At 36.8% G+C, this 68,760-nt stretch overlaps 3 protein-coding genes and 1 long non-coding RNA gene across 8 annotated transcripts; 1 reads left to right on the forward strand and 3 right to left on the reverse strand.

Annotated features, from left to right (window-relative positions):
* The first annotated feature begins 24,408 nt into the window (after nt 1–24,408).
* LOC113302420 lies at nt 24,409–27,847 on the forward strand. Of its 5 annotated transcripts, XR_003336880.1 has the most exons (8): nt 24,409–24,598; nt 24,771–24,888; nt 24,994–25,422; nt 25,524–25,646; nt 25,875–25,920; nt 26,408–26,727; nt 27,030–27,198; nt 27,460–27,847. It is a non-coding gene; the product is annotated as an uncharacterized LOC113302420 (long non-coding RNA). The 5 variants fall into 5 exon arrangements; XR_003336879.1 differs by having other exon boundaries at nt 24,994–25,646; XR_003336883.1 differs by having other exon boundaries at nt 24,994–25,646; nt 26,413–26,727.
* Nucleotides 27,848–46,410: 18,563 nt separating this feature from the next.
* Nucleotides 46,411–47,190, reverse strand: LOC113305880. The gene has a single exon (XM_026554872.1). The coding sequence runs from the start codon at nt 47,188–47,190 to the stop codon at nt 46,411–46,413; it is 780 nt and encodes a 259-aa protein (XP_026410657.1).
* Nucleotides 47,191–49,595: 2,405 nt separating this feature from the next.
* On the reverse strand, nt 49,596–50,708 carry LOC113302915 (small heat shock protein, chloroplastic-like). The gene is made up of 2 exons (XM_026551881.1): nt 50,370–50,708; nt 49,596–50,271 (listed from the first exon to the last, which is right to left on the reverse strand). The coding sequence occupies exons 1-2, from the start codon at nt 50,605–50,607 to the stop codon at nt 49,841–49,843; spliced, it is 669 nt and encodes a 222-aa protein (XP_026407666.1). The 5' UTR covers nt 50,608–50,708; the 3' UTR covers nt 49,596–49,840.
* Nucleotides 50,709–51,189: 481 nt separating this feature from the next.
* Nucleotides 51,190–55,723, reverse strand: LOC113302421 (vesicle-associated protein 1-2-like). Its single transcript, XM_026551323.1, has 8 exons — nt 55,486–55,723; nt 55,306–55,376; nt 55,069–55,150; nt 54,864–54,979; nt 54,605–54,769; nt 54,460–54,501; nt 53,098–53,175; nt 51,190–51,728 (listed from the first exon to the last, which is right to left on the reverse strand). The coding sequence occupies exons 1-8, from the start codon at nt 55,535–55,537 to the stop codon at nt 51,618–51,620; spliced, it is 717 nt and encodes a 238-aa protein (XP_026407108.1). The 5' UTR covers nt 55,538–55,723; the 3' UTR covers nt 51,190–51,617.
* Between the last annotated feature and the right edge of the window lie 13,037 nt (nt 55,724–68,760).

Here is a 68,760-nt window from a genome sequence, read left to right on the forward strand (position 1 = left end):
CGCGTCGCAGATAAACCCAGTTTTCTTGACAGAAACCTTAGATGAGGACGTGCTCCTTCTTTTCATTTTTCTGAATCAGTGCAGTTGTCCCATACTGGTGTCAGCTCTATTTGGTCTTATGGACCCACAATTGTTTCGACTATTGATATATGACTTTGGAAGGTGACAATACTTTTTGAGGTATTTGATGTCTAGCTAAAGACTTTAAATTTAGCATTTCCTGGGAGGTACTCATGCTTACGGTAATATCCTTCCTTATTTCTTTTTTCATCCATCAAGTGGTAACAGTTTCCTATTGTTCATGCTTTTAATTTCATCTTTAGAACATTGAGGGGGTGGGGAAGAAACTTTTTGTTAGCTCTTAGCTGCAACAAATAAACTCCAGAGCCTAGAAATTTATGCTTATTAAGGTTGGCACTAACCAATCTAAGTGGATGGGAACATCTTGGTTGTAGGAGTTGAGGAACCAATCTGATTAGATGAAAACATCTAAAGAGTCTACTCATAAAAGCACAGAGCTCAGGTGTTAGAATTAAAAAACAAACATGGTAGTTTCGCCATATCTCGTTGAATCCTAATCCTTCTGTTTTTATTTTTTTAAGTGATTTGGTGGGGCACACGATTCAAGTTGTTACCTTTGATAGGGTGGAATAGAGTGATTGAGATACCAAAAAAAAAAAGAGACCAGACCATTAGACCAACCGGAATAAATTCAATAAAGTCGACCACTAGTGCCCTTGTATATGCCAGTTGTGTTGACCTAAAGTTAGGTTTATCGACCACTGGTCCCCTTGTATATGCCAGATGTGTTGATATTAGTCAGACCGGTATCTCAGTCCATTATGATAGATTCACCCTTACAGAGGCCTTCAGACAGATATGGGAAACACCATTCATTTTGAACCATCTCTTTATCCATCTTCTTAATCTTTCCATGTGATTGGTTGACTCCGGTTATGATGTACAGAAACTATCTGAGTAGAGCTCTATCACTTATATATGAATTTTAGTATGCTGAGTGGAAACTCGTGTACAACAATTGGAATTTCGCATCAGGGTACTTCCTCCTATAGTCAATGATTGTATGCCAACAAGGATATTCTTTAGTTCCTTTCAAGGTTCTGCGTAGATAGCTAGGGTCTGGAGTAAAGGTTTTGTGGGTACACCTCTGGTAAACCCTCCGGAGACAACACTCCGCCGCTAGGGCCACCTAGCGGTTTAACGGCTTGCTGCACGTGCTAAGTGTAGTCATTTTATTTTTCTAGATTAGATTTGCTCGAGGACTAGCAAATAATAAGTTTGGGGGTATTTGATAGACACATTTTTGCGTCTACGTTGTCCTTAATTTCATGTATTGTTGGTACTCGATTTTGGTACTTATTATGGTATTTTATGTGTTTGTAGGCATTTTTGGGAAATAAACATTATTGGAAAAATCGGCTCGAAAAGTTGTCTAAAGCACCCGGAGGACACATGATATTCGGACTCGCACTGTTAGATAAGGGGCACTCAATTACTAAGGGGAACCTCAACGGATAAGGGGGACCTTCCTTACTATTCACACCCCATAAGACAAGTGCAAAAGGGACACCCGTACAGGATTAGGGGGAGGTCATCTTCTCTATTTGAATTTGGAATTTGGCGGGAAAAGCTATTATCAAAACACCAAAATTAGGGTTCGTGATTTGAAGGCGTTTTAGGGAGATTCAATGGCTGAAATCAAATGGGTAGTTGTGATATGTCCTAACAGAGCTGGCATGGGTGTTTGTTTCGATCAAATTTGGCTGAAAAATCTGTGAGAAGAAAACAGGGAAGCACGTGCATGGTTCACGGGATTGCATGAGTTTTGGAGAATTTAAACGTGTTCTGCTCATGTTTGATGACTCGAGCAACACTTTGGACCTTGACAAAGTTAAATAAGGATTTTTTGCAGATGTAGAAACGCGTGAGAAGCTAAATCAGGGAAGAAAATATTCCCAAAATATTTTCTTTACTGCCCGAGTTCAATGAAGAATATTGAGAATTATGGCGTGATTAAATGAGGCTGAGGAGTATAAATAGATTGATGGGATCATAGAGAAGGGGGGCAGAGAGTTTGGGGTCGAGAGGAGAGCTCAGGAGGCGAGAATCAAGAGTTTTCAGAACTCTATTTCTGCTGCTGCACCAAGAACACGAAGAACAAAAGACCACCAGAGGCAGTCATTTATCAACAGTGACAACGACAGCCACACGAGGGTCGCAGAGATACAACAACAACAGTTCTTTTTTATCGTTCTTTGTAACAGTATTTTGCAACAATTATAAACGTTGCAAACACCTGATTTTCGTCATTTTCTCCATTTCATCATTTGTACACCTACTTTGAGCAATGAAATCAATTTTTGAGCATGTTTCCAACATCATGATGAGCTAAACCCAATCTTCCGGGGCGATGGAGGAAGCCATTCTTCCAAAAGTTATGTGGTAAAATTTATTTGAATTTATTTATGCAATTCTTTTATGAATATTTGCACCGAATGAAAATTGAGTAATGATTTTTATCAATTAGTTGTGTTTTCTCTTGATGAAGTATGCTTAGTTTAGGGATTTTGATACTTCATGCTTGTGATTAACAATTGATGTTTTGAAAATCTAATTTAGGCAATGATTAGAATCACAATTTCTTTTGATTGGAGTTATATTGTCTAGAATTTCATGATAAAAATTAACATTAAATTACATGAATTTTGGTGAATGGTGAAATCCTGAACCCCGGTCTCTCTTATATAATCAGTTTTAATTTTAGTTTTAAAATTTAAATCTAAAAGCACAACCTTCACAAGTCTTGAACGAACTCTATTTATTACTACAACAACTTTGAAAACACATTAGTATCCTACTGGGATCAGAGACGTAGGAGCATAACTGTACCTTGGATCAGTGTGAGATTGATTGGGTTTCAACTACAGTCCAGACCGAAGTTAGTTTGTAGTAGGCTAGTGTCTGTAACGGCTTAATATAGTGTGTGTTCAATCTGGACTGGGTCCGGGGGTTTTTCTGCATTTGCGGTTTCCTCGTTAACAAAATTTCTGGTGTCTGTGTTATTTCTTTTCCGCATTATATTTTGTTATATAATTGAAATATCTCAATCAATTAGAATATCCAACCATTGGTTGTTGATTTTCATTGATTGATTCTTGAACATTGGTCTTTGGTACCGTCCAAGTGATTTCTCTTGTATTCAATTAGAGTCGCAGATTTCTATTTGCTTGAGTAAGAATTGAATCGAGAAATAGAGATATAACTCTTTGATATACTTTATTAAGATTGAGTCTAGTTGATTCTCTTGAAAGTATATTGGAGTTAGTCCATACAGATTGCTAATCGAAATATTGGGTGTGGTTGTTGTACCCCCGTTTTTTCACTTATTATGGTTCTGAAATATGTAGCAATTTAATTGAAAGATAAAACATTCAAGGCTAAACATAAGTGTCATTACAACATTTAAAACAACAGTTTAAAAGTAGTATCAACATAAGAAGTTCAGCACTCATAAAAACATGATCTAATCTCTCAACTCATAGTAGTCCCTGTTGATTTCATAAAACTTCTCAGCCAATTCAGGATGAGTTGTTTGATCATAGTCCATCTGCTCCTTCAAGACATTATTTTCCTGTTGAAGACTGTTGAGTTCAGAGTTGGGAGCAGAAGGAGTTCTGACCATTTTTATGACGTTGTTCATGGTAAAGACTTTTGGTCCTCCAAGATTGGTTCCAACGGTTCTGATGCCAAATTGACTGCAAATCCTTGAAATAAGAAAAGGAAAGCCAGGAGTCTTCTTCGAAATTTTTCTGACACTTATCATTTGGCGTACAATAAGGCCACAAAATTCGATGTTTCTTCCTTCTACAACAAAGTAGATTAGTTCAGCCAGAGGCCTGGCCCATAGTTGTTTGTCAAGGGTACTAGGCATCAGGTTAGCTACCAAAAGTTTCCCAGCAACATTGAGAAACACATCAGCCTCATGAACATCAATTTTTCCTTCATGCTGAAGAGCATTCTTACCCATAAGAAGGTTCGAGAGATCTTCCGAAGATGGTCTCAGGTGTTGAGGAGGTGGCAAGAGAAAATCACCAGATTGTGACAAAAACATCAGATCAGCAATTACTTGTCGATTAATAGAGAAGGTTGTTCCCCTGAAAATGGTTTTGAAAGAGCACTTGACAGGATCGGCATCATGTAGGTTTGCATAAAATTGAGCTGGTAGCTCCAAGTATGCAGTTCCCATGGGACGATGAATAATACCCCATTCATGATCAAAGAACCCAGTCAGACCATCAACCTTAAGAACTAAGGGTTTGTAAATCCTTTCCATGATGGGTTTCTTAGTGCTATACTTTACATGGTAGATACGTGCCTTAGAGTTAACAAAAAAAATTTGCAAACTTGGGTCAAGAAACGTTTCTTCATGACTTTGAGTACCCGAACTCTCACCATGGTTAACTCTCTTCCTAAGAGCCATTAAGATAAAATCTATAGGAGAGAGAAATAAAAGACTTACGCGGTTTCTGAACTGGTAGTAATGGTGAAGTACCACAAAAACAGTGAAGAGAAGAACCGTCACCAACCCCAAGACTAGTTTTTCCTTGCGATTCCAAAAAGCTCAAGAACGCATAAAGAGATTGAGAAACATGGTTTATGGGTTATGAGAAGAGTGAACTGTGGAGTTTTCTTATTTCATACACGAACTGAGGAAGAAAATGACGTGGTGAATGAAGAGAGCACTTTCTATTTAAAGTGATAGAGGTGGATATTGAACCGGTTACGCACGTTCTGGAACCGAGTAATAACACGAACATGATAGGCTATCGGTATGTGAACCGCACATGTGCTGACAAGGGCATGTTTGTTGTTGTTGTTGTTGTTGTTTTGGATAACAATTAACCAATATTCTAAGTGAAACTCAATGAATATACTTACAAACGGACATTAGTCACACAATAGTGGAGCCTTGCGCACCGTGGCACCAAGAGAGTGTCTCTTTCCAACTACTCTTACATATTACATAATCGAGAGAAACCCAATGAACTGTTTTTATATAATTTTCAAAGAACTTCCAGAGAGCACAAAAAGAATTGTGCTTCTGATTTCTTATTTTGCACCTTATATGAAACAGTTCTAGCAGATAATTTTTAGTACTGCGAAGGGGAACTCTTTTGATAAAAAAGGGCGTCCTTGCTTATTCATAAAGGAAGATAATACTACTATCTTGATAGAGAGTATCAGGAATTGAGCAATGAATCGATTCATGCTTTGAGGTGATATAATCAGATGACTGAGATTTAAACTCTTCTTGTAAGTCATTAAGTTTCTTACAACTATCTGAATTACACAAGGAAGGAGCAATACTCTTACTGATTAGTAAATCAATGTCGACCTCAACATAAATGTTATTCATCATAACTTGATTTATCTTGTGAAGAGAATCTTGTTCTTTCTGGAGATATAACTCAATATCGGAAGATAAGCTTTCAAGTTTCTTTTCAAGTCCTGAAAAAACTTCAAGAGATTTTAAAACTGGTGGAGGTTTATCCATAATTTATTCTATGGATTTAATTAAATCAGTCATGGAAGCAACTTCTGGAATCCCTGGATCTGGTGGTGCATTTATTGAGATAGCACTTATGTCCATAGAGTCAGATCGCTACAAACACAAACTTGTAAGGTCTTTAAACGTGTTTTCCTGCTCTGGTACCAATTGAAAAAGCGGGGTACAACAACCACACCCAATATTTCGCTTAGCAATATGTATGGACTAACTCTAATATACCTTTAAGAGAATCAACTAGGCAGTCAGACTCAATCTTAATAAAAGTATATCAAAGATTTATATCTCACTTTCTCGATTCAATACTTACTCTAAGCAAATATAAATCTGCGAGTCTAATTGAATACAAGAGAAAACACTTGAACGGTACCAAAGACCAATGTTCAAGGATCAATCAATTTCAATCAACAACCAAAGGTTGGATTTCCCAATTGATTCATTCAAACGCACAACCTGTGATATTTCAATTATATAAAAAAATATAATGCGGAAAAGAAATAACACAGACACCAGAAGTTTAGTTAATGAGGAAACCGCAAATGCAGAAAAACCCCGGGACCTAGCCCAGATTGAACACACACTGTATTAAGACGCTACAGACACTAGCCTACTACAAACTAACTTCGGTCTGGAGTGTAGTTGAACCCCAATCAATCTCACACTGATCCAAGGTACAGTTGCGCTCCTTACGTCTCTGATCCCAGCAGGATACTACGCACTTGATTCCCTTAGCTGATCTCACCCACAATTAAGAGTTGCTAAGATCCAAAGTCGAAGAATTTAATAAACAAATATGTATCACACAGAAAAGTGTACGGTAATAGATAAATCTGTCTCCCACAGAAAAATACAACTAAGACTGCAAATAGCTGAACTCCTTCCAAGGATTAATAATACTAATTAACTTAATTAATTAAGATGTAATGATGTACTATAATAGTATATAATGATGTCTACTGAATGATTATAGAATATAAAGCGGGTTTAAACCCATACCCGCTCAACCCATAGCGGGCGGGTAACAAAACCCGCCCGCTGTTTGTGGGTGCGGGGTTGGTTATGAAAAAAACCTGTAGTATGTGGGTGCGAGGTTGGTTTTAGCTTATACCCGCCCATACCCTCCCATGTGCAGCCCTAGAAATACCTACGAGTTTTTTTTCCGTCTTTTGATAAATCAAGGTGAACAGGAACCAATTGATAACCCGGACTTATATTCCCGAAGAACATCCTAGTATTATCAGTCACCTCACAATAATGTTTATCGACTAGCGAAAGAAGATATTGCGAAATCACAAATGATGAGACGAAGGTGTTTGTGACTTCTTTTATATCTTGTCTATCGGAGAAATCAATCTCAAGCCAATATTACGATTGTACTAAAATACGATAGAAACATCAAGATCAGATCACACAACTACAGAGAAAATAGTTGGGTCTGGCTTCACAATCCCAATGAAGTCTTCAAGTCGTTAATCTAAAAGGTCTCGAGAAGAAACCTAAGGTTAAAGGAGAATCAACTCTATCTAATACAACTGGTATCACACAGAAGGTGTGGGGATTAGGTTTCCCAGTTGCTAGAGTTATCCTTTATATAGACTTTCAAATCAGGGTTTGCAATCTAAGTTACCTTGGTAACAAAGCATTCAATATTCACCGTTAGATGAAAACCTAATTAGATTCAATCTAATATCTTTCAACCGTTAGATCGAACTTAGCTTGTTACACACAAATGAAATGTACGTTTATTTAGGTTTGTGTAACCGTACCCAAACATGTACACTTAGTTGGTTAAACAATATTTAACCAAATGCTTAGCCATATGAGCACTTCAATATCAACCATATTCTTCTTTACGGTAACTAGTTCAAATGACTCAAATGAACTAGCTAGAGAGTTATTCAATTGCTTAGATCTTATAGAAGTATACACAACACAATCTAAGAAAAAACGATTTGATTCACTCGAATCAATTCATGAACTTTATAGCCACAGTTTGTAATTATGCATTCCTTAGTTTATATAAGTTTAAGTTCACGAATAATCGTTATTAGAAAATAACCAACCTAAGTACGCGGACTTAAGTACCCGGAATGAGTTTGTTTTCAGTTCACAAACTCCGGCATATTTTCACGGGACGTGAACTTCCGATGATGCGCGTACTGGTTCGCGGACTTTAGTTCCGGTTTTTCTCAGCAGCAAAGTACGCATACTTTGGTTCAAGGAATAAGGACTTACACACATATGTGTTACCACACAATGTTTATATCCTTCCAAGGTTATATATTCTGAACTCTCATTTCAATCATTGAAACATTCTTAGAGGAAGTTATATGGTTGTTATTCACAAACCATTTTTCGTCAAAGCCATTTTCAAGTAATTGAAACTTAATATGACTTCAAATGTGTATAATCAATGTCTATATAGCAATACGACTTTTGTCTCAAGATAGGAGATAGAGTAGATAGACTTTTGAGTGATATATAAGTTTAAGTCTCCATATACCTTTTAGTCGATGAAGTTCCACAAGTTACTTGAGCAGTTCTTCGTCTTTGTATGATGATCTCCATGGAGTCTTGAGCTCAACTAACTTTCTATCCTAGTACGAGACTTAGCTATAAGTAGACTAGAAATCAAGACTTATAGTTTTGATCACTAACATTGACAAACATGTTTGAGATAGCAACGCATGCGAGTTCGACCGAGAAGTGCTCTAACAACCAACATGACTATGTATTAATTTATTATTTTCAGAATTGAAATAACTATTAGAAACTCATGGAACCACTTTACTAAGTATCAATAAGTTTAATGAAGAAGAATTTTACCAGTTATGAAGCTTTTACTAGTGCCGAAATCCCAAAACCCTGGACATAATAAAAGCAAAAGTTACGAAAACACCAAAATTCATTGAAATCACTCGAGTTACAGTGAAGGTAGGGATTGAATTTAGCTCACGTTTAATGAATTTGATGGAGAAAGCACTATTGTGGGTATATTTTGCACCAAACGAACTATGGTTTGAAGGCAACGAAGGGAGATACTCGCTCCATATCTCAAGAGAGAGAAATGGTATGGTGTCCAGGTATATTTTTCCTATTTATATGGCCCATCCAAACGCGACATCAATGCGACAATTTTTGGGATACATCCGGAATTTTCTAATTAGATAGTATCCGGCTCGGGTATATTGGAAAGCTCGTGGTATGTTTGTGTAACTATTTGCAAGTCGTGGTATTGGAAATAAATATACCTCCGGATGTGCCTTCCAAACATAATTTAATCGAATTTAATTGACATGGTAAGTAGGATTACAAGGTACATATACTTAACTGATTCGTGAACAGTTGTGTCATGGTATGTGTACCACTATGTATACCTTGAGACATGAAAAAGTTCTGGAATCCAGAAAACTATTTCGGTACATGTACTGGGATGGATCCCTTAAGAGATTTAACTGGTTCCGGAGTACACAAAACTTTTCTAGTACGTGTACCCCGGTATATATACCAAACCGGTCCCAAAACCAACAGTTCTTTTCTAGTACGCGTACTAGTTTGTGTACCGATCCGGGTTCAAGAGTTCATATACTTAAAAAGGTGAATATACGAATATGCGTACCACAAATATGTTTGTCGACATATAGCTACTCCATTACGTGTACTGAGTACATGTATTACGGTTCGATACTTATAACAGTTCTCCCTGTTTGTAAGACTGGTATGTATATTTTCTTGTATCCAAGAATAATAGTAGTTCTATATTTTTCTCTAAATTACTTCGAAACATTCCCAAGTAACATCAGTGAAACATATCACTATTCCAGGCTATTTCGAACAGTAACCTTGAATCATAATTTAGATTACGAACAATGAATTTTCCTTAACCGAAATTCATCAAGTATGAACTAATGTTCATTAATCTTAGTCATATATTTCGAGAACTAATTACCAAGATAAATTTGACTCGAAATTCTTGATATGCTTAAGATAGTCTAATTAGTTATGTGATATCGTCTCATAGATAGAAAGATGAATATAACTTGAGATATAGGTGGTTCGGTCTTTACTTACCTTTTGTTGATGAAGTTCTCTAAAAGCTTCGGTTGATCTTCACCTTCAAACTATAGAACGCAATGATGACTGTCGTGATGTCCACTTCTCAACTACATCTTCTATCCTAATCCGAGACTTAACTTGTTAGAGCACTGCTCGGTCGAACTCGCAAGCGTTGCTATCTCAAGCTTGTTTGTCAAGTTTAGTTGCCAAAACTATAAGTCTTGATTTCTAGTATACTTATAGCTAAGTCTCGGACTAGGATAGAAAGTGTAGTTGAGCTCTAGACTCCACGACGTTCATCATACAAAGACGAAGAACTACTCAAGGAACTGGTGGAATTTCATCGACTAAAAAGTCTATCTACTCTATCTCCTATCTTAAGACAAAAGCCGTATTGCTATATATACTTCGATTATGAACATTTCCTATTTCGAGCGGAGTTTATCTCGCTTATCAATTTATAGAAATATGTGTTGGTAAGGTTTCGCTTTGGCCAACTTTATCTTTACTAGTGACGAAAGTCATATTAGTTTCAATTACTTGAAAATTGCTTTGACGAAAAATAGTTTGTGAACAACAACTATATAACGTCCTCTAAGAATGTTTCAATGATTGAAATGAGATTTTAGAATATATAACCTTGAATGTATATAAAAATTGTATGTAAACTCATACGTGTGTAAGTCCAATATCCTTGAACCAAAGTATGCATACTTTGCTGCTCAGGGTAACCGGAACTAAAGTTCGCGTACTGTCCGAAGTGGTCATATGAAAGAATTTCTTCTAAAGGGTTTATTCTAGAAAAGAAGTTGGATTTTACTAGTGGGCATAAAGAGGATTTGATTTATTTTGAAAGATTCAATCTTGGTAACATCTTTAATGGTCATGGTGAAGGTTTTGATACTCTCACAAGAATCTTCTATGCTAACATCCATGATGTTGATCTTGATGACATGGAATTTAAAACCATGATAAATATAAAAAAGGATTCTTGTTAATAGAGAGTTAATTTCAAGGATTACTAAAATTCCTTTTGGTAATTTTCGCCTTCCTAGACCAAGTGATGAAAGTCCATCATATGAAACCATCTCTCATGGTATTTGTGGCAAGAGTGTTGATTGGAATATGGGAAAAAATTCTATCAATAGTCTTATTCTTCCTTTGATGTCCTTTGGAAAACTTGGTATATCTAACCTTTATCCCTCCACAATTGAAAATTCTCGTTGGAGTCGTGAGTTTATGGAGTTGGTCTATTTTCTTGAGTTGGGAACTCAAACCTTGACATTTGTGGTTTTATCATTTATCAAATGTTGTCAATGACATCTCCCAACAGGAAGTTAGGCTATCCATGCTTGATTGAGAAAATTTCTCGCACCTTCTCCATTGCTCCGATCGGCAAATCCATTGGAACTCCCAAGCTAGTTCGTCCATGTACTTTCAAACGAATGATGGATCATGTGATACTTCCTCCATGAATCTTCTTCATCAAATTCTTAAAGGTGTTGATAAGATTAGTGCCAAGTTAAGGTGTGTCCAAGAACAATTACTTGTGATTGCTACTAAGTTCCCTGAAATTAAGGATGACATGGATTAGATTCAAGCTACTCTTATGGTATCCAATGATGAAGATGATGATTAGTCTTTCATGTTTTATCGTTTTTGTTTGGGTTTTAGATTCTTGTTTTATTATGCCTAGGAAATCTTCTTATAAGAATTTTATTCTTGTGTTTTAGGAAGAATAACTAGAGTTTGGAATAACCATTATTGTGATTACACATAGCTATGTCCAATAATTTTCATCTTCAAAATTTTTAGATTTATTTAAATTTTAAAGGTTGTTTGGAAAGTATTAATCTTTATGGTTTTACACATTGCAATTTGTTACGGGATATGTGTGTTTGTGTCCGTGAACTATGATCGTCCCATACGTGGTCGAAAGTTAAGTCTTTCATATGTAAATATGCAAGTATTGATAAAAGATTGAATGAACTTTTGACATGCAAAAGTTAAGCCTTTTATGTCATTATGCAAATATTGATGGAAGAAAGGATGAGCTTTTGTTTACAAAGATTAAGTCTATTGTATGTCATTGTGCAAATAGTGATGAAAGATAGAATGAATCTTTGTCTATTCCGCAGTATTGATCTTCCCTGATCCATATTCTTATGTATATATTGTGTGGCTCCGTAAGTTTTCTTATGTTGAGCATTTTCGATTGAATTAATCATGGCTTCTCTTGTGGTTAATTTAATTGAGTATTTTGGATACAAATTCATATTCTTATGTGATTTATGTTGTCCAAAGAAATCTTTCTTTTCTTGTGAAAGTAAGGTCGCTCTTGTTGTTCTTTCGGGAATGACATCTTATGGGGGAGAGTTCTTAATTGAACTTGTGCTTAATTGCCAAATCTTTGTGGGGAGTGCGGCTGTGGAATATTATAGGGGTTATCTTGTATCTTTATAAACTCCTTGATGAATGCATTTAGTTTAGGATATATGATTGCATCTAAAAAGTTGATATGTACTTTCTTTTGGTCATGAAGTGTCTCTATGGAAATTTCATTAGGATCCCACTAGTTTTCGTACCTTTGCCAATTTTATTGACAAAAAGGGGGAGAATTAATGTGTATTTCACACTACACATACATATGGTTTTCGGATCATTATGTAAGGGGGAGTGATTTCCATGTGAGATGGAGTATTTACTAAAGGGGAGTGATACATATTGCCATAGTATTTTTGTCGAAGTTGTGATACAATTGAACTTTGATGATGTGTAATAATACTATGACACTGTGTAACAATGATTGGGAGCTTTTGTTTTCTCATTGTTATGCCAACGGATTTTCAACAACGATGATGCTGAACTTACAACCTTTGGAATCATTGGAGTACTTGGAAGTGACGAAGATTTCGAGTAATATTGAAGAACCAAGGAGATCATGCATGCGGAAGAGAAGATCAAAGTTTATTTATTTTGTATTCCATATGTATTGATAGTTTTGTCACTAAAATTGACAAAGGGGGAGATTGTTAGAGCACTGCTCGGTCGAACTCTCAAGTGTTGCTATCTCAAGCTTGTTTGTAAATTTTAGTTGCCAAAACTATAAGTCTTGATTTCTAGTCTACTTATAGCTAAGTCTCGGACTAGGATAGAAAGTGTAGTTGATCTCTAGAATCCACGCGTTCATCATACAAAGACGAAGAACTACTCAAGAAACTGGTGGAACTTCATCGACTAAAAGGTATGTGGAGACTTGAACTTATCTACCACTCAAAAGTCTATCTACTCTATCTCCTATCTTGAGACAAAAGTCGTATTTCCATATAGACTTCGATTATACACATTTGCTATTTCGAGCCGAGTTTATCTCGCTTATTTATTTCTCGAAATATGGGTTGGTAAGCTTTCACTTTTGGCAAGTTCATCTTTACTAGTGACGAAAGTCATATTAGTTTCAATTACTTGAAAATCGCTTTGACAAAAAATAGTTTGTGAACAACAACTATATGACGTCCTCTAAGAATGTTTCAATGATTGAAATGAGAGTTTAAAATATATAACCTTGATTGGATATAAAAATTGTATGTAAACTCATACATGTGTAAGTCCAATATCCTTGAACCAAAATATTCGTACTTTGCTGCTCAGGATAACCGGAATTAAAGTCCGCATACTCTTGGAAGTTCATGTCCCGTGAATTTCTGCTGGAGTTTGTGAACTGAAAACAAACTTAATCCGGGTACTTAAGCATGCGTACCGGTATGCATACTTGAGTGGGTTATCTTCTAATAACGGTTTATTCGTGAACTTAAACTTATATGAACTAAGAATGCATATTTGCAAACTGTGGCTATAAAGTTCATAAATTGATTCAAGTGAATCAAAATCGTTTTTTCTTCGATTGTGTCTTGTATACTTTTATGAGATCTAAGCAATTGAACAACTCTCTAACTAGGTCATTTGAGGCATTTGAACTAGTTGTGGTAAAGAAGAATATGGTTGATATGAAAGTACTCATATGGCTAACCATTTGGTTAACTACTATTGAACCAACTAGATGTACACGTTTAGGTACGGTTACACAAAACTAAATGAACGTGCATTTCATTTGTGTATAACAAGCTAAGTTCAATCTAACAGTTGAAAGATATTAGCTTGAATCTAATCAGTTTTTCATCTAACGGTGAATATTGAATGCTTTGTTACCAAGGTAGCATTGATTGCAAACCCTGATTTGAAGACTATATAAAGGAGAACTCTGGAAACTGGGAAACCTAATCCCCACACCTCTTGTGTGATACTAGTTGTATAAGCTAGATTCGATTCTCCTTTAACCTTAGGTTTCTACCGAGACCCTGTAGGTTAACGACTTGAAGACTTCATTGGGATTGTGAAGACAGGCCCAACTATTTTCTCTGTAGTTGCATGATCTGATCTTGCTGTTTCTATCGTATTTGAGTACAATCGTAAGATTGGCTTGATATTAATTTCTATGATAAGCAAGATAGAAAAGTAGTCACAAACACCTTCATCTCATCGTTTGTGATTCCACAATATCTAGTTTCGCCATCATACGATTTTGATTATTGTGAGGTGATTGATATTTCTAGGTTGTTCTTCGGGAATATAAGTCAGGTATATCAATTGGTTCATGTTCACCTTGATTTATCAAAAGACATAACAAAACTCGTAGGTATTTCTGTAGGAGACAAATTTATCTATTCTTGTAGACTTTTCTGTGTGATACAGATTTGGTTATTTAAGTCTTCCAATTTGGGTCGTAACAACTCTTAGTTATGGGTGAGATCAGCTAAGGGAATTAAGTGCGTAGTATCCTGCTGGGATCAAAGACGTAAGGAGCGCAACTCTACATTGGATCAGTGTGAGATTGATTGGGGTTCAACTACAGTCCAGACCGAAGTTAGTTTGTAGTAGGCTAGTCTCTGTAGTGGCTTAATATAGTGTGTGTTCAATCTGGACTAGGTCCCGGGGTTTTTCTGCATTTGCGGTTTCCTCGTTAACAAAACTTCTGGTGTATGTGTTATTTATTTTCCGCATTATATTTTGTTATATAATTGAAATATTACAGGTTGCGCGTTGAATCGATCAATTGGTAAATCCAATCTTTGGTTGTTGATTGAAATCGATTGATACTTGAACATTGGTCTTTGGTACCGTGCAAGTTAATTTCTCTTGTGTTCAATTAGACTTGCAGATTTCTATTTACTTGAGTAAGTATTGAATCGACAAATTGAGATATAACTCATTGATATACTTTTTATAATACTGAGTCTGACTTTCTAGTTGATTCTCTTAAAAGTATATTGGAGTTTGTCCATACAGATTGCTAAGCAAAATATTGGGTGTGGTTGTTAGACCCCCTCTTTTTCATAATTAATTGTAGACTAGAAATCAAGATATAGTTTTGACAACTAAATTTTACAACAAGCTTGAGATAGCAAAACTTGTGAGTTCGACCGAGCATTAATGCTCTAACAATGTTTCTTAAAGTTCAAATAACTATTATTTGCAATCCTAAGTATTGGTACCAATTAATCTTGTTTCCGTAGTTGTAACTTTCAAGTAATAAAGTTATTTTCTTCGATAAAATCTGTAGGATTGTTAAGCAAGTACTTTCCAAAGAAAGATACTTCTAAAGTTTAGCTTCTACTCATTTAGGATAAGAATTAACTTACTCGCGATAGCATAAAACTAAGAATGAAAACCATTAAGCGTGCAAGAAATTCACGTTGTAATACAAGGAAAAATAACGCATACGTGTATCTTTCAGTAAGGACCATGCACCATCACTTCACGAGCTAGTCAATATGGTTAGTGAATCATCAAGCAATATATGGAGTTAACAAAACCATTCAACTTTGGCATTATTCGCTAACTGATGTTTATGATTCGTGAACTCAAAGTCTCAGCGTATTAACAAAAAACGTCCAAACTTGCACAATTCGCGAACTAATAAATTGTGTTTCATGAACTCAAGTGAATTTTGGGAGTCAAAAAAAAAACTCTTCAATTGGTGCAGTTAGCGAACTGTAAAAACTGGTTCGCAGGCTCAAGTGTATTTGGAGAGCTTACAAATAACATCTCAAATTGTACATTTAGCGAACTACCAAAAGTGAATCGCGAACTCAAATGCAATTGGGATTTTTAGGAGATTCATCCACGAACATAATTTTTTGCACATCCATAGTTTTTTTCAACTTCAAATGCGATAAGTCCTTTGAAGTCTTACCATTTTAGTTCTATCTTCGAAATTAGTCAAGAACAAGTCTGAACTCGAAATGTCTAATTTGTACGTCACCAATAACCAACGACAATGTATTAAAAGAAATGTAGAATAAAATAATTAAATAGGTGTTGATGGTGGATTTTAGTTCAGGGCTAAAATTATAAAACCAAATTTAATGTGATGACATCCTGCAAAGGTTAAAGCCATTTAATATGTTGACATCCTGCAAAGGATAAAGCCATTTGATAAGCGATGAGTGCAGAAAACCTCTCCGCTTTATTTATTTGAAGAAATTCAATAAATATACAAAATTCACCCAGAATGGTGCATGTAGCAACAATCCCAAATATTCTGTGAATTTATAGCATTGTTAATTAATGCATGATTTGCCTAGTATTTCCGTGTGAACTCTCATTATTGGCGTGGCATGACGACTGAGTGTTTACTCTTAGCAGAGTAACATGAATCTCCAAGTGCCAATATTGAGATGTGCACGAAATACCCGTATAGGCCACACCATTCTCTAAAGAAGAGAATCTCATGTCGGCGCGCTTTAATTAGCCCGATCGAGCATGTTTAATTTCCTAAGGGAAATCTGGACTGTCCGTAGCAGTCTTAAAAACAATCACGGCAACACAAGTTGACCGCATGATTTAACTAGCCTAGACGAATCCTAACAGGAGCAGGCAATCACCGTGATGTTCACCGGCGGGCCCGCCTATGCCCTAGACGGTCGAACACCACGCTATACCCCTAACGCCTGCCAAACGCCGGCCCCAAAGAGGGATGGCCGCGTTTCTTTGGGGAAGGCTCAAACGAGCAAGACCGCTCAAAGCAGTCTTAAAATCATCATGATCGTCCAACTTCACCAGCCTGGTTGGACGGATTAGATCATCCCACGATTGATCAGTGAAGCGCTAATGCATATATTAGCTGGCCCACTCCTCACCCACCTGATTGGTTTTCTCACGACCTAGACCTAGAGCAATGAACGCTTTCTCGAAGTATGTCTGATGTGATGCTTAAAGGGTCGCGGAAATCCCACTAGCGTCTTAAATCGATCACAACCATCCAACTTCGCCAGCATGTTTGGATGGCTTAGATCACGCCTAGGATTATCGAGCAGGAACACATAAGTTCACCTTCGGCACAACATGGGCCCCGCATGGTCGGTCTCACCAAAGGAGGAGCATATCCTGCCAAACCGTTTGGCCAAAGTTGTGCACGCGTGACTGATCCAAAACCCTAATTAGGGTTTGTGGCATTACTAGGGCTGCACAAGACCCTCCCACGATACCCAAACCCACCCGTACCCGCTAAATCCGTGGATTTTTAATCCATACCCACCCGTTGTGGGTGCGGGGTTGGTTATGAAAAAAAAAAACCCGTTTTCTGTGGGTGCGAGGTTGGTTTAAGCTAATACCCGCCCATACCCGCCCAATTAACCCGCAGATTATATACCATTAGATAAAACTAATCCTACTCGTCCATTATGAAACCCTAATACTAGTAGATAGGATAACTGATAACCCTCATTCACTTTCTACACTCTTCTCTCTGTTCGGCCTCTCCTCTTCTTCCTCCTCAGTTCTTCTTCTTCACCTACGAACGACAATTACCAGAAATCTTCACCAGAAATCGACAACAACAACTTCGAATCTTCACCAGAAATCGACAACAATCGAAAAATCAACAGATTCAACACTTAATCTTCATCTGTGAACTTCCTAGATATAAATATTTTGGGGGTTTTGTTTTTTTTTTCTCACTTAATCAAGGAGAATAGAAGTTACTCTAAATACTTGAATATAAAGCGGGTTTAAACCCGTTTAAACCCATACCCGCCCAACCCGTAGCGGGCGGGTAACAAAACCCGCCCGCTGTTTATGGGTGCGGGGTTGGTTATGAAAAAAAATCCGCAATCTTTGGGTGCGAGGTTGGTTTTAGCTTATACCCGCCCATACCCGCCCATGTGCAGCCCTAGGCATTACATATATGTCGCAGTTTGATCATGACCATTCATCTTCACCAGCTCGGATGGAGGGTATAGGTATAGACTAAGGAGGTCCGGAGAGCATCAACATGATCACCGTGGGCCCACCTGCGCATGCAACCGGTCGGCCAAGGTGGACCATGGCTAGGCGCCTCGAAACACGCGCCCAAAGATGGCATACCGTGGCCATCTAAAGTCCTTTGTGGAAAAGGATTTCTGTCGCAAATCGATCAAGACCACTCACCTTTGCCAGACAAATTGAGTGGCCTAGATCGCACCTCCACGAGACAGAGTGGCATTGACTTGTACACCGGTAAGCCGTCTACACGCATGTCCGGTCGGTCCCACCAAAAACTTTGTCCATGCTTGATTTCGATCAAGCTAAAGAGTGATGCTTGCACCTCTTTAAAACCCTAAAATCCATCAATGGTCGCAAACATGTGCCGCAGATCATATCGTTCGTCCAACTTTGCCATCTTGGTCGGACAGCCTAGGCTAAGAGTTAAACATCCAATGAGGCACCTTGGTGATCACCGTCCGTCACTCTACCTCAGGGAATGATCGGCCAAGGGATGGCCCGCCCATGCGGCCTTCAAACGATCCCTTGAAGATGTTTGAACATGCTGCTATTTTAAGACGCTTAATCCGCGTTCCATTAAGCTTTAAAACAGCGATGCTTCATACATATTGATTATATTCGATGCATTACATGCATTGAATATACACGATATTTTATGAATATCGATTTCTTAAATAACTTAGTTATTTAACCTAATAGCATCACGTGTTATTTCCTGCGGGTCCCACGACTCGACCCACTCACTCGAGACATCAAACATGTCACAAACTGGGGGATACTTACTGGGGTATTGGTCTGGCGGTTTACAACGTGCGGCGTGCAACGCACCCATATATAAGAACGTGTCAGGAGGCATGGACGGTTAAGATGATGAGGGAAGTGGGCTATGACGTGATCGTGCAATCACCTACACGACCCCACTACTCCATCACTCAACTTCCTCCACTTCCTACGAGATGAGGGTTTGCGTTCAATGACTTGTATAAATAGGTCCTTAGCCTATTTCCAAACGACACGAAAAACACAGAAAAACCAAGTGTTGTCATCCGTATCCATAAAACATCCAGAGCTGATTGCTTACATTATTGCGAGCCAGTTCATCATTCTGATACAAGTCATAATCAGCCAACACCTTCACAATCTCAACACCTTCTTCGCTTCCCTTCCTAAGATCAACTCTATCTACTTCACTTTGTGGCCGAAGCAAGTCTGGAACGACCATTTCTTGGTTTAGGCCAGAATTGTATAGATTGATATCTCGAATCATAAAGCACTCCCGTGCAGTGCATTTTTTTAGAGTTTAGATTCATTTCTCATTCACACACACCGAAAACTGCCAAAACCAGCAGAAATAGTTTTCACCCATAAACAATAGGATAGTCAGTCTTCACTTTCCTTTGTTGATAAAAGTTCTCGCTGATATCTCTGTGTGATCTTCAGTCTTCAACCTTCAAAGGTAACCGGTGGATTATAAAACCCAAATAATATAATCTTATACTTATATTTAATAAACTTAAATCAATATATATAGTTTTGGTCATCCAATATTGACATGACATACTAACACTTGTGGATTCAACCGAGCAACACCCTAATAAGAATGACTTAAATCAGATTTAAAGAGAGAAAACAAAACGGGAAGTCTCAACAAAAAAACTTACAAAAACTAGTCACAATATCAAATATTTTTGCTTTTTGTTGAATCTTTGTTAATATCGCATATAAATTCTGCTAACTTTCCCAAAGTTTCAAGCAGTATTATTGAATATTTGATCAAATAAGAAAAAAATCTTTCAAAGATATGGAAAGAATAATATGATATTTCCTCAAGTATGTCATGTGATTCTAACTGTGTTTTAGGGATTAGACAATACACGATAGTTATGTAACCAAAATAAGTCTCCAAGGTCGATTTCCACTCGAGTACTCGCTAATCAAGCGACACGAGTTTCAATTCCTCCCTGAATCCGATTATTGGCGATTAAATCGCTCGAGGAGGTTGATTTTCAATAAATTTTCTATATAATGAGTTGACGAGTTACCGATTTTAGCCATTAAATTTTGGTTTTAGTTACATATAGCTCATGTTTGTAACAATATATATTATTAGAGTGATTATAAATCTTTAATAAACGTAGTCGAGTGTTACCCAAGTATTGGCGATTTCCTCAACCAATCTCGTTACTCCTCTCTCTTGGTCGAGAAAGATCCGAGGAGAGATTTCAAATACTTTGCTCGATGGTTAACCAAACAGGTTATTGGGATATATAGGAAATTCAAACGGGTACCAGGATGGGAAGTTTGGGAGAGTACCAAATCGAGTAGTTAAATTGTAGAGAAATCCTGGGCCTGACTATTTAAACTAACCAGAACAGGTCACACCGTCCTATAACATATTGTGACGGGATTCAGGATTTTACGGACACAATCAAGGCCTAGATTTTTCAGGTATTATTTAAAATCCTGCTCAACATCCTTACTCTTAGTCATTTGATACTTGTTAAACCTTATCCAATCGGGGAGGTCAAATATTACCCGATAAGCTTGTACAAGTTTCGTCAGTTTATGATGGATACCATCAGCTAAGAAATAAACCATATTATAACGACAACTGTTGATGGCTTCATTATAAGGAGGTGCTACATCCTTGATCATTTTATCAAAAAAATGTGAGTATGCCATCACATTCAAGTCGTTATTTGACCTAGGCATTCCCAAAAAATCATGTCAAAACTAAAAATCATATGATGTCACCGCCTCTAATACCATATAACTAGTCTAGCTAGTCTTTACCCCCTATATTGTCCTTTCCAAACTACCAGATAATTCTTCAATGACCATTGCATATAATCCAAACTACCTAGTATTCCAGGATATCATCGTACGACATTCTCAACTTATACTCTCTTCAAATCTTCAGGAGTAGGTTGTCGCAAGTATCTCCGAAAGTCATGCATAATGTGAGGAAAAATATCTTTAGTTAGATAGTAGAATGTTGTTGTTACTCTCACATGAGTGTAATCATTGATATTATCATCAGGGGTACTTTTGCACAAATATTTCCTCATAGAAACTTGTTAGAGCATTGCTCGGATGAACCGACCAGGCGTTGATATGTCAAGTTTGGTTGTCATATTTTAGTTTCAAATTTCAAAGCTGCTTGATTAGATTACTAGAGTCAACTTCGTTAGGTTAGACTTGGAACATTATAAATGTTGAAACAAACTCGTGTTACTCTGAAAAACCTGAAGACGTATCGATATTAACGTAGACATAATCCTTCTGTTTCAGGTTTGTAATACATACTTGACTTGTTTCCACTTCTATATATGTTTCTTTCAAGTTGTTTATATTGAAATCATAATATATGAAGTTGTATTTATATATTTATAATATTAGAGACTTGATAATTAAGTTATGATCAAAAATGCCAAATAAGTATATATTAGTTGTTTTATACGACTTTGTCATATTGGTTTATGGAGTATAACGTTCATCTTTTGAACTTTGTAAATGCGACATAATACTATTTGGAAATTTGTTAGTAGTTTAGTGTGTTAAACTTAATTTGGATCGATTGCAAGCCTAAAAAATTATGTTTAACTATATGAGTTTAAGGAAGTAGACTTACGAACCTTGTTTCGTAGTTGAAAAGAATCAAGGGATCTATAGCAGGAAGATCCCTTACCTAGGAATTTATATCTGGACTGGAACCTTAAGTAAGGATCTATACTAGGACTGGTCCCAATGATCTATAGCAGGGTCGATCCCTACCTGGAGATCTATTGCGGGACCGATCCCTATATGTCAATTAATTAAGAAACATATTTCTGATTTGTCTATAACTCTAGGGTTTGCATAGATATCGGAATATGTTTTGGTTAACATGGAAATTTTACATTAATATTATGATAATACACCACACCAAATTCAAGGATTAGCAACTCATATTAGCAACAACTTATGAACTATTGCGAATTTTCAATTGCTAATTTTTGTTGCAAAAAATTCGCAACTGCGGAGAACAGTTACAAAACTCGCAACTGTAACGATTCACAACAAAATTCAGTTGTACGCGTGCGACTCGTATGTGTACTACCCACACTTTCAAGCTGACTCGATTTCAGCCCATTCAGATAGCCGGAATCAGCTTCAAAACTGACTCGGCCTTTATCATCATCGAGAATACCTCTTTTATCTTATCTTCTCTTATCTACCTTTCATTCTATTTTTCCTTCCTCTCTGGTTTTCGCCTATGAATCTATGCTTCTCTCTCATTCTTTTACCACTTTCTACTACCAGCAACATCGTTATCATCAACTTCATAAACCCCCAACTCCTTTTTCCTCTTTTCTTTCGGAACTCTAGAAATTTCTTTCTGTTTTGAAGAGCCCCTAAACCCAAAACCTAATTGTCGTTGTTGAAGATGAAGAAGATAGAAAACATCTTGGACTAGGGTTAACACAAAAGGGTTTGTTTGTTTATTTGATATATGTTTATTGTGTAAATGAAATTTCGATAAATATGTGGTATGACAAAAGCGGAAGCGGTATGATGACAAGGAGAATCCACTCCTTAAGGTGATGATAGAAACTCCAATCCATGAGAAAAGACTCTAATCCAAGAGTTAAAATAGAATAACAAAGGTGTTTAACCAAACAAACTTGATAGTTTCATTAATCAATAACAATAGCGAGCCGCAGCTAAATTGGAATGACAATAGAAAAGGCTATTTATAGCCTGCAACCATAAACCCTAGAGTCTAGAACTTTCCTAAACAAGATAAACTTATAAAGAAACTAATTATCCTAACTAATAAAATACCAAACCAATGAATATCCTAACAAATAAGATACTAAAATTGAGATATATCCAAGATATCAGTAAATCGTGGAATATACTTGACTAATCAAAGATACGTCCCAAATCTGGCTCCCCCACTGCGACGAAACTCGCCTCGAGTTTACATATAAAATGATAAATTGAAAAGAGAAACTTGAAACTACCACTGGTAACACAGCTTGATCTTGAATTTTGCATCGGATTACTAGCCAGTCAGCATATAGATTCAGGTCCACCACTTTCAGTATATGCATGTAATGACTCATCAACCAATGGTGTTTTTTTCCACGCAGCATCCACCCGGTATCCACAAGATTTGGATGTTCTATTATAAAACTTTGTATATGTGTCTTCATTATCTTTAGACATTGAGTATCTTCTTGGACATTAGTACTTATGTCATTTTCAACCTCAAGGTCAAGGCTGCCTTGAAACTTAGTTTCACCCGTTGTAACAAGTGGGCTTTTAAAAGACTTCTCATTCGATTCACTCGGCCATCGTTTGCCTGGTATTATCATGATTTTGGTTTTGCTCCACATGAATTCATAAATATTGTCACATCGATTACGAGTGGCATGAACATCAATTAACCACGGTCTTCCCAATACGATGTAGCACATATCCATATCAACAACTTCATGAAAATTTGAACTAGAATAATACTTACCGATGGACAACGAAAATATGCAACCACCAACCCTTGTTATTGTTCCTCCGTTGTTAAACCACTCAATCTAATCAGTACAAGGATACCAATCTATGTTGAGACCAAATAATTCTGCCATTCTTTTCGACATCAGATTTTCTTCGCAACTACTGTCTATTACAAAGTATCAACCTCTACCATTAACTTCTCCAACAAACTTGGGAAATTGAACGTGAAGTTATGCCATGGTTCTGAAGTCTGGTTGCTTGAATGACTAATTTATCTTAAACGGTATCGTGTAGCAACATGGAAGAATATGTGAAGACAGAAGTACTGAGATCGACTTAAAAGAAGTTGAGTGAAATAATTAATGGGATTAGTTCATGTTAACGAGTAATAAAAACTAAAACCCAACAATCTATAGTTTTACGGATCTCGCTTAACATACTTCTCTCTGGAAGTAACAAGCAAAGGTTTCAGTAAAAGGTAATAGAGAATAATATACGTACCAAAACATAGGTTGAAACTTGATGATAGAAAATTGATTTTTTTTTGCTTGATAAAATCCTAGAGATCACAAGAATCCTTGACTGATTCTTCTAGGAGGCCTCACAGACGAACAGCAACGCATGAAAACCTGCTCTAAATACCACCTGGTATGGCACAAGCGGAAGCGGTATGATGACAAAGAGAATCAACTCCTTAAAGTGATGATAGAAACTCCAATCCAGGAGCAAAGACTCTAATCCAAGAGTTAAAATAGAATAACAAAGGTGTTTAACCAAACAAACTTGATAGTTTCATTAATCAATAACAATAGCGAGCCGCAGCTAAATTGGAATGACAATAGAAAAGGCTATTTATAGCCTGCAACCATAAACCCTAGAGTCTAGAACTTTCCTAAACAGGATAAACTTATAAATAAACTAATTATCCTAACTAATAAAATACCAAACCAATGAATATCCTATATCCAAGATATCAGTAAATCGTGGAATATACTTGACTAATCAAAGATACGTCCCGTATAAATATGTCAGGATAAGATTAAGGTTTTGAAATTCAAATTCAATTTGATTTGTTACAGTATGAGATGGGGTTCTAGGTCTGCTGTAAAGAGCTGGATATCACCCTGCTTGTTACATGTTAGTTTTCTTTTTCTTCGTATGTCATCGTTAATTACAAGACTTGGATATTTTCATTCAGTGTATTGGATGTTTTATTGTTGTTTTTCTTCATTGAGTGATGATTGTTGTTTTTGGTTGATTAAGGAGAATTTTCAGATTTTGAGTAATTAGGATTATTGTGTTTGTTTAGAACTTGCAGGCTAAAGGGTTGCAGGGAGGGAGCTATGTAAGAATACATACAAGCAGCAAACTGATTGATCCTTCACCAGAAACAATATTTGACATTTTGGGGGTTAGACAAAATTTGGGTTAGTTTCTAACGGAAATTAAATTCTCTTAATTAGTAGTTTCTGAAACTGAATTATGTTTTCGATGCTAGAATTGTTGATGTGAGGATATTAAATTTTTTGCAGGAAACTCTTGGTTTTGTGTTCATTTTCTTATTCAGAATACTTTCTTTTGTTTCAGAAAGTTGTGGTCGAAAAGGATAGTCGCACAGATTCTGTGCTTTTCCTTGATTGGTCTATCTAACAATGTTATCAGTTGATCCAATTCTATTCCTAAGTTTCCTGTAACTCATACATGGTAGATGATTATACGGGTAACAAAGAGTAATGCATAATCATCTACCATGTATGAGTTATAGAACAAAGAGTAATGTATACAGGTCCATTTTATCGTCGGCTGAATTGAATGTTACATACTAGGATGGCAAAATTCTCATGTGTATTAATGGGTGAATGGCTTAGATTTTGAGTGATTTTTTCTGTGTATGAATTCTAACTGTTGGGTCTCTATGCGATTCATGTTTCCAGTCAATAATTGTTCTGCCAATATTAGAGGTACTGGATAGTTATTTCTATTGTGATTTTGATTCTCGATGAGGAAGCAATTTATGGAGACTGATTACGTTTGTTTGTCATATACACCTCTTTCCCTACAGGTCATAATGACGTTGTTATTACCTTGCATTCAGCCTGATGGCACAAAATTGGCTACTGGATCTGGTGATACTTTGGTGCATTATGGGATCTCACTACTCGGACCCTATTGCACACCTGTCTAAGTACAACACTTGAACACTTCTTAGGAGGATTTAGTTATTTGAATTTCATCTTAATGACATGCTTTCCCATCTAGTTAATCTAAATTCCATTTCTGCGACATGGACTTGGATTAGGTTAGGTGACTAATTTTATATTAAGGCAATTGGATTGACCTGCAATTTCAGAATATTGTTATTCTGCTGGTGGTGTGAAGACTTTATTAACTGATCTAAATAATCTGATCGTAGTGGTCGGGGGAGCTACATCTCTGGAAGCTGGGGTTTACACAACTAGGTATTGACACATGCTTATGAGCTGTTTCATTCTTTATAATAAATATGCTGACTGTAAATTTGTTAGTATGTAACGCACGTCGTTTATAATATAATAACGTGTTGTGGTAGGTGACACGAAGACTTTGCTTTACCATTTATTTCATATGTAATTTGAGTTCGTTTTTCACCTCTCAATTTATGCATCCTCAAAGTTCTTTTTTGCGATTTATTTAGTTCCTCATAATCTTATGGGTCGAATGATTAGTTTAAATCATTTGGCTTATGTGTTGTATGACAACTCAACATCTACTTGTATCTTAGGTCTTCTACCTCCCCGGTTTCCTCTTCTACCTCCCCAGTCAAAGGAAATAATTGAAACCATATGTTGCTTTCTGCTAGCATTTCCCTGGACTGATAAATCTATACTTGATCTATTTTTTTTATGAAATAAATTTGTTGGAACTGTGCTAACTGGGGCTTCCTTCATGTATATTTTTTATGTGTAGAGAAGGTGCGGGGATATGCTGATGGAGTTCTCGGAAAACCAATGACGGACCTACAGCTGGGCTAAAGGGGACTTTAGCCCGGGTAGGCTTCCCAGTCCACAAGCCAATTTTTTTCTTTTTTTTGCTCGACCAAGGCTTCTATCCCGGGTCTTAAAAGGAAATTTATCTTTCCTGGATCCGTCCCTGCGGAAAACCATCCTTGATCAGAGAGTCCTCGAGAGGAAAGTACCCCTGGTGTCGCCCATAATTTCATAGCTTTATAAATCTTGCAAGGTAGCATACAATGATCAAATTTAGTCGGTAGAGCTCGTACTGGTCAGGTATATAAATCATTCTTAATATTCAGAAATTAATATAGTTTATGTATGGTTTGTTTAACTTTAACTTTAACACCTAAATTACATTTGTTCTTACTTTAACATGGTTAGAATTGTAGCTTAGATATGTGAATTGGTTACACTGCTTCATTAACACTTCACTGTTTTTAATCGGATGCAATCAAGGACATGATTTCTGTAATCTTGTTCTTCTTTCATATTCACTATGTCATGCTTTTGGCATATTCTTTATGAGAAGGTCCGATAATTAGGCTGATGCTAACGACTAAAATGAATGTGCGCAGTACTGTAAAACGATGGCTCACCACAACTCCTGGTGCACCCACAACCCACTGGTCCCAACTCCATTGTGTTTTTCTCAGCTAATATATGTCATGGCTGGACGAGATTACAGGAAGTCTTAGTATGGTTGTTCAAAATGCACAGAGTTACACCGTGTACTAACTATGTCAGGTTAGGCACTAAAATCATCCTTACTCTCCTTCCAATGTTGTCAGGGATTGTGAAAACGTAACCCTAACTGTGGCATTTGTAACTTTCTGAAGCTAAAATGTGGGGTGCTGGTGCTGAAAAAAATAGTTAAGCACTGGTGATCCCTTGTAGAGTTAGTCTCACGCAATGGTATCAGTTTCTACTTTCTTGTTGGTTTTAGAGAGTCTATTACATTTTTAGAGCTCGTGCTTTGTAGAATATTGATGTCTACATGTCAAACAGGTGGTTCGTAGGGAGTTGTAGGAATTCCTTCTTTTATCCTACTTCTGGGAAAGTTCTTCATGTAGACGTTTTCTCACAGCGGCGCTACCTCCACTTTCTCGAGTACTATAATCTAACTGGTAAGGCGTTAATGAGATCTTTGCTTTCAGTTTCATATCTGTCTTAGCAACTTTCGTGCTAGATCTTTGTAATATGTGAAGTGAACTGGTATAAGTCGGTTGTATTTAGTATAAGCTGAATAATGATTGATATGGAAAACATGAAATGGCTGTATAAGTGACAAGCTTATTAGAAAAACTGTAAGTGTTGGGTAAGTTCTCTTGTTTGGTAAGTCGTAAAAATGCCAATGTTAATGTGTAAGTTCTCACTTGTAATGTGCCACTTTTAATGTGTGCGTTCTCACTTCTAAAATAACTGTAATTGATGAAATAATTGTATGCTAGCTTCTTGTTCATTTAATTTCCAAATGACCTGGAGAAGCTTGATTTTTTGACAGGGGAACATGTGGTTTTGACCAGGTCAAACCTGGTTTTTGACCGGTCAAAACTACTATTTTTTATGGTTGCAAAATGATGTGATTTGTAGATAGTGGTAAAAAGTGATTCGATTCTCGAACTTGTGAAGGATAACTTTAGATTTAAATTCAAAACTAAATAGAAAACTCACTAATAATTATAACAAACACTGATAAAGTTGGTATCAATATTAAAAGAACACTGAGGTTAAGATTCCATTATTTTCCAAGTTTAAAGTGATTTAATCCAATCTTTGTATTCATACAATTTTCTCGTTCAATTTGATTCTTACTATTGCAACAAGTAGATTTTCAAAAGCAATAATTGTAAATACCAAGTATGAAGCATCAAAAGTCTTAAACTAAGCATACTCCATCAAAATAGATCACAATTACTCAAATAAAAATCATATTCGATATTAGTTCAAGGAAAATAATCATAATAAAATTGCAATAAATAGATAAAAGAGAATATACCACTTCTTGTTGGAAAAATAGCTTCCTCTAGCGCCTCAGCAATGGGGTTTAGCTCCTCATATTAACCATGTTCTCAAAATATGTTTTTATAGCTCAAAAGTGTACAAGGAGGTGAAAAGGTGATAACACAGCCGATTCACAACAGTGTGAAGGTGTTGCAGAATCTCTGTTACAAAGAGGAAACAGTAGCTAAAGACCTAATGCAATTACTGTTGATAAACGATAGATGGGTTCTGTTGTTGAATAGCGATAGTGTTCTGCGACAGATACTTGTGCGTCAATGTTCTTCGTGTTCTTCCTCTTCAGCAGCAGCAACAGAATAAGGTATTTTCCTGCAACTCGATCTCTGGATCTCTGTGGTGTTCTAAACTTCTCTGAAAGGCTTCGTATCCCTTATATGACTTATCCCCTCTCCTTTTATAGGCCACAACTCGATTAAATCTCCCCCAAAATCTTGGTTTATCTCCACAGCAAGTTTCAGAGTTTTCTTTCTGCCAAACTCTCTTCACGCGTATTTGACCTCTCCCAATACTTCCAAACTCTTTATTAGATAACTACAAATGTTGGGGAAGCTTTTCTAGCCTTTAATCTTCCTGAATTGTCGAAAAAATACTCCAACAGAAACCCGTGACACAACACCTCTGTTTCCTTCTCCCGGTCAATCTAACCCAATTCATTCGATCCAATCATATATACCGACCCTGTTATGCTCTAGGAAGTCCATCCCAACAAAAATCAGCCATTGAATCTCGTTATTTCACGTCCAACTGATGCTCCCAAATTCACGCAGGTAATAATATAGTTTCCCGCCAAAATTGTGTTTGAACGATGAAGAAAAAGGGGGCCCCCCTATCCAGAGTAGGGGTGCCTTTAGAAGCTGCCTTAAGGGGTGTCCTGGGGGTGCCCCTTATCCAAACCGGGGGTTCGAATAACAAGTGTCCTCCGGGTGTTTTCCGACAACTTTTCGAGCCAATTTTTTCCAAAAATGTTTATAGGCCAAAAATATCTACAAATAAATAAAACACCATAATAAGTACAAAAACGAGCCCTAACAATATATAGAATCGAGACAAATCGGACACAAAAATGTGTCTATCACAAAACATTCGCAACTGCAATAAACTGTTACTAAGTTCCATTTTCGTAACTGTTCTCAGCTGTTGCGACCATCTAATTTTGCAACAGTTTCAAACAGTTGCGACTTTTTGACGTTGCAACAGTTCAGAACTGTTGCAACGGCAACGTAGCCATTGCGAAAATATTGCAACATCGACTTTTGCAACAGAGTTAAACTGTTGCGACCCCACTATGCAACTGCCACTTACCGTTGCTAATCACTAAATTTGGTGTAGTGATATTTTAAACATGTGCTAAACTCTTTATAGATGGAAAAATATAGCATTTACCCGAGAAATGATAGTTGAAAAGTAATACAGCTGAGACATGGAATAAGACTCAAGGTCAGACGTCGAAGACCTGAACTAGATGTCCAAGAATAGAGTGGCAAGCAACCAAGCACGACATAGACACAGAGTTAAACGCAGAAGCCTTGAGTCTTGGTGCAAGGCTAAGAAATTCAATGTTGTCAGCTGAGTGGAGGCCTGGAAAGCTGGGTAGTCATAACGAAGGGTTGTCCCAAGTCGATACAAGCGCAAGGAGGGAAATTATTAAATCATTTGTCACATGCTTAGTCATCTACATGTAATCATCATGTTCATATCATGTATAAATATCCAGAAAGGCTGATGATGTAAACAAGTTTATTCTGATCAATACAAACCATACTTCACAAAATTCTCTCTCATGTCTCTCTGATTCTGGTCAGAAAACCCTAACGCCACACCACCGAAGACCTGACTGGAAATCAGTGGTCAGAGTGATAATCAAGATTGTATTTCGAGATTAATGACGGCGATATGACACCATGAAGGTATGTATGACTGCTATTTCGACGTGTCTTCACTTTTGTTTCTTAATGTTCAAGTAATTTCCTTGATACTCAAGGTGACATCCAAAACCGAAATATTCCATAATATCTCTTTTTTCATACTCGGAATTTATATGTCCTTAATTAACTTTAATTTCCTAGTAGTTAAAGCATATTTGTAGAATATATATTAGTAAAGTATACCTGTGTGCTAGCTAGTATTGAGTTGTCATCCATGAGAGATTTAGGTATATTGGTTGGATAATGGTTGGAATTTAGTGAAAATCGAATTTGGTGTGCATGTCTTTATATATTTACGGTTATGGAAATTCCTTGGTGTCCAGAATACCTTGGTCATTATAAATAGTGAAGTTTGTTCTTCTTACAAACTAGTCCTGTAACACACCGAAGAAATCCCACTAATAATATTCTCGTAATACTCTCTCGAAGAGGAAAGTAATCTAATTAGGTGAAATCTCTTATGTGCGCCTCATTTAAAGACTTCTTTGGGATCAACAAGCTTTTAGTAGTTGATAGACGCATTTATGTGTCTATTTTGTTCTCAATGTTCTGTATTGTTAAACTCGATTAAGTACTTATTGTGTTATTTTGTGTTCTTGTAGGAAATTTTAGAGAAATAAGCCCTTGCGGAGAAATGGGCTCAAAAAGCAGTGTTTTACACCCCGGAGAAATGTACCGTAGGCACCCCAGAAATGCACCGGAAGCGTCCCAGAAATGTCCCGGAGGAACCCAGAAAAACTACTATTTCCACCCCAATTGATATTCGCACCCCAGCACTCTGGATAAGGGGCACCTTCTTCAACAATTTGAATTTGTGTTTTTGGCGGGAAATGAAGTTTTCAACTGGAAAAATTTTGATTGTCAAAATGAATGGGTTAGAGTGCGATTCAATCGCTGAAAATTGGCAGAAAGATGTGATTTGGCATAAGGAACAAAGTTTGGGTGGTGGTTTCGATCAAATTTGGCTGGAATACGTGTTTTGATTCTCGAGTTCAAAACAGGGCAAGCATGCACTGGAGGATGATAATCATGCGTCATGGAGAGTTATGGACGTGTTCTGATGATGTGGAATGGCTCGAGCATCACTTTGGGTCGTGAAGAATCGATTTGGAGCGTGGAGGGAGGAAGTTTACACAAGAAATTCCAAGTTTGGTAAGAAAATATTCGGAAAATATTGTTATTCACTGCCCGCATAATGAAGAATTATATTGGAGTTATTGGCGAGATTTGGAGCTGTTGTTGGGTATAAATAGGCTCTTTGGGACTACTAGAGAGGGGGTCGAGAGTCTGGGGGGCTGAGGAGAGCCAGAGAAGAAGAAATTCGAGTTTTCCCAAACTCGGTTTCTGCTGCTGCTGCTGCTGATGAATATGAAGAACACGAAGAACGGACTTGCATCAGCAGTCGTTTTTCAACAGTGAAATAGACTCACAGACGTGGGTCGTAGGTGTGGGTCTTAGAGCTACAGTAACAATAGCACTTCTTCTGTGTCGTTCATTTTGGACGCTTTCTGTGGGTCGCACATTCACTGTTTTATTATTTCATCTCCATTTTCATCCTTGTAAACACCCTTTGAGCAATAAATAAATACTTTGAGCGTGTTTTTATCATGATGAGCTAAACCCAACACTGGGACGACGGAGGAGGTCGAATTTCATCCATGTGGTAATTTCATTAATTCTTTTATTTACTTTTTGCACTAATTTTAATTGAATTAAGATTTTAAATTAATTACTTGTGATTTCATTTGATGGAGTATGCTTAGTCCTAGGGATTTTTGATATGCCATGCTTAAGAAATACAAGTAATATTTTATAAAATCTATCTTGGAAATAAACTAGAGTTAATATTTGTTTTGTTTTTGAACTATAATTGCTAGAATTAATTTCTGAACCATTTGAAGAAAAAAAAACGGCCGAATCTTTAGTCCCAGTACTCTTGCCCATATTTTTAATATTTTTTGTATATATTTATTAAATCTAAAAATTCCATTTCCTTCACAAGTCTGAAACGAATCCTAATTACTACATCCCACGAAAAATTATAAATCATTTTGGCGCCGCTGCCGGGGATTTGTGCTTAGGTAGAATTTTTAGGTTTTTATTATTTTTTTACTATTATTTGTTCCTTTTTACGTTTCTTTTTGTGTCTTTGATTTACAGGTTCGAAGTGGAATACTAAGGACTTGGGAACAAAAAGCTTAAAGCTAAAAGCTAAAAGAGAAGAAGAAAAAAAAGACATAATTTTTTTTTAGGATTTGTAAATAGGCTTTATTTTTCATAATTTTTGTAATTTTTGGACTTTTTATTTGGACTTTATTCTGGACAATTGGACTTTATTCTTTTTTTAACCCTACGGAAGGGTATTATTATTAAAAAAAAAAAAATTATATAAACTGTGTGCAGGGAAGGACGACGATTACTATATCGTCTCGGCCCCTCGGGTTCGTACATGACATAGGAGTCGTGGCCCGAGTCGACTTCAACGGTTCATCCCCCGTCTGGTACGGGAGGTAAGTCCATCGAAACACTCGCGAATCTCCTGTAAGCGAGTTACTGATTCCTTAAGGTGATTCATTGATTGAGGACGAATTTGGACTGTTTTTAAATTCCTAGTAAAGGGCAAGGCCTGGCCAATACAAGATAAGGGTTCGGATTTCATCACCGCTCCCTTCTTTCTCGCCTTAGGAAAACGAAATCTAACGCGAACCCAAGCTTAAAACTTGACTAGAACGAGACCGATAGGGTATCGCGCTTATCAGGAAAAAATTTCGAAGGATATTGGTTACTTTCTTAAGCACACCTTGAAGTTCATGATGGTTTCTGTGAGTTGAATGCGTGACTGCGCCGCCTTGTGATAGCGTTAAGGCCTTGGGTATCAAAGCTCCACTGAGCTTCCCTCGCCTCAATTCAACTTACTTTGACTCGGATTGATTCCAGAGGGGTTTGCTTAAATTGTAACGAGTTCCCCTTCGAGAGATAGAAGCAAGTCTAGAAACAATCTAAGTGGAGCCATCATGCTTGTTGTTTGCTAGATTTTATAGGTTTGATTTGGTCGAGTCAGCCTTGTTTGTGATTGTGTAGAATTCCCTTGCAATTAAGAATGCCGAACTGGTATGATAGAAGCAAATACAATGATTATCGTCCTGAATTTGAATATGGACATCATCCTTTTTATGACCATGTTGGGAATAGTGGTTGGCAACGCCATCCTTTGGAAGGATATGGGTCATACCCTGGTGAGCCCAATTACTATCCATACATGCATCAATCTTACGAGCAAGAAGATTATAGTACTAGTTCTTCGTCTCTAGAGGATACAATAAAACTACTGAAAAGTAGTCCTTTTTATGATCCCTCTGTTCCTATTCCTCCTTTAGAAGAGTCCCTCAGGGAGTTAGCTGAGTCGACGCGTAAGTTAGCTGAGATGAATAGTGTAATTATAAACGAAAGGACTACAATAATGAGTGAACTTTATATAGAGGAATCCCTCAAGTTGATGGCTGAGACGAACGAAAGACTTGCTCGAAATAATCTTACTTTCCAATATAGTGTTTCCAATAATACCCTTAAAATGAGGATAGTTATTTTCATAATCAAGATGACGAGGTTAGAATTGGTAACACTACTTGTTTTGATGAGGTTCGATCTTTTTCATGTTATTATGATGAGGATTGTGTTGATGGAGAATCATACTTATGTAGGAATAGTGATCAGGAAATGGTTACTCCAATTGAGCTTTACAATGATAATATTATTTTTAGTTCAAATCCAAATAATTTTAATAATTATTCACCTATTCAAAAGGATGAGGATTTGACTAGAGATACCCTCGTTTTAGACGATGTAGTATTTCATGTTTACAAAGCCGATAATGATTTAGAGGAACGAGTTTATTCTGAGAATAATGTTTTAGAGTCTATCTATTTAGAAACAATAGTCTTAGACGAATAAGATGAACTCGTAGAGATGAGTGACGATGAACCTGACTTAGAAGAATCAAATGACCATTTCCAGGAATCTGATGACCTAGAAATTAGGGAAGTTGTGACTAGTCTTTCTAGAGACACAGAAAACTCTAAGTTTGGGGGTGATTATCATTCTCCGTGTGCTTTAACTCTTAGAAAGTACCCTCCTGTAGGACTTGACATTTGTGCCTCAACCATCTTACAAGATTATCTTCATACACGTTTTCCCGAACCTAATGATGTCCATAAAGAAGCTCAGTTGTTAGAAACCCATCCTCTGGTTGATGTGGTTAACCCAGGCTATGATACCAAGATTGACTTTGTTTTCCCACCAAAAACTTTTCAACCAATTGTGGGAATTTTTGATTTTAAGATGTGTCGGTTATTAAGTTTTGAGACTAAACCTAATCACTTTAGGATATTTGGGTCGACACATTTTCTTAAGGAAGACCACCTCTTTCATTGTGGTCAGCTGTGTAAGTCAAATCTTATTGACTTAGAGGATCCTCAGTTATTTAGGTTATTATTGTGCGCTTCTAAGATCATATTTGAGTTTTTCCAGACTCTAGGACCTAATGATTCGGATCCCACCTATGAAGAAACGCAGCCAATGAAAATTTTCTATTTAGACCCTTTCATAGACTCTGAACCACAATTAGATATAAATTTCTTAATCAGGAAACTAAGTAAGGGCATGCTAGTCTTGTTCACTTTCTTGGTTCATTGCAGTTTCCTTTGGTCAGCTCTATTTAGTTTTGAAGACCCACAGTTATTTCGATTGTTATTTTATGGTTCGAGTTGACTAATCCTTTCCTAAGTCTGGATGAAGACTTTAAACTTAGCACTTCTTGGGAGGTATCCCATGCTCATGAAACACGGTAATATCTTTCCTTAACTCTTCCGCTTCAAATGGTAACAATTTCTCCTTGTTCATGCTTTTAGTTTCATCTTTAGAACATTGAGGACAATGTAAGATTTAAGTTTGGGGGTATGGGAGAAACTTTTTAGTTGCAATAAATAAACTCCAGAGCCTAGAAATTTATGCGTATTTAGGATGGCACTAACCAATCTAAGTGGATGGAAGCATCTTGGTTATAGGAGTTGAGGAACCAATCTGATTAGATGGAAACATCTATAGAGTCTATTCATAAAAGCACAGAGCTCAGGTGTTAGAAATAACATGATAGTTGCACCATATCTCGTTGAGTCCTTTTCACTTCTATTTTTTTGTTTTTAAACTATGTTTCTCTAAGTGATAGGTGGGGCCCACGATTCAAGTTGTTACCAATGCTAGGGTGAATAAGAGTGATTGAGATACCATGAAAAAAAAAAAAATTGAGACCAGACCATTTGACCAAAAGGAATAAATTCAATAAAGTCGACCACTGGTACCCTTGTATATGCCAGTTGTGTTGACCTAGAGTTAGGTTATCGACCACTGGTTCCCTTGTATATGCCAGTGTGTTAATATTAGTCAGACTAGTATCTCAATCCATTAGGATAGGTTCATTTTGGCGGAGGCCTTCAGACAGATATGGGAAACGCCGTTCACTTAGTAAACATCAAAACCATCTATGTTTTTCTATATCCATCTCTTAATCTTTCCATGTGATTAGTTTGACTCCGAATATGATGTTCGTAGTGCAACTGTCTGAGTAGAGCTCTGTCACTTATATATGAATTTTAGTATGCTTGAGTGCAAACTCGTGTACATCAATTGGAATTTCGCATCAGGGTACTTCTTCTTGTAGTCAATAAGTATGCCAACCAAGGAGATTCTTTAGTGCCTTCTAAGGTTCGTTGTAGATATCTAGGGTCTGGAGTATAAAGGTTTTGTGGGTACACCTCTGGTAAACCATCCGGAGACAACACTCCGCCACTAGGGCCACCTAGGGGTTCAAATGATTTTCCTTTCTAGAATAAATTTTCTCGAGGACTAGCAAATAATAAGTTTGGGGGTATTTGATAGACGTATTTATGTGTCTATTTTGTTCTCAATGTTCTGTATTGTTAAACTCGATTAAGTACTTATTGTGTTATTTTGTGTTCTTGTAGGAAATTTTAGAGAAATAAGCCCTTGCGGAGAAATGGGCTCAAAAAGCAGTGTTTTACACCCCAGAGAAATGTACCGTAGGCACCCCAGAAATGCACCGGAAGCGTCTCAGAAATGTCCCGAAGGAACCCAGAAAAATTACTATTTCCACCCCAATTGATATTCGCACCCCAGCACTCTGGATAAGGGGCACCTTCTTCAACAATTTGAATTTATGTTTTTGGCGGGAAATGAAGTTTTCAACTGGCAGAATTTTGATTGTCAAAATGAATGGGTTAGAGTGCGATTCAATCGCTGAAAATTGGCAGAAAGATGTGATTTGGCATAAGGAACAAAGTTTGGGTGGTGGTTTCGATCAAATTTGGATGGAATACGTGTTTTGATTCTCGAGTTCAAAACAGGGAAAGCATGCACTGGAGGATGATAATCACGCGTCATGGAGAGTTATGGACGTGTTCTGATGATGTGGAATGGCTCGAGCATCACTTTGGATCGTGAAGAATCGATTTGGAGCGTGGAGGGAGGAAGTTTACGCAAGAAATTCCAAGTTTGGTAAGAAAATATTCGGAAAATATTGTTATTCACTGCAATCATAATGAAGAATTATATTGGAGTTATTGGCGAGATTTGGAGTTGTTGTTGGGTATAAATAGGCTCTTTGGGTCTACTAGAGAGGGGGTCGAGAGTCTGGGGGGCTGAGAGAGCCAGAGAAGAAGAAATTCGAGTTTTCCCAAACTCGGTTTCTGCTGCTGTTGCTGCTGATGAATATGAAGAACACGAAGAACGGACCTGCATCAGCAGTCGTTTTTCAACAGTGAAATAGACTCACAGACGTGGGTCGTAGGTGTGGGTCTTAGAGCTACAGTAACAATAACACTTCTTCTGTGTCGTTCATTTTGGACGCTTTCTGTGGGTCGCACATTCACTGTTTTATTATTTCATCTCCATTTTCATCCTTGTAAACACCCTTTGAGCAATAAATAAATACTTTGAGCGTGTTTTTATCATGATGAGCTAAACCCAACACTGGGACGACGGAGGAGGTCGAATTTCATCCATGTGGTAATTTCATTAATTCTTTTATTTACTTTTTGCACTAATTTTAATTGAATTAAGATTTTAAATTAATTACTTGTGATTTCATTTGATGGAGTATGCTTAGTCCTAGGGATTTTTGATATGCCATGCTTAAGAAATACAAGTAATATTTTATAAAATCTATCTTGACAATAAACTAGAGTTAATATTTGTTTTGTTTTTGAACTATAATTGCTAGAATTAATTTCTGAACCATTTGAAGAAAAAAAAACGGCCGAATCTTTAGTCCCAGTACTCTTGCCCATATTGTTAATATTTTTTGTATATATTTATTAAATCTAGAAATTCCATTTCCTTCACAAGTCTGAAACGAATCATAATTACTACATCCCACGAAAAATCATAAATCAGTAGTATCGTTGGTGGGAAACTAAATAGTATTGTTATATTTAGTTTTCGATTATTGATTAAATTGACTAAAGGTAAAGTTGAATCTTGATTGCACCTAGTTTGTTTATTTTGTGATCCTTCTTTTTTGATATAAGGTCACTCGAACTAGATCAAGATTTAACTATTTCAAAACTGATCTTTATTGATTGAAAATCTGAAGATAGGACTTGTGATTATCCATTTTTAACAGACTCCGTTTGTGCGTGATCAATTATAAAGGAAATCAAGTTGTTTGTGCAGGTGCATTGAAGACTGAAGATTTGAAGACAATAAGATATTCTTATTGGTATTCTAATCTTTGTGATTATACTTCGTGCACACCTTGATTGACTGGGATTCGACAAATTTGATTATCTTTGATAGACTATTAACTCGTTGTATAGATCAACGATCTATCATTTGGTGGTTCTTTTCAGGATCCAAATATGATAGATTGTATACTAAGGTTTTATTGTTACGGTATCTAAACTGATACAAAGGAGTTAATATCTTTAAACGGGAGAGCCTTTGTATAACTCAGCAAATATCTCTGATTAACTTGTTGATCCGTGTGATTGATAGAGTGGTTATTGTTTTGGAATACGATCCAAATGAGTTGAGTGCTAGAAGTCTTCACAGCGGGTGAAGCAACTTAAGATAGTGAACTTTATCTTGGGATTCACGTGCGTAGACCATATTGGTAGAGGCACATGGATACTAAAGAAACTGAGTAACTTGGAGTTGGTTTACTTGGTCTCAACTATACGAAGTTGGTAGTAGTCTTTGTATAAAGGCTTAATTCAGATATTATTCAAAACTTGACTAGGTCCCGGGATTTTTCTGCATTTGCAGTTTCCTCGTTAACAAAACCTTGTTTGTGTTTTTATTTTACCTTTCGCATTATAATTATTATTTTATTATAGTAAAGTAACGCACTAAGTATGTTAATCCAATACTCGGGTTTGATGCTAATAGTCGGGTTCGGTTAGACATTTATTATATATAACCAGTGTTCCCTTGTTAAAAAATAATCTCCTTTATAGTACTTGTCTGAATTAGATTACACAAGGCGTGTCTTATATAGGTTTATACGAAAAGATTGAGGTGTTAGTATCCTCGTCATTTCAAAACCAATTCCATATATAGAATACTCCATAACAACAGTTGCATCCAGATATTGATGTCATTTTTCGTCCACTTGAAGCAATCATTCTAACGCTTTTCAAAAACAAATTATGTTTCATACCTTGACGTTGTTTGAATTATTTTGAAGTGTAACCAACTTCCTCAATTAAATAATCATTCATCATTCTTCCATCATGCCACACCCGATATCGATTAAGTCGTTCTTCTGCCAGCACTTTCGTAGGAATTGATCGAAGAATGACACGCCTAAGAGCATCTAATACCAATTTTTGAAACAATATACAATGTAATTAATCAACCTAAGATCAATTATTTCATTATTATAAATTGCATTGGAAGACATAGAATTAGAATTACTGTAACACTTTATTCATTTGCGAATAAATTGAAAGATGCCATAGAAACACCTTAAGTGAACGCCTTGAACATTAAAAACGGGCAAAAAGAAAAGAGGGTGAGGGGGATTAGGGTTTTGGTTGTTGGAATAAGAAGGAGAAATTAGAAATGAGTATGGAAACAAAACCGTTTCCTGTATACATTTATCACAAAAATGGCAACTGAGTTTCCGGTTAACACTATTTAGATGGAAACTTGGGTTTGTCCCTGTATAGCCATGCACCAGAGTGTCTGCTTTTCTGTTCTACCCCTTGGCTTAGTAGCTAACACCATGATACATACCAGCTGTAAGAAATAAATCCACCATATGAGACATAAGTTCGCATTTCCCAAACTGAAAGCTAAAACAGATGCTTTCTTATTTATAACTCATATGCGTAACTCATATATTACTTATATAATAATAATAAAAAGATCATTGATTAGATAAAAACTAATAACGTAACCTAAAATAATTTATAATTATATTTGATTTTTTACCGATTCAATTCAGTCACAAGCTTAGACGCTTTTTTTTTTACCGAAAACTTAGTTACTTTTCATTATTTATTTATTTTTGTCCCAACTGTGATGAACAAATATAAAAAGTGATATTTTTAGTTTTTTGATTCGGTCTATTTTTATGTGAAATGAAAAAGAAAAAATATCACATGAATTAGGGGTAGTATTTTTTTTCAAATTTATTGAGATATCTCCCTTTTCTTGAGCTGGTTTTTGTTAATAGCTAACCTCAATCGCCTTTTGATTTTGCAAAAAAAAATTGGGTAAATATTTTCTATTCAACTAGATAACAAAGAGCAAATTGACAATAGTGGCTCTTATTAGGATGTGGACCTTGAAAATATGTCAAGAAATCTAAACATGACTGGTCTTAAAGCCGAATGAACAAGCATCCTAATTTCATCTTAAAAGGGCGCAACTGAAACACTACGTTGTTAATGGATGATGAAGGATCACGAGGGTGATACTGAGACCCAAAGTGATCTCAAATACTGCTGTTTGTTACCAACATTGCTCTTGTTGATCCCTTTTTCACGTCTCACCGCCTGACGTAATTTCTGGATTGTAGACGGTAATCGATGAAAAAAATGTCACATTTTAGTCAATACCCGCTGACCAAAGTCACGCAGATTATATTCACGAACTACAAATAAGAAAACCCGAAATAAAAGCTACTAACTGGAATCGGCAGCCAAGACAGGAAAGACAGCAACTGGGGATGAGATTAGATCCACCTATCGACTAGAAACTTGCGGCAAGTCATGGGGCAAGCAAGATCAGATTATCGGCAGCTTATTGCTAAGGGGTATCCATAAGAGGCCAGCCTTCTTGGTTTTGTTATGCACCAGCAGCACCACGCTGAATGTTATGCAGGTATCTATAAGAGGCTAGCCCTCTTTGTTTTGTTATGCACCACGCTGAATATTGTGCACCACGCAGAACAGGTTGAATCGCTGTGCTACGCGGTGGATTGAAGCCTGAGGGCCAAATAAAATGTAACTATGGAATGTTCCCTAATTTGAGCCATCACAGAAATCAGCTTCTATTTCGAAAACAATGGAGTTCTATATAAACTCAAAACCCCGTAACACCATCATATTCATCATATTTTTCTTAATCTCTCTTCAAAGTCTTCTCCACACAAACCTCTTTCAAACTTTCAGTTCTTCGAATAGATTCTCAAGTTTGTGCAAAATTATTTGCTCTCTCAATGGCAGCAGCTGCATGTTTAGAAGTAGCACCAGTGGCATCAACTTTAAGCAGGTCTCTCGTTTACAGCCATTTCCTTCTTAATGAATACAAACAAGAAGAAGAAGCATTAAGAAATATTGAAGCCTGTAATGCAATGGTACCTGTCATCGACCACAGACATGATCATCAAGTACCGAGATATCTTATACCACACTTTCACGATGTTGGTCCATGGGAAATCAAGAAGGTGCCTAAAAAGAGTGATGTGGATCATTTGCATAGACTTCTCCTGCCTCATGACGCTGTTAACAAATACATCTTTTCATATTGGGATGAAACACTCGTGAACTGGTTGAAAGATGGCGGTTCTGTGGATGTTGAAGTAAGAGAATTTGATACTGGGAGGGTCCATAAACTAGTTTCTAAAAAATGGAGCAGCAACAATTCCTACGTATTTGTAGGAGGATGGAATCCGGAATTTGTTAGACCGATGAGTTTAGAAATTGGGGACGAGATTGGAATGTTCTGGAATCCAGAGTCTAAATTCTTTGTTTTCAAACTACTCAAGAGGCACTCTTAAACAGGGATATCTTTATTGAAGAAGGTTGTTACTGGGACGTCACATTCCATTAGAGAGACGTTATCTAATAGGACAAAAATGGGTCATTCATAAGTAATTTCGAAAATCCCTTATCTCAACTAATTTTGTAATGACCAAACAACCGTTATTAGTTAATTTTATTTTAATTTAATTAGATAAAGAGTATTACATTAACTAGTTTTAAGCCTAACAAGTTAGGCTCCAACAACATACTACTACATTAATTGAACAGATTGTCGTGCTAACCTACCAGCGAACTTCATGGGTAACCTAGTCAAGGAAGCCGAAACGGATGTGGGTGCTGAGATTGTGTCACAAGAGGGGCAAACTAACTCTACCTTCCATGTTAATTCCTGCAATATTACGTCATTGGGCGCTCGAACCTGGGACCTCCTAGAATGCATGAAACTTTGGGAAACGGGGATGACCAGCTGAGCTAGGTGCCCGTTTACTTGATAAATTAAATTAATTAGATAATAATTAAATTAACGAATTTTGTTATATACTTGATGAATTCTGGGACAAAATTTTTATGGGAAGAAAACCTAGAGAGTGTAACAATTAAACTACTAATTATATTGCAAAGAACTAAGTACTAATTAGTTGCTCAAGTATTAGTAGAGAGTAAGAGAGAGCTTTCTTATTAGCCTTTCTAGAAACGGGATAACAAAAATAAGCTACAACCCTCTAAGTATTTATAGTGATTCTAAACGAACTATCTAATGACACCCACTAGCTCAAGGTGTGAGTATCATATTAGTCTCATCATGCTAACAAACACACACCAGCTTTTGGTGTCTTCAAGACATGCACAAATGCACGCACCAGCTAGTGTAGTAGTGAATAAGGTGGTCTGGAACCTTATAGTCTCATGGTCTTAGTGAAACATATCCATGAGCGGATATCCACTAACTATATAATACTCCCCATTGGATATATATCATTTTCATAAATTTCCTCGTTAAAATCTTGTCAGGAAAAACTCAGAGAGAAAAATCCCGAACGAAGAAAAAAGAGTACAATACTAAAAAAATGGTTATGTACAAGTTGCCTCGTTAAAAACTTGACAAGGAAAAAACCCTTTAGGGGCGTAAAACCTTGGCGAAGGAAAAGAGTACAACGTGTTTAAATCCAAGATTAACTCCTCCTGATCAAAACTGCACAGAGTTTACTGCTTGTACAGATGCCGCATTCCGATTCCATAAGCTAGCTTTCTAAAGACTGTTGTCGGTAAAGACTTGGTGAATAAATCTTCATAATTTTCACACGACTGTATCTTCTGGATACATATCTCTTTATTTTTTTCTATGTGGTGAGAATAAAATAGCTTTGGTGAGATATGCTTTATTCGATCACCCTTGATGTAACCTTCTTTCATCTGTGAGATACATGTTGCATTATCGTCATAGATGATGGTTGGTACTTTCGTGACAGAAGGTAAATCACATGAACTTCGGAGATGGGTGATTAATGATCTTAGCCATACACATTCTTTGCTAGCTTCATGGAGAGCGATAATCTCGGAGTGGTTGGAGGAGGTAGCTGGAAAGCTCTGCTTACACGATCTCCAAGAAATTGCAGTACCACCATTTGTAAACACATATCCAATTTGAGAAATGGCTTTGTGTGGACCGGAAAGATAACTTGCATCTGTATATCCCATTAATTGCGAAGGATGGGATACATCCTTTGAGTAAAACAATCCCATGTCTGCAGTACCCTTAAGATATCGAAAGATATGTTTTACACCTGCCCAATGTCTCTTTGTTGGAGCAGAGCTGAATCTTGCTAACAATAGTGCACCAACTGCACTCAAATATAGTACTTATGGACCAAGAAGAATTTCATTTTCTTCCTTCGGACGAAAAGGGTCATTTTTAGTATCAAGAGATCTTACTACTATAGGAGTGCTAAGAGGATAAGCTTTATCCATATTGAAAAGTTTTGAAAGTTTCTTAGTATACATCTTCTGGTGAACAAGTATGCCACTCGGGTAGTGCTCGATCTGCAGGCCGAGACAAAACTTTGTTTGTCCAAGATCCTTAATCTCAAATTCTCCCTTTAAGCATTCAATTGCCTTTAGGAGTTCTTCAGGAGTTCCAACTAAGTTGATATCATCAACATATACATCTATAATAGCAAATCCTATTGTGGTCTTCTTTATAAAGACACATGGACAAATAGGATCATTTACATAACTCTTAGTTATCAAATATTCACTTAGACGATTATACCACATTCGTCCAGATTACTTTAATCCATATAAAGCTCTGTTAAGTTTAAGTGAATACATATGGCGCAGTTTGTTTTCAGACAATGTAAATCCTTCCGGGATTTTCATATGTATATATGTATCCAATTTTCCATACAGATATGTTGTAACCACATCCATCAAATGCATATCAAGTCCTTCAGATACTGCCATACTAATCAAGTATCAGAACGTAATAGCATCCATAACAGGGGAATATGTTTCTTCGTAGTCAATCCCAGGTTCTGCAAGAAACCTTGTGCTACAAGTCTCGCCTTATAGCGAATAACTTCATTTCTCTCATTACGTTTTCTTACGAACACCCATTTGCAACCAACTGGGTTCACATTTTTAGGTGTTAGGACTGCAGGTCCTAAACCATCACGGTTAGTGAGAGAGACTAATTATGCTTTAATGGCACCCTTCCATTTTAGCCAATCATGTCTTTCACGACATTTTTCTATAGATTGTGGCTCACAGTCATCTTTATCTATAGTAATCTCAATAGCTACTGTAAACGAAAATTTATCATCGACAAGAACTTTGTTACGATCCCACATTTCTTTCTTGCATGCAAAATTTATGGAAATTTCTTCATTTCCTGGTACCAGTTCCTTTTCAGGGGCATTTTCCTCAACTGGAGGTAGTAAGTTTGGAAATGAGGATCGTTCATTTATAGTCTCCTTTTGAGCACTATCTTTTGGTTGGATTTTCCTTTTTCTAGGAGCAGAATCTTTTGAACCAATGGGGATTCCACGCTTCAGGCGTACCTTAGACGACTCATTTGCTGGAACAGTCACGACCTGTCCAACTGGGACATTAGTACGTGCCGGGACATTTTTAGCTGGTATGTATGATTTAGTTACTCTTGCCGTATCAACAAATGCATCTGGCATTTGATCTGCAATGTTCTGAAGATGGATAATCTTATGCACTTCAATTTCTAATTGATTTGTGCGAAGGTCAAGATGAGACAGAGTAGGTACATACCAAGAAAGCTTACTCCGTTGTGGCGGCTTAAATTCCCCCCCTAATGGTGGGAAAATTGTCTCATCAAAATGACAATCAGAAAAACGGGCTGTGAATATATCACCCATTAAAGGCTCAAGATATCTAATAATAGATGGTGAGTCAAAACCAACATATATACCTTTTCTACGTTGCAGGACAAATTTGGTGCGTTGTGGAGGTGCAACGGGCACATATACACAACAACCAAAAACACGCAGATGTGAAACATCTGGTTGATGGCCCAAAATAAGCTGTAAGGGAGAGTATTGATGATTTGCAGTGGGTCGAAGTCGAACTAAGGCCGCAACATGTAGAATAGCGTGCCCCCATGCAGAAACGGGCAATTTCGTTCTCATTAACACGGGTCGAGCTATTAACTGCAAATGTTTAATAAATGATTCAGCTAAACCATTTTGTGTATGAACATGAGCTACAGGATGTTCAACATCAATACCAGCAGACAAGAAATATGCATCAAATGTTTGTGATGTAAATTCACCAGCTCCATCTAGCCGAATAGACTTTATAGGAAAATCTGGGAAATATGCACGCAACCTAATTACTTGGGCGAGAAGCCGAGTAAATGCAACATTTCTTGTGGATAAGAGACAAACATGTGACCATCTAGAAGATGCGTCAATTAGGACCATAAAATACTGAAAAGGTCCACACTGAGAGTGGATAGGTCCACATATGTCTCCATGGATCCTCTTAAGAAAAGTTGGCGATTCAAGAACAACTTTTGTTAATGACGGTTTGAGGATCAATTTTCCCATAGAGCAAGAAATACAATTTATATCCGTAGTTAACAAAAGCTTCTGGTTTATGACACTATAAGATTCAATAGCTTTGATTGTTGTAAGATACAACCCAGAAGAGATAGCTGCAATCTTCTCTGCAATACGTTTCTGGCGTGTGTCATATAATGTGATAGATAAGTAATCTGTATTATCTTCACTTATTATTTCTAAATGATATCCATTTCGGCGAATATCTTTGAAACTTAACAGATTTCTCAAAGATCTCGGAGAATACAAGGCATCACTAATTCTCAGTTCTGTACCTCCTGGTAAGATAATATTGGCTCTTCCGGAACCATCTATTAAATTTGTTTAACCAGAGATAGTGTTTACTTTTGCCTTATATCCCTTTAAATCATTAAAATATTTATCACTGCGTAATATTGTATTAGTCGTTCCGCTATCTACCAAACAAATATCTTCACCGTCAAGATTAATTTTTGATAGATTACTTCTGGAATCCATACCCTTCACAACAAATATAATACATGAACAACATAAATTTAATAAAACATACGTCATATATTAAACATGTAATTATACATACAAAATAGTACACAAACCAAAATACAACTTAGAGTACACACAACTATATCACAAAATACACAAGTTCACAACTAGTTTACAGAACTAGTTAAGTTCTTCATCATCTGACTTATTAAGAAAATCAGTTATATCCCACTTCTCTTCTTCTGACTTTGTAAGAAAGTCAAAGTCTAAGTGGGGAGAACTAGTACAAGCCTCATTGGTCTCTATAAGATTTGTCTCAATATCAACTGCAAGTCGCTTCAGGGATGCTTGATATAGATTAACAAGATGCTTGGCAGTACGACAGGTACGTGACCAATGACCAGTCATACCACAACGGTAACAAACATCTTCCTTGTTCTTTATAGGTTTGTCAAACGAATCTTTTCCTTTATCTGGCTTATGTTCTTTCTTTGGGGTGCAATCTTTCCACTCCTGGTGGTTTGGCTTAAACCGTGAATTATTATCTTGGTTCTTTTCATTATCACGACCACGTTTTCCTTTACCTTTATTATTACACCGTCCATTACCATTGGTAGAACTCGTTGTTGCATGTGTTGCAGGAACAGAAACAGAGCCCACTGGACGAGATTCATGATTTCTTAATAATAATTCGTTATTATGTTCTGCAACAAGCATACATGAAATCAACTCTGAGTATTTCTTAAAACGACGCTCTCGATATTGTTGCTGCAAGACAACACTCGAGACGTGGAAAGTGGTAAATGTTTTCTCGAGTAATTGTTCATCTGTTATATTTTCACCACACAATTTCAGCTGTGAAGTGATTTTAAACAATGCAGAATTATACTCAGAAATAGATTTAAAATCTTGCAAACGTAAATTTAACCAGTTATTTTTGGCTTTAGGCAGAATAACCATCTTCAGGTGGTCATATCTATCTTTCAAGCAACTCTACAGAACCTCAGGGTCCTTAACGGTTAGATATTCTGATCTCAACCCGTCATGGATATGATGACGAAGAAAAATTAAAGCCAATGCTCTATCCTGCTGGGATGCAACATTTCCCGCTTTAATCGTGTGGGCAAGATTCTTGGCTTGGAGATATAACTCCGCATCCAAAACTCATGAAATATAGTTGTTACCAGAAATATCTTAAGCTACAAAGTCTAGTTTAGTTAAATTCGACGACATAACGATAATATAATAATTAAAATTACCTTTGCTTCCAAAATTTTTGGCATCACCTATCAAAACCAATAATAAATCAAAACTCGAATAAAATAAAGCTAACTCGTCGTTGATAACGTGTAATAATTAAACTACTAATTATATTGCAAAGAACTAAGTACTAATTAATTGCTCAAGTATTAGTAGAGAGTAAGAGAGAGCTTTCTTATTAGCCTTTCTAGAAACGGGATAACAAAAATAAGCTACAAACCGTTGAGTATTTATAGTGATTCTAAATGAACTATCTAATGACACCCACTAGCTCAAGGTGTGAGTATCATATTAGTCTCATCATGCTAACAAACACACACCAGCTTTTGGTGTCTTCAAGACATGCACAAATGCACGCACCAGCTAGTGTAGTAGTGAATAAGGTGGTCTGGAACCTTATAGTCTCGTGGTCTTAGTGAAACATATCCACGAGTGGATATCCACTAACTATATAATAGAGAAGAAAAAAATTTAGATTTTTCCACTTCCTCCTCATGTTACGGTTGGGTTGAAGCTTCGTTCCCAACCGTAATCTGTACTTGCGGTTAGGTTTGGATCAATGTAGTCAATATCGGATACCGGTTTGTCTCGGCTGAGGACTGGTACACTGGTACAACATTGTATCGGGGAGATCTCGGTTTCAAATATCGGGGAGATATCGGTTCTAAATTTATATCTATAATTTATATTGTTTCACACAAAATTATACAACATTAAAATGCATCAATTTTAGAAAAACAAACAAGTTCATTCAAAACATAAGAGTCGTCGTATGAAGTTCAAATTGGAAAAATTGGAGAATTCACAGTTGGTTTGATAGTTTCATACAGAAAGAACACACATAAATTGATTAGATCTAACAAGAATGGAACTATCAATTAAGATGGAGAAACTAATTTGTTAATGATGAAAACCATTTTATCAAGATGTATCAAGATTTAACAAATAATTCATCAAAGAATAATTAGATACAAATCACAGCAAAAGAAGAAATTAACTATCAAAACCCTAACCTCTTGTTAACAGATCGACCATCAATTGAATCTCGCCATTGACATTAAGAAGAAGAAAAAAACGGATGCCAAGAAGGGTTTCTGAAGATTTTTCTGCCAAAAATTTCGATGAGATTTAGGGATTTTATCCTTCCCTTCACTTAAAATTCCTAAATTGACCTGACGTTCACAAAACAATTCCGAAACTGTCCCATATCGGGAAAACCGGACTGTATCGTTTCGTATATATCGGCCGATATTATCGGCTAAATATCGTACCGCGATATTTGTGTTTTCGTTTCGCTCTAACACCGGTACACGAAATTCCGCCGATATTTCGGCCGGTACAAGCGAAATTGACTACACAGGTTTGGATAAACCTGGACGTAACTCGATACGGTTGGAAAAATTAGTCAATAAACAGGCCGTAAAATCAACTTCTACAGTTGGATTAATCCAAATCTGGACGTAAAATTTAGTGTTGAATTAATTCAAACCTGGCCGTAAATTCTTCATAAACTAAAGTTACGGCTAGAAAAGCAGTACCGAACCTAGATGTAACACTAACAGAAACGTACTAGAACCCTAATTTTATCTCAATTTCATTCAATCTAATCTATTTTAAGTACAAAAACGAGTAAATAAAGATGGGTTTGTTCGATTATTACCTAACATACACCATGGATTGTTGTTGAGTTTGAAATCTTCATTCTGAATCGGTTGTTGTTGAATTAGAATAAAAAAGATTAGGTTTTTAAGTTTTTATTTTAGTTAAAGAGTAATCTAGACATTTGTGTTAGGATATCCCATAACCATTCTTTTGGACATTAAAAATCCAAGTAAAGCTCCTCTATTGGAGTGTAAGGCCCCTATATAGCCTTCTTATTCGATTTATACTCAATTTGTTAATTTTTTATTCAATTTGTCTCAATTTGTTAATTTTTGAATGTTTTAGTGAGATTTATTTAGACTTTCATATTACTATGTTATTAATTTTCTTTGATAATTGCATACAAGTGTTATGATTTTCCCGTATATGATATAAATCAACTATACTTGCGCACATGAGCATACCAAATCTAGCCCTCCAAGCCCCCTTGCGTAAAAACAAGCTGCAAACTTGCATCTCATATATGGCTGAGCAAATTCCCTTGTTCACCAGTAAGCCTAAATGTAACTATTGGCAAATCAAAATTTTCTTCTAAAGATCACAATCTCAAAAAAAGGAAAAAGGAAAAAAAAAAACAATATAAAGCTAAATCCCAAAACTCAGAAATTCTTCTACATCCACCATGAAAGTTCAGAAATTCTTGAAGCAAAGCACAAGGAGATATAAATTAACATCAATTCCTAACTCTCTACTCGACATTGACGTGATGAACATTCCTCTTTTCTTCTTCTTTAACTTTAGGGACAGAAACTCTAAGAACACCATTCTTCATCTCAGCCTTGACTTGATCCAACTTGTAATGTTCCTGTGGAAGTTCAATTCTGCTGCTATACTTTCTTACATTCTCAGCATCATCATCCCCGTCTTCTTTCTCTCCTTCTCCTTTGATTGTAAGTGTGTTCTGTTCAACAGAGACTTTGACATTCTCCTTACCAAGTCCAGGCATCTCAATCTTCAAATGCAGAGCATCTTCAGCTTCTTTCACATTCCATCCTCTTCTTAGCCCACTTGTTCCTCTTGAAACACTAGGCTTCACAAATGGGTTCTTCATCACATTATCCAACATCCCATACAACGAGCCTAAATCATAATCTCTTGTAGAAAATGGATCAAAAGCATCTGAAATCAAAACCCATTTCGGGAAACAATAAGTAATGCTCCAATCCCACAACAACAACAACAACAACAAAGATAAATCAGAAATTAAGAAAGATTACCTGAGAGCAGATTTGGGGAATAGAAACGTCGACGAGAGAAAGGATCAGGGGATCTACGATCAACATCCATGGCATGTTCATCTTCACCGTGGTCACGAATCATCTCTGCAGAAGCATTGCTATTGAATGATCGAGAAAAGGAATGAGCTGGATTGACTGAAACAGAGGAAGATCGGAAAAGAGTTTTCACAAGGTTAGGAGCTTGAGCAGCTCTTCTCAATGCAAGTGATGAAGCCATTAGAAAGAAAAAACAACAATTGGAGATTTCTGTGAAGTTTGCAAGGGTTTGAGATTAGGGTTTTGTCGTAGTGAGAAAGAAAATGGGGGTTAAGGTATATAAAGGAGTGAAGAGTGAGGAGAAATCCGGGGTTATGGAATGTTTTAGACAAGAAAATTTTCGTGAGCAAAAAGTCAGGAACATTCTAGAGACACTCTGGAGATGCCAAGAACATTCTGGAGTGAGCGTAGGATGATTTTTGATAACCCAATCTACAATGTGGTGAACGAGACCTTCTTTCCCTATGTCGGTGAGAAAGATTCGACTTTCACCTAGAGCCATGCCCATTAAGACGGCGGGGATGTTTGGGTTCAATTTGTGCCCAGGAACATGCTTCTTTGAGAATATCTCATTTCCGAACAACAAATTTGGATAGATAGTCGAGCATTGTGCTCTAAAACAGAACTACCTAGACTCACCAGCAGTCACTGTTGTGTTGGCAGACTAGGCATTCTCCTTGCCTATTTCCATCATATGTTCCTAAATCTAACTTATAGGGGAAAACAGAGAGGAGTTAGCAGGTGGAAGCTTGGAGACACAGTGCACCAGAACCTAACATCATGCAAATACCAATAATTTCGCCAATTCAAGTCTGTTAATGGTACAGAATCACAAAGTATTAAAATGTTCTCTAGTGTTACTGAGCTACATCGAACTCCAGAGAAAGAAAAGAAAATATTAAGATTTTCATGTACAAAACAAGACCAATCAATCAACCAAGGCTTTGCAGAAATTCCTGCCTTAAAATTACAAACGAATCAACCCACATTATGCTGCTGGTTACTAACCAAAAGAATACTGACAGAATAAAAGAAAGGAAGCTTTCTGATCAATTATGTAATGATTTCTTTCTCATTCACATTTTTCACTTCCTTGGTCCTTGCCCGTTATCGTCATTATAGTCGTTCCTAATTGAGGATTATGTTGGAAAATAAGAAGTCAGGAGGTACAGGTAAATGCCCGAGGCTGTTTTATGTCTTCCTCAATAGATAGCCGAAAAGGATACCCAGCAGGCCAACAATTGCAACACACAGAAAGGGGATCCCGCCATTGCTTTTGGTACCTTCGCGCCTCAGGAGTTCCTGTAAAGTACAACCATAAGAAAAAGCACATATTGACAAGGAAATATCCCCAACAAAAAGAACACATGAACAAATGAACACCCTATTAATACTTGATAATTGATATGAAAGCTGGCAAGACCTCTACAAAATGAAATCTGGCTAATGCCAGCTTTAGGTCTGAACCTACATGTAGAAGGCATCATCAGCTTTAGGCGTTAAAAGAAGTCATGGGTTATGCTAACTATTGTGTTTCCCACACAAAAAAAAGCTGAAACAAGTTTTCTCGACTGATGCTTCCTCAAGTGGCAGTCAACACTCAGCAATAAAGCAAATAATATGGTATTATTAATAGTCTAGACCACTCATTTATCCCATAAATGTGAATACATGGACAATATATGATGTGGAGCTTAAACATGAAACTAACAAAGTAAAATGTCTCACATTCTCATGAAGTGACAACCGTTATATCCAACAGCTTGGTAACCAGATGATGATGCCTCTAATCAAGGTTTTGGTAGCCACTCAGATGTAGGGCTACATTTCTAAACTAACAAAAATAGGAATTGAATGTCCACAATCCATATGCATTATACAGTTGTCCAACCCATTCCTCCCATATAACACATTTGCATCCCTAGACAGTAGTCCATACATGTATTTTGTTAGATGGACACTCATCAACTCTTGTCTCAGACTATCCATATCTCTTCTTGAGAATGAATATGCTGACTCTCTTATTCTCACTGCCACCAGAAAGGAAGTGTCTTTGGTTTGAAAACCATGAAACAGTATCTTATTGAAGAGAAGGGAACATGGAGCACACCCATTTCATAATAAGGATCTTAATACAACATATTAACGAAAACACATAAAAAATTAACAAAGTCAAAATTTTCATTTCTCTTTCACTAAAGAAAAGTAACATAAAGTTTCTTCAGTTTCCAACTAAATTAATTCAAACACCAAATTCCCTCCAACCACTTAATTTTCATTTGTTTACCGGATCCCACAGGATACGACTGTTCAACACTGCGTATGGGTTTGGTAAGCCCACTGCTAATTCACTAATAGGTAATAAGTGACCAGTGTAACACACAACAGGGTGAACAAATTCATTAATGACTGATTCTAAAAGAAGAATAAATGTTTTAAAAAAGATCCATCGAAACAACAGTGATACGAACTGCGATACGGCTATGGCACGATGAATAAGCTTACTAGTAATGATTTCAAAAGCTATGAAAAATGCACCAAACAGAATAAGAAAAGGCAAGTCATCGAGCAGTTCAATCTCATCATCATGTCACGCAGGAAAGGTATCGGCAGCAGTTACAACATTAAATAAGAAGTCAATAACTAGAACAAATGATTGTCATTTACTTACCAGTTCCTGGCGGAGTTTGTTACTCTGTTGAACAGCAAGACTTTTCTCCTCCATTAACTTTGAAATAAGAGCCCTTGCCTGAAGCAGTTTGCAATTGCATCAATGGTTAGAATATAAGAAAATGATATAATACAAACCATTTGCAGTCTTGCAGGACATATTTTTTGAAAAAATTATTATAGTAGAACAAAATAAAATATGATAGTAGAAGAGAGCTATGAGATAAATATGATGATCACTAACTAATACTACCTCTGTCCCACAAAAAGTGAAAGACCCACTTTTTGTGGGACGGAGGGAGTATGTTTTTCACTCATCTGACCCTAAATCCTCAATTCATTTTAACCCTTACACTGCCATTCTATGCGTAAAAAATGCTAGTCTCCCAAATTGGTGTACTAAATCGCATCCACTTAAATGACACATTGACACCTCCTCATTAACCAATCAGAATAAAGTGGGGATTTATAACTTACTATGTCGTTAGAAAAGTAAAGATAGCGGACAGCTCACAATGACAACATAGAGAATATTAAAATAAAAGTCTACTCTATTGCCTGCAGAACTAGGCATGCAAAGATACTAATTCAATGACAAAACATCGTTGTCAATTTAAATAAAATGAATCAGAGAATGCCATAGACTACCGCTAAATCCCAACATGCTTCACGGGATTAACAAATTGAAATTCAGAGGAAGGAACGGGTTGAATAAAGTGTTGATGCCATCCTTGCCAATTTAAATAAAATGAATAGGAGAACGCCACAGAATCTGCCAGTAAATACTCACATGCTTCAAGAGATTAATGAATTCAAATTCAGAGAAAGCACCAGGTTGAATAAAGTGCTGATGCAGTGATGCCATAATGCTAATCTATAACTATGTGGAATACTAACTAAAGGTGAAGACCAAAAACTATGTATAGCACAGCTGAACCCATATCACCAGTGAATCATACCATATAAAATTTATCTACTCTAATGAGAACATAATACAACAAACTTTGTTTAGTCCAAACATGAATCAATAGGTCACAAAGAACTGGAAGGCGCAAATATATCTAGCGATTAACCAACTACAACTTCTACTTCTAGTCACAACAGTAACTGACTGAGAAAATTCAAATGGTCGGCAGCAATTTAGCTAAAGGATTTTGATATAAACCAAGTCAGGCACTAAGCAGTTACTGAATAATAAACCTAAGGATTTATAAGGAGCATATTCGTGATTTTATCGTACAGAAAATCCAGACGGTATAGTTTGCTTCAACAGATGTTATATAACAATACACACAGCAAGATTGCAAGTATTGCTATATCTGGAAAGTACAGGCATGACCCACATAAAACAACCAAACCTCACCTCTGATGATCTATCTTGAGGCTCCACACTTGCTTTCGATCCCTGAAAGTACCATAGAATAAAATCAAGAATTAACTCAAGTGTTCTATCATAAAAAACTGAGCAAAATCTGGGACTAACAGATGATAACATCAAAATTACTTACACCACTAATTTCAGAAGCATTGAAATTCCCATTGTCTGAACTTGAAGCCCTAGGAGATGAACCTTCCTCAGATCCTTCGCGAACCGGTGAAGGAGGTCGTGGTGGAGGAGCATAAACGACTCTCAATTTGCATTCGTCGATGAGATTTCCAGATTCTTTGTTAAACTAAACAAAACCCAGTTCCATTAATTAAAATCCAAACACATAAAATTCCTCCATTCAACCAAAATTCCCTAAGAATCTCAAAATCTATGATTACCATATCAGGATTAATATCCTTTCCAGTAGCTCCAGCACTCGCAATTACACTTTGAAGAAGAAATTTGTCCTTGCATTGTGCATCAGGTGGTGCTTCACTTTGAGCTTGCATCGTGACTGGCAGAACAATTTTTTTTTTTTATAGTAAATCAATAAAGATCACAAATTCTAAAAACTTTAAAACTAAAGAATGAATCAAAAAATACCTGTTACGTCACATGTAGACCTAGGCGAAACAACACCAGTATTAGGCCGGACACAATACTTCTTCGGATTTGTTGTCTTAACCTGTGAATCACCAATTCAAAATTCAACTACCTAAAAAAATTAAAATTGAATTCGACATATTTAGGGTTTATAACTTGAAATCAACCAAAATGTTCGTCTTTCTCCCTAGAAATCAAAAAAAAAAAAAGAAGAAGAAGAAAGATGAAATGATTTACCTTAAAAGCAACATGATTGTCAGATTTATTCAACAGTTGAAGAGAACATGAGATCTGTTTCTTCAGTTCAACTTTAACATGAAATTAAAAAACAAGAAACCCATAATTAGATAAACACTCACCAAACCCTAATACACAACAAGTAATTAAAGATCTGATAAATTAAAACCGTAAACTTACATGGGAATCTTAATTCTTGTGGTTCAACACTAAGAAATTCTCCAGAACTCATTTTTGAAGAAACTTGCCAGATAAAATCTGGGTTTTCCGAAATTCAAAGGTTTCGGAAAGTAAAGAAAAGTATGGACAATGGTGAGAGAACGAGTAGCGGGAATCAGGTCTGATGAGTTTCTTTTGTTCGAGAAGAGTAGATGTGAAAAATGAAAATAGACAAGAATGCTGTGTAAAAAGAAGAAAAGGGGAAATAAATAGAAGCATGTGTTTACATTTATCCAAGTTTTTAGTATTGTCCTAACTAACGGTGCACATTTATGGTGGGGCACAGTGACTACCATATGTTAGGCTCACCAAACCCAATTTGGGAGTCTAGACAAGGTTTGGGGATTTGATTTCATAATAAGGAGAAAAAAAACCAAGGTGATCATATTTCGAGGACAAAAACTCCACCCATATGTTGAGAGTTACAAGAACTCCACTTTCAGTGATACAAAAACTCCAAATTTTTTATAAAGTTTAAATTAGATCATTCAAAAATTTTAATAATTCCAAAACAACCCTCCCATAATTTATTTCTTCATGTTTTCTGTCGTCGTCTCCTCTTCTTATCTAATTTCTTTTTTCTACCGCCTCCTCTTCTCCAACTACCAGCAACACTTCCTCTTCTTCCTTCTGCACCACCATCAAATCGACGACAATATCCTGATCCTCCGTCTCATTTTTTCCCTACCACCAACAACAGCACCTCCTTCTTTTACTTTTGTACCAACGTATATAAAATACAGATCGAGAATGCGAATTGGGGAAAAGAAAAAGGTAAAAATTAAACTAAATCTAGAGATCTAATTTTTAGTGTAAGATTAATGTAATTTTTCTTCTCGATATATCTATTTTAAAGTTGAACGTCAAAAAATTTGGTCACAAATTTTAATTGGTTTGTTGATTTGATGAATTAGATCTAGGGTATTGAAGAACGATGGAGAATTAAACTTGATCTTCGTTTTTTTCGTTTATAGTCAATGATCCTGATAGTGAACAAGGTAATTTTACTAGTCATTTTGTTAATCTTGATGTGAATGTTGTTTGGTCTTCTTTTAGTTAAGAATTTTTACAAAAAGGGAACTGTCGTGCTTCCTGAAATATATGCAAATGTCGAAGGTGTGATTGTCAGTTAATTTATGGAGTTCCATTTATTCGTAAGATGGATTATAATCATTTAGTAGGTTAGTTGTTGGTAGTTTTGGTATTGGAAATTGACAAGTATGCTGCAAGTTGAAATATTGTTAGTTTGAAAAAACAACACAGGTTAATTTTAACTGTAATACACCAATAATGCCAATTTAAAGAGTTAGATAATTTGTACCTAACTAGTTCAACCAGCTTTCATCGATTATGAAACACTCAAGAGTACATTTATGATGAAACCAATTTCGGTTTCATCTAATTTTGGTGAAACCGATTTTGGTTTCGTCTAATTTTATTTTTTTATTTTTTTCATCTAAGTATTGATACCACATTATGGTGGTGAATGATTGAGTGATCGGTGTAGGTGGTTAGTATTGAATGAGTAGTGCAGTTGATGATTGAGTCAGTAAGTGGTGATGGTGGTGAATGGGTTGTTTCATTCCTTCTTTTCTTATCTTATTTAAGTGCATTTTCAGCATTGTACTGTACTTGATAATTTGGCCATGTTTATAAATCAGTAGTTTTGAGTTTTCATTGTTGGCGGGTCAGAATTGCGACTAGAGTTCTACGTACACAACAAGTACACATCTGTTCAGTGGATATGCTGAAGAGGTATTTGCATGAAATCAATTTTGTAGAGAAAGTAATCAAGTTTCCACAGTTGAAAGGCCAACTATAGTGTTTCCAAAAACCCCTTATTATTAATCCCGATACTCCGCCACAACCAGGTCTTCCAAGTAAGAAAAGGAGAATTTTTAAAACATGTTCACTTCCCAAGAAGAAGATGAGAACTTGTGGTAGCTTCTATGTTTTGACTACCCATAACCGAAGGACACGCCATACTCGACAGATGTGAAGCCATATCGATTACGATTCTTCGAATTTTAGTTTCAATTTAGTTTAGACTACATACATTATGTATTTAATCTACTTTTCAGATTTCATTTTGATATTTGTTTTAGAGTTATTTTCATTTATTCTCTTTTTTATTCTTTCTATAGTTAAACATGTTAATTTGTTGCAGGTGTGTCATGTTTGTTTCATTTTTAGATTAAGTTTGGCAGAGCTCGCTGGCTTTTACAATCTGTTGGAACCAAAATAGGTTTCATCATGTTTTTGCTGGAACCCTTTTTGGTTTTATCATTTTTTACTGCTATATTTCTTTCACATCTTAACAACATAAAAGATAATATGTTGTCTAATGTTTTCTAAAGTAAAATTACTAAGCAGTGTTTTTTTTGTGTCGCAGATATATGATACACCATTTATAAATTTTAAAGATCTGCTTACATGCTTATCAAGTGTTACAACGTAGTGAATTAGTGAAAATTTGTCCCAGTTTTTTTAAGTGACAATCAATGTTCCCAACAAAAATAGACATCATAGTCTTTAGACATAAGATGTAAGGGACTACAACTGAAATTAATTCTTTTTTTTTTACAGAAACTGTAATTTGTCACCATTACAATTAGTTGATAACCATTTTACAAGTAGTTTGAACTTCAACAAAAACTGAATTTTCCAAAAGAACGGTACTTTTTTAGGCACGACATGCGAGTATTGTTCTCTTTTTTCAAGGAGAATCTTACATGCCAGCTTTGATCCCACATTCTGCACCTTTTCTTGTTGATCATCTTGACGGATTTCGTCTTTTAATTTCTTTAACTCGTCTTCTTTCAATAGATTTTCATAGAAATGTTTGAAAAAACGTCAAAATGGAGATGAAAAAATAGCCGGCATATTTTGTCCCTCCATTTTGTATCAAAGCCTTTATTGCAGATGCTTTCGTGCACAAATGCTGCAACGAGCACCTATATGGCTCTGTTTCTTTTTTTTCCCTGTTGTGAAACCAAAAGTAAACAATAAGCACCAACAAAATGATGAAACCAAAAGTAAACAATAAGCACCAACAAAATGATGAAACCAATAACTGAAAAATGATGAAACCATAACTAAAAATGGTGAAACCAAATCTGGTTACATCAAGCAAACATCCAACAGAAAACACACCCAACAGATATATGAAACCATAAGTGGAGATGGTGAAACCAAACATGGTTTCATCAAAAAAAGGAAGACAATATAACACGCCAACAGAAAATTGTCTTCAATTTTTTACTTAAATTCGACAAGGGAAAAATAATGAAACCAAAAATGGTTCCATCAAAACTACCATAATTAAATCAACACACCAACAGTTCAGGTAGAACCAAATTCGACAAAGGAAAAATTTCGAATCCAAAATGACCAGAATCAACCAACAACACCGAACTAGTTCTGGTGGAATTAAATCTAACAGACGAGAAATGTAAGATTTGTTCATACCGACCATTAATGAACAGTAATCAACTAAAAATATGAACAATAATAAATATTGATCTTATTATTGATCAAACAACATGAGACAAAGGATTCGATTTACCTGTTGGAGGATTTTTAATCGTCTTCTTGAGTTGTTCGTCTTTCTTTCTCTCTTGTTGAGCATTCTTCTTCACCATTTTAACAGTTTTTTGTGATTTTTGTTTTACTTTTTTGAATTTAGGTCATAACTTGTCTCGATTAGGGCTGCACATGGGTCGGTTTGGGTCGGTTTTGGCCTCACCCACCACCCGACCCACTGATGGCGGGTAACAGAAGTTGTCACCCGCAACCGACCCAACAACACAATGGGTCGGTTTTCACCCGACCCATTGTGACGGCGGGTTTGGTCGGGTGGGTGGTGGGTTACCCACCATAAAATAAAATGACATTAGTACATTACATTAACAAGGAACAGAGTTATTGAGTATAACTGTATAACAGTATAAGTGTATAACAAAGTTGATAAAGCTAACAATAAAAAGGAACAGAGTTCAATTGTTCAAAGCTCAAAAGATAAAAGAGTGCATTACTATTGAGTATTGCGTACTATACTAAAGCCTAATATCATATAAAGCGACCAACAGCGAGTCGCTGCAAGCCTGCAAGTTTGTGGATGTTTTACCTCCGAATGGCTGAAAGCCTGAAATAAAACGAAGTCTGTAAATTAGTTACAGTAACAAAGACGAACTCAGAAAGATCAAGCTACTGACAATGACCCTTGGGCCTTGGCGTCATTACCTTGTCTAAGCCAATAGGAATCAATCATCTATGAGTCTATGACGATAAAAGAAGCAGCAAGGTCACTGAAACTGAATAGGTCTGCAAGCGAAATGAACAATTAGAATGAATGAAAGGGTAGATGAATTTCTTGAAACAAGTAAAATAGCTCTGCAAGCGAAATGAACATTTTAGTTTATCCATCCACAACAACAGCAAGTACCAACACAAACTGCCCATCAGTACACCGGACAGTCACTGTAATTAGATGAAATAGTACACGGTAGCTACGCGTGCTTTACAGTTTTATTGTACTTCTCTTACATCAACGTTCTAAATATAGGATAGCTAGATGTCCTGCCTGCTATTCGAAGTCTTGAAGTGAAAAACCCCAAAAATTCTCTAATCAGTACACCACCTAATCTGAGCATTATCCTTCTAGATACTAATACAAACACAATACCATAAATTGAACATTAACGACCTCAATATAGAACACAAAGTTTAGACAGACATGAAGCTTCACTACCAAAGGACCCCAATAACCAAAAGACCTCAATAACATAATGTCCAAACATAAAGCTTCACAACCCTATTTTTAGGTCGTTAACTTGAAAAACTCAGATGCAAAAAATGATTGCCCTGACCTATGCAAAAAAACTCAGCTTCATCATAATCTCAACATCCAAATTCAACTATAAGAACATATAAAATATCCTAATACTAAGAACATCAAGATAACAGACAATACACAGATCAAAGCAAAATTTGAAAAGCCAAATTTCAAGATTCTCAAACCATAGAAAACAGTATAACAAACATCAAACAGATAACTGAATTTAAGAAATCCAATTGATATGAGGTACACGACATTGTGACAATGCCTCTGACATGTTGATATAAAGATAACTATGAGTGATCTTCGGATTTCAAAAGATTTTTGTTATAGATTACTAACATAACAGGGCAGTTAACATAACAGGGCAGTTAATCTATTCACATAGCATGCATTATGTTTAGTAAACCATGTACTTTCATGTAATAAACATGCTGCAGTAAAACTCACAGTGTCATGAACAACAATAGAGCCAAGGAAAATTTAGACATACCAGACTCAGCAATATCAATCTCCTCCTCCTCGACTCCAAGGGTAGATGAATCCATGTCTATTGGTGTTCGTAACCAATTTTGTAACAAAATTAAGGCCTCAAGTGTCTTGGGCTTTAAGGAGCTTCGAAAAGGATCCAAAATTCTTTTTCCGATACTAAATGTTGATTCTGAAGCAACGGAAGAAACGGGAATAGCAAATATATCTTTAGCCATAAGTGGAAAAATGTCAAACCTCGCAGCATTTACCTTCCACCATTGTAATATATCAAAAGTAGCATTTTCATTTGTGGGTGTGTAGATCGGTTCAGCCAAGTACCTTTCTACCTCAGATCTCCCAATGTCCTCCACATTACTCAATTGATGCTTTCGTTTATTCCTTCCCGCCATATACTTGGCCTTGCTAGAAATAGTACTTCCAAAACTCGAAGAACTTTGAGTAGAAGTGGAATTAGTCTCGCCCACAGATTCTGATGAAGATACTGCACATCTAACATTTTCTGCTTTATAAGCTGCAAACAGCTCCACAAAATTTTTCAGAACTTCTTCAACCCATTTTTCTACAAGTTTTTTCTTCATTGCTGGGTCATAATGCACAATTAAATCTTCAACAGTCACAAATAATCCATGTTCTTTCTCTCGTGGATCAAGAAGTACAGCCATAAACATCAACGAATTCATATTTCGGTATGTTCCCCAATATTTGTTGTACTTGAGCAACATTACAGCACCCATGTGGCTTAAGAAAGGGTCCTCATGTGTATTTTTCCATTCTTCTAATTCTTGACGAACAGTGCCAAGTTCCAATAAGAAAGAATGAGAAGTAACATAAGTAGAAGCTGAAAATGCAACAGTTGCTTCATAAAATATGTGTAGAAACTTAATCAGAACTCTCGCGTTGCACCAATCGTATCTTTCAGGAGCATGCACTTTTGGCCTGTTTTTTTTCTTGGCTTTCCTGACAGCAGCAGAATCTTCTTCTTCAGTAGTATCAAGTTCTTCTTCATTGTCTGATTCCAGATCATAATCAGCATCAAGATCAACAGTGTCATCACCATCACCCATAATATTATCTGGTACTGGAATATCAAAGCAAAACTCTTCACAAAATGCCTTATCCAACTCACGTAGCCTTTCAAATGCCTTTTCATATCTTTCAGCAGCAACAAGCATTAAGTAAGTAGAATTCCACCGCGTTCTCACATCTAATATCAGACCCTTTTTACAATCTATTATTTCCGACTCAGCAGCCTCCGTAAACCTTTTATATCTTGCGGGAGATTTCGTGACATATTTTACCACTGCCCTGATCCTGAGAAGTGATGTATGATACTTCTTCATACCGTCCTTCACAACAAATGCAAGTACGTGAGCCGCACATCGAACATGTAAATGTTTAGCTCCGAGTAATGCACAACCCCAACTCTGAACTCTCTTCCTCAAATAGTCAACAGCAACTTTATTTGCAGACGCATTATCAAGCGTCACAGTGAAAACCTTTTCAAGTCCCCAGTCTAGCAAACATTTCGCCAAAGCCTCTCCAATATTTGTACCTTCATGGCTATCAATCAAGCAAAAACAGATAATTCTTTTATGTAGTTTCCAGTGATGATCAATGAAATGCGCAGTCACTACCATATAATTGTAATTCTGCGATGACGTCCAAGTGTCAGTAGTAAGGCACACTCTTATCTTGTTTGCTTTGAAATAACTTTTCAGATTAGCCTTCTCTGTCAAAAATAGCTTGCACACATCACGGTATATTGTCATACGACTTGGAAGCTTAAATCGAGGCTCAAGATACTTACAAAAAGCTATAAAACCTTCACCTTCAACAATTCTAAAAGTCATTTCATCGGTAACGATAAATCTAATCAGCGCTCTCCTGCACGCATCTTGAGAAAAAGACACCCCAACCAACTGTGGTTCCTCTCCAAGCTTGCAAGGCTGGAAGTCAAGTGTTTGTTGTCCGTCAGCTCTAGCCTCATTCATTTCATTCTTATACTTCTGACACTTATCCAAATGATGTTGGAGATTAGAAGTCCCATGTTTCTTACCATCCAAATTTTTCTTACCAATCTTGTAATTAGCCTTTTTGCAATATTTACATTTCGCTCTCTCACCATTTTCATAAATATCATAGTGATCCCATACCTTTGATCTCTTCACACCAGCATTAGGATTATTATCTAATGTTTCAACTGCGGCACAAGCATGTGAAGGTTCAGAAGCTGGTGTAGATGAGCCAGCGGTACTCCCTGTCCCTGCTGATGGTCCATGCACTTGTCCAGAACGCGGTGGACGTGGAGGGGGAGGTCCCATTTGTGATGCCACTCCATGTATAATTGGAAGATTAGAAGCAGAATCATCTTCTGAGATTTCAACCATGGTAACCTGCACAAAAGAAACAATTGAAAGTACTAACACCATACTGAATTGAACAAAATACTCATGACTTAGTTCAAATACCAAATAAATTAACTAGGTTGTACTAAAGAACTGAGATTGATTTAAAAAATCAATTAGAACTTGCTAGGTAATCAATTCAGTCCATATAAACTTATAAAAATCTCTAAGTTCAGAAATTATACAAAATTTCTAAGTTCAGTCCATACAAACTTATAAAAATTCTTAAGTTCAGACCATACAACTTATAAAAACTTCTAAGTTAAGAGATTATACAAAATTTATTGAAGTACACCAATTTAATTCTAACATGTAGCTTCAACTGAGTCCTAGCGGTAGGGTTTCCGAAGGCCTTATGTTAACGACAGAAACATCCTCTCAACAAAGAGAGAATGAGCTACAAGTAGCTTTTGCGATTCACCGCTAGGACCATTTTTATCATGCTCAATGAGATTCTATCAAACTTCACCTAAACAATATAAAAGGAACCAAAATAAGCAAAACAGTTGGATATACCTTCTTAGTTTTCCTAAACCAACTCTGATTAGTTGAATTTGTTACATAAGTCACTACCCCACCGACACCTTACAACATAGATACACAATACAAACACATGGGAATGACAGGGATAAAAGAATTAATTATCCATTGGGAATTGCACCAAGGAGACAAACAAATGCTCATGATTCCTAGGGTGTTACAAAATTTATTGAAGTACACCAATTTAATTCTAACATGTAGCTTCAACTGAGTCCTAACGGTAGGGTTGCCGAAGGCCTTATGTTAACGACAGAAACATCCTCTCAACAAAGAGAGAATGAGCTACAAGTAGCTTTTGCGATTCACCGCTAGGACCATTTTTATCATGCTCAATGAGATTCTATCAAAATTCACCTAAACAATATAAAAGGAACCAAAATAAGCAAAACAGTTGGATATACCTTCTTAGTTTTCCTAAACCAACTCTGATTAGTTCTTCTTCAAACGCTAATGAACTGAACTTCAGTTCTTCAATCTTGACAAACCCTACCATGGAATAAAAAAAAACATTAGATTCAGATAAACAACAAACCATAAAATGGAAAGGACATATAAAAGGAACCTAAATAATCAAAACAATTTCATAGTTGGATATACCTTCTTAGTTCTTCTTAAACCAACTCTGACCAGTTCTTCTTCAAGCTCCAATGAATGAACTGAACTTCAGTTCTTCAATCTTGACAAACCCTAACATGGAAAATAAAATAAAGGGTATTAGATTCAGATAAATTGAGCGCTGCCTAAACACATAAACATTCAAGAATCCTTTGAATCTACTGATTAAACTCTTCATTACTGAGTTCTAACATAGTAACATCATACCAATTCATTCCAAACTGAAATTAAAAAACAACACCCTAAACAGATAAACCCTAAATTGAAAATTACAAGAAATCACATCATCAAAAAATTACAAGTTTACAACGGTTCCTAATCTTACCTTCCGTTATTGGTTTGCTTTTGGTGATGCCGATGATCCACAAAGCGAATCTGAGACTGAGCGAAGAAAAAAGAATGGAGTTGGAGACTTGGATGGAGATGAGTCTGTCTGAGAAGGAGAGAAGACTCAGAAGAGGCCGCAGAAGAGAAGAGAAGGAGATTGCGATTAGATTAGGTTAAGTTAGGTCTTTTACTTTTATACATCAATTCAACGGCTCTGATAATTCATCCTAGGTTAGATCTAAGGGTCAGGATCCTACGTTAGTTTTGTGCGGGTGGGTGGGTCGGTTCGGGTGACGGAAGTTTCTACCCGCAACCGACCCAAAATAGGTGGATCCTGGCGTGCCTCACCCATAGTCGACCCATGCCTTGGCGGGTTGGGTCGGGTGCGGGTATTTTTGGTCGGGTACAGGTTGGGTCGGCGGGTTGGGTCGGGTATGTGCAGCCCTAGTCTCGATCTATAATTTCTAGTTTCTAACAATCCATATCTGGAAAAAAAATAATATAAGAGGTTCCAGTAGAATAAATTAGAATCGGAAGGGAAATCATCAGTTTCGTAGATCTAATTTTTTTTCCTGAGAGATTAAGAAAGAGAATAGACGAAGATACGATGGGGGTGATTTGTTGTTTGTTTCTGAGCTGAATAGATGGAGGGGTATTGAAGACAGTTCTAGAATTTGGGGTTTTTATTCCTCTTTTGTTTTGGTAGAGTTATCTTACACGGATGTTGACAACCTTGGGGCTGTAACGCGCGCGTTAATTTGATTTTGATTTAGAGCAAATTAGTGGTGCTAGACACACCTAAAATTTCACCCAGAATCTGCCGGCAATCCTGAATCCAGTTAAAAAGCGCTCTTGGATGTGCCCGTGTAGTATTAGGTAGTTGGTCGAGTAAAGGCTGACCAGGTCGATAATGCTGAACAGCCAGACTGGGATTGAGACACAATCCGGACTCTTAGGAGCGCAACGAATCCATCCTCAAGCTATAAAGATTTATGATGACCGAGAAGATCCGACCGGATCTCAACAAGATAGTCGAGTTAGAGTAATATTATTGTGATTGATGTGTGGACACTGGGGCCCATGCCTTTTATCTCTGTCAGTGGAAACTTTGGGAGAAATCCGAATGTAAACATAGAGTTACTGTTTATTAACGTAAGAGGCAAAACTCGATTGTATTCATATAGAGAGGGAAACCAGGAAGGAGACAGACTCGCAAACCATGTTATAGACAGTATCTAGTTAGGATATTTTGCGACTACAATCTAAGACTATGCAGTTATAAACTTTGTTAATCAAATTGCAATAGAGACTCGATGGGTAGAACATAACTTCGTGTAGTTTTTCTAGTTCAATTAATAGAAGATTATTTTTCTTTACTATCGATGTGACATATACAGGGAAGGGACGTTGGTTGGGAACACTAGTTGGCTTGGCATCAGTTGGCAACGATTATCGTGAAACATAATCGGCAGTAAAGAAAAATAATTATCGTGATGATATGTGGCGATATTAGGTTAAATAACTAAGTTATTTGTGAAGCCGATATTCATAAAATATCATATGTACTCGATGCATATAAAGCATCTTTTAAGCAAGCAGCTCAAAATAATCGATAGATGTGACACATTGTTGTATTGAGCCTGTCTTGGTTGGTCGCGGAACCTAGCATCTTAAAAGGAGCGTGACCAGCCACTTTCAGGAAGCTGCTGGGAGATGTTCATGCATGCCAAAGGTAGGCCGGTTGGTCCCTATAGGAGAGTGATGGCTGGTAGCCATTTAGACATCCTAATGGTCGGTCCAAGTTAAATCTAGACCGGTTAAATTGGCTAGCCAAATTGGATGGCTGAGAAGATTTGCGGCAGTTATTGGTTTCCGATAATTTATTTAAGATTTTTATGAGGAGCGCGGCCAAACATCTTTGGGCGGACGTTTAGAAGCCATATGGGCAGCTGCGGCTTGGCCGATTTTTCCTCATGCAAGAGGAGCGGTCAATGGTCACGGCCACATCTTGTTTGGTGCCTAGAATAGAAGTTTGGTCGGCCAATTCGTCTGGAGAAGTTGGGCGGTTGAGATTATTTGCGGTGGTTAATGGTTGTCGTTGATTTAATTTAGGTTTTAAAAGTCGTGTGGCCAACCTATTTTGGGCTAACGGTTTTGGGTGCTAGAGGCGCGCTGGGAGTTGTTCGACCGGCCAACACTATAGCCGGGCCGCTGGTGAGCATGTCCACACCTCGCGCGTCGATCGAGATTGAATCTAGGCCAGTCAATTCGGCTGGCGAAGTTGGGCAACCAAGATCGTATTGCGACAGTAATGTAATGCCGCTTAATAAAATTAGGGTTTTGTAACTCGTGTGGCCAATTGTTTTGGCAAACGTTTAGTGGCTTCACTTGCGAGTTGGAGCAATGTCGATCGGCTAAGGAATTAGTGGGACCGCCAGTGTGTACAGTGGCGCTTGTCTTGCCACGTTATGAGGTGGCTACGCTTAATAAATCGAGTGGTCAAAATGTACGGTCGTGATCGTTTTTTGAGACTGACATGGGCAGTCTAGATTAGATTCCTTAAGGAATTAAGCGCATCGACCAACCAACTTCTAACTTTAAGTAAAAGTGTGTGTGGTGGGTTTGAAGCAATCTGATTGGTCGATAAGAAAGGAGTCCAGAAAGAAGTTTTATGGGGGCGTGGCCGGCTAGCCACGGAAGGCGCTTGTTGGGGTGAACTGGCCGGCCAAGTGGCGTGGTCGCGCCTCCTTTTTGCCGTAGCTCCTCTTTTACTTCTTTTGTTTCTTCCTTTGGTAGGATTTTGCTCTTATTAGTCTATCGCGGATTAGTTTCCTAGATTTCCTAGGTCAGGTCTCGACCGATAAGGTTCGAGACATTGCGCAGGGCGCAAAAAACCTAAATTTGAAAATTGATTAGGCTAAAATTTGAATCTTGTGACCTATCACAAAATTGAATAAATTTGATAAATTCTGTGTGTTGACACAAAATTCTTTAACTTTATTATCAAAGAGCGGCGTGCTTTTCGAGTGAGTATTTTTATACAGACCGTAATCTTGATATGTCGGGAAATTCATGGTACTCAGATGCGAGTGAACACTAATTGTCATGTCATATCAATATTAAGGGTTCAGACGGGGAACATAGCATAAGAAAATACTCGGTAAATCATGCATTAATGAATAATGCAGTAGGTTAAAATTTACAAAATATCTGGGATTGTTGCTTCATGCACCATTTTGGATAAATTTCATAAATATGCTGAATTGCTCAATACATATGTAAGTAAAGAGGTCTGGACACTCATTACTTTTAAATGGCTCAGTCTCTTTGCAGAGTGACGGCTGCATTAAATACATGGTTTTACAATTTTATCCCTGAACTAAAAACCATCATCAATATTAAGTCCCCTGCTTAGTACGTAACAGTGACATTGTTGCGGGGTAAGCAATAGATGGTGACAGACAAAGAATGAAATTAACATGTTCAAGGAGATGGAAGTTACCAGGAGGTGCTCAATTGCTTCTCGAGCATGGGACCACGCGGCAAGTGGACTCGGTGCCATTGCGCCACCAGTTCGTCCGTGCGTTGGTTCTGCGAGCCCGACCGCCCGTGCGTGAATCCAAGAAGGATTCCTCCTCTTGCTCGAACTCCAAAACCGTGTATATAAAAGGGTGTTAGCTCCCTTTCTTTTGTTATTTTCTCGCTCTGACTCCAGCTGGTATTCCGTCGTTGTTACCACTAACAACTTCACCGCGAGCCGTCCGCCATCAGCAGCAAGGTAAGTATTTCGTTCTCTTCCTTTCTTCTCTTTTTGTATGAATTCCAGTTGTATGTGTTTCTTCCATAATTTTGAAACCCTATTCGATCCTGAGTGAATCCCTTTTTGTTGGTATCATTGTAGCGAGGATTCATAGTAGAGGTGATCAACATCAAGAGGATCATAGTAAGGCTAGCAGAAAGGATTTGAGGTAAGTCTCAATGCTTGCTTCTTTTTCCCCTCTTTTTTTTTTTTTTTTTTAT

This window comes from Papaver somniferum, chromosome 8 (assembly GCF_003573695.1).
Source record: "Papaver somniferum cultivar HN1 chromosome 8, ASM357369v1, whole genome shotgun sequence".
NCBI lineage: Eukaryota > Viridiplantae > Streptophyta > Magnoliopsida > Ranunculales > Papaveraceae > Papaver > Papaver somniferum.

What these genes read in the sequence shown, in the direction of transcription:
- LOC113305880 (XM_026554872.1), bottom strand. Translation starts at nt 47,190, where the DNA reads ATGGTTATTCTGCCTAAAGCCAAAAATAACTGGTTAAATTTACGTTTG.
- LOC113302915 (XM_026551881.1), bottom strand. Translation starts at nt 50,607, where the DNA reads ATGGCTTCATCACTTGCATTGAGAAGAGCTGCTCAAGCTCCTAACCTT. An exon ending in TTCCCCAAATCTGCTCTCAG is followed by an intron (nt 50,272 to 50,369) that starts GTAATCTTTCTT and finishes TTTTGATTTCAG; the next exon opens with ATGCTTTTGATCCATTTTCT.
- LOC113302421 (XM_026551323.1), bottom strand. Translation starts at nt 55,537, where the DNA reads ATGAGTTCTGGAGAATTTCTTAGTGTTGAACCACAAGAATTAAGATTC. An exon ending in ACAATCATGTTGCTTTTAAG is followed by an intron (nt 55,151 to 55,305) that starts GTAAATCATTTC and finishes GGTGATTCACAG; the next exon opens with GTTAAGACAACAAATCCGAA. An exon ending in AGGATATTAATCCTGATATG is followed by an intron (nt 54,770 to 54,863) that starts GTAATCATAGAT and finishes GGTTTTGTTTAG; the next exon opens with TTTAACAAAGAATCTGGAAA.